The sequence below is a fragment of the Embiotoca jacksoni genome, unplaced genomic scaffold (assembly GCF_022577435.1).
Source record: "Embiotoca jacksoni isolate LCO1_2020_lvr unplaced genomic scaffold, fEmbJac1.0.p SCAF_14, whole genome shotgun sequence".
NCBI lineage: Eukaryota > Metazoa > Chordata > Actinopteri > Embiotocidae > Embiotoca > Embiotoca jacksoni.
The window spans coordinates 7,392,280-7,464,368 of NW_027185274.1; the positions used below are offsets into that span (position 1 = coordinate 7,392,280).

Here is a 72,089-nt window from a genome sequence, read left to right on the forward strand (position 1 = left end):
TCCACTAAGGGGCCCCCTAAGGGCTGCCTCGAAAAAACTTCTGGTTTAAAAAAAACTCTCATTCAAAACATCAACATTTATCATGATAAACCAAGTCAATAAATTATTTCCGCAAGTTATTATGGTGTCATTTGCTTAATTCACTCCTTTTGATCAGTGTTCTGGTGGTAATTCTGAAAATAATTCAAAAATTAATTAAGATATTTAGCCTGAAAGAGAGGTATGATTGGGGGCATGCCTGGTTTGATTAACATGCCTGGGGTGCAGTCGTCAGGCTTTCAGTATAAGGAGATGGTGTAGTGTCCTCAGATTCTCAATCAAATCCCCCCCCTCGCTCCTCACCTGGTCGTCTAAACATGGTCACTTCTGGCTCCAAAAAACCAAGATGGGGACGGCCAAAATACCAGACTGGAGGCTTCAAAGCGGCAGTTCACAAACCAATTCCCCAAAATATATTGCTCTGACAGTCTCCCATGTAAAAAGCTAACCCAATAAGGACCTATTAAGGAAATTACGCAATTTGCTTCATCTCATGTCAGAAACATGTTGAGCTGCTGTTCTTTGAATGCTCTGTGAGCCAATTATGTCACCCCAGGCCTCGTTTAAAGCTGTACAAGCCAGTTGAGCATGCAGGGTTGGATTAATTAACACTGACCTTTTAGCATCATAGTCAGCCATTACTTCTACATTAATACTGCAGTGAAACATGAACTGAATGTAGAGCTCCTGCATGAGCTGGAGAGAGGAGTTTGTAATCCGCCACCACTTTGCAATCTTACCGACTCATCCTGGTACAGCACAGAGCAATATAGCAAATACGGGATGTTATGATACTCAGGAATTTGAAAAAGCTGAGAGATTATGATGGAGGTTTCTTTACTTCTATGCGTTTCCTTCATTCGGCTGTTTGACGAACAACCAGAGTGTTTTCAGTAAGAACAAGGGTAGTAGCTAAAAAGGGGTAAAAACATCCAGATGATAAAGGCAAAAGACGACTTTCTCCCTTTCAGTTTTAGCATATTCAAAGACATTTTTTAAATGAAAAGCACTGTAGTTTATCTCTTTTTAGCTTTAATTCCTCTTTTACCCATTAAAAACCTCTCACAGGCGGAGAGAAGTATACATACACAAAGAGCTATACTTTTTAATTAGGGCACCATCGTCAGACTGTTTTTATACTACTTCTCACTTTCTGAAACATTCTTTAGCCTGTTATGACATTAAACACTTTTCTCTGTCTCTAATCGAAATATTGCTCTGGTAAGTACAGAGAAGAAAATAGGGTGGAACTGATGTGGGCTTTTGAACTCATGGTGGATTTAAGCCCACTTGAGAAGCTTGGAGTGTGTAGGAGAAAGCGAGAGAAGTCTGGGAGCTGCGAGATCCCACATCAATGATGGAGATAAATCAATAGTAGCATACAATGGCTCCAAATCAAGGCATCGGTTAGCTTTGTCTGCGAGCTCTGTTACCAAGAAGCACTTTGTTTCAAAAAGATCTTAAACCTTTTTTTTGCATGGCAGCAGTCAGGTTATAGCAGCAGGCAGTCTGCTGTTCAGGAAAGGTGCAACCTTTCATGTATGTTAAAGGATGCCATAAACAGCATACAATGGGAAACGGATAAAGTTCATGCCTTTAGTCAGTTTAAGGGGTTATTGATCTAGTAACCTCAGAAACTAACAGTGTATGAAACAATGTTTAAGCTAATGAAGCAGCCGCCTCTATAAAATCTATAATATCGTAATAATAATAATATTAAACTTTTTGTCTACAGCACTTTTCAAACTGTTAAGAGTCCCTTTTATGAAATAACTATGATTTAACATTTTAAGATTGAAGAAAATAAAATCCGATATTTAATTATCTAAATAAAATGGAAAAAAAGGAGAAAACAAAGACAAAACAACAACAGTAGTCAGATTTGGTTGTTTATGATATCAAATCTGAATTTATGATAACATTTCAGTGAGTATGGATTTAATACTAAACTGTTCTTTCGAGGATGGAGACAATGCCGAGAGATTCAGTGGTTCCCACAAGTTGAAAATGTACTTGCGGTGGTGGGTGTCACAATGTGTGAGCGATGTTCAAGCAGAGACTCATGCAGTTCGAGGGGGGGGGAATGTAAGACGGGTTATTTTCTGCTGTTACAATTTACCAGTGTCGAGGCGTTCTAACGCAAGATTCACCTAAAGAGAAACAGAGTGGTTTTATCTGGGCGGACCGCTGAAGAGCCGTCTCGTCACGGTGCTTACACTGACGTGGCTCCATCAGTCCATCCTGATACGTTTCATGACACTAAAGCTTGTCTTTGCAAGTAAGCACCAGCAAAGTGTACAATACATACAACTTTTGCTGTTTTCCACCCTACAGTATTGTAAACGTAGACAGCCCTCCTCGTATGTTTCTTTAGGGACACATTTTTTTTGAACATCAGTAAGAGACTGAGAGCGCAATTTATAATGGCGCCATCTTCCCCACGAGTATTTCAACAAATCATGATCACGATTCTTATAACACGCTCACATTACAGGCCAACAGCCACTGGCCCGAAATGGCCTCGCATGATATTTTGGTGGCCCTGGGACATTGTCGATCGAACCCTCAACGATGTGCTTGAATTAATTAACAGCTTCTTAAAAGTGATTTGAAAGGTGTCTCCGATCCTGCAAGTAAAGTTATTCATGTTTCCATGATCCCCCGCAGTGAGGATGGCAAGTGATGTTGCAGCAAAACTAACTCTGGGTTTATCTGAGAAAATCATCAAATTGCTAGAGAGCCAATGCAAATACTTTTATGTGCAATTAATAGAGATGACACTGTGCTTAAAGTTAAGCAGCACTTTAAATCATGAGATAGCGTGAGACTGCAAACTGTGCAGTTTACCCGTGTCTGAAAAAGGCAGCTGTGGGAAACAAAATTACCTCATGCAGAGATAAGTTCGTACTCTCTATATTTATCTTTTCATCTCTCTCTCTTTTTTCGATCCATCTCTTTTGCTCATTGAGTTGGTAACCCTCATGACTCCTCTCCCTCCTACGCACCAAAACAATACTAGAACAGGAAAGAGCGCTGTCCGGCTCTTACCTGCCTGTGGATGACGAACCTGTTTCAGGGCAAATAGATCACCAAAGCACACGCAAACATGCATGGAGGCAATTGCAAAATTACCACCTACATCACTGAAATCAATAGTGAATTTATAATGTATCATGACTCTGCTTTTGAGAGAATTTAGATATATCAAAAGTCAACAACAAGCCATGTACATTTTTTGCCATGTAATAAAGCAGCTATTACTGTACAATTTCTCCGTGAGCTCCAGAACAGTCTCTTTAGTGCTTGTGCTTACAGCCTGTGTTACAAAATGCAGAACACTAGCAGCTGACAGAGTGAGTGTATCGCCTAACAAATCCTTGCCTCTTAAAAGACATGCACGGTTATTACTCATGCCACCAAATCACATCGCTTGTACAGTACAAAGTCACTTCAGCTTCTGAGGGGCTGTTTGGGTTCGGAGAGAAATATCAAATATTTTTAGATGTGACTAAACTATGCCGTGTTGAACTGGGCTGAAGTGAAGCATTTTCAACAGGGGTTATTGTCTCCTTTGGGTCCTGGCATTAACATGCATCTGTGAACTGCTTTGTACTATAACTCTTCATGCATAAGGCAGCCTTCCTTTGAGTCATACTATAATCACATCAAGCATATACGGCGCTGCATAAACATCGCCGCCGTCTCCCATGCATTCACCGAATGCCACTCGGAGCGCGCGGCTGATGGGAAACGCTCTGCGTGTCTTAGCTCTTCAATGAAACTAAGCCAATGAGTCTCAAAGACTCTTGAAGTCCCACAAGCGTTATGCATCTTCAACACGTGCTTCCTTGTCAGTGCATGTCCTCCCTCCAGCCAAGCTAGTTGTTTTGCCTGTGACCTTTTAACAGATTCCCCTGGCGTCACTGAAGCCTGCAGTCATTTGCAGTGTGCTCTGTCACAAGCAGCATAGTAAACGTTTCCAAAAGGGTCATAAACTGTATGTCAACCTTTAGAGGTGGGCATCTGATAATTTTTATACAAATTGTGCATGTTGTTGTCATGATGAAACACTCCAAGGGTGAAGAATCAGTAATATGCCCCCTTTACACACACACACAAATACACTCACGCGCATGCTGTGATTTGTTTGTTTGCCCTTCAGCATTGGATTAGGACTATATTTAGACGACTGAAGTATGCTAATGAGCACCTTGCTTCTGGAAGGCATATCTGACAGCCTCCACCACACGCTCTGCCAAGTCCATAATCTTTACCCCAAATCCCTGTTTTTTTTTTTCCCCCTCGGTTTCTATCTTTTTCTTCCTCCTATTGTGATCCCATTGTTAAATGCTTATGGAGTTGCGTAACATACAACTGGTTTACATGGATATGGGTGTGAAGGGTGAGGGGAGTTCTCACGTTTATTAGTTGCTCAAGTGCATTCGAAATTGACACTTAGCAGACCCCTGGAGTAAGAAAACGCTTGCATAACTGCTCTCTCAGATTGCGATAAGAAATGTGCCCCTTGTACGGACACTGCCGACTGTCATGGCGAATCATGCTCGCACTCGTGTACCTTTTTTTTTTCTGCTAATTCAGATCAGGCTGTTAAGTCATGTCACTTTCATGTGGCGATCTCTTGGGAGCAGAAAGTTCACCAACAGTTTCACCGCAGCAAAAGGCTTTTCATCTAAAAATACTTCACCTGATTTTTCGGAGCAGTGTTCAATCAGAAAGTTGCTGCCTGCTTTTTCGGCAAAAAGATGAGTGAAAACAAACAAACAAAAGGACAATGACAGTCATCGACCCTAAAAAGCATCACCAATATTATCAATCCTAAATTGTTTAAGTGCTGGTTGAGGGCAGAGAGGAAGAGCTGTTCACTGCTTCTCATTAAGCAGTGCTCCCAGTTTTCCTAAAATCAATGGGGGTTATTTTCCAGGAGCGTTTAAACCTCGAGCATCGATTCTGTGAAAGCACCTGCATTAGTCGGGGGGGAAAAAATCATCTTGAGGAGAATGAAATAATATCCAGATAATAATTACATGATCAAAAGGTGGCATCCTTTTTATATTGACAAAGCACTTAACTTCACTTATTAACATTTTCAAACTCACAATAGACAGTTAACCCTTTGCATCCTGGAGGACCCTGAACCGAGACCAGGCTGTATCTAATGTATGTAATGTATGTATGTAATGTATCTAATGTATTTAAAAAATTTCCCCTCGGGGATTAATAAAGTAAATACCTACCTACCTATCTGTTTCATTGTTCCTATCAAAACGCAACCTGCTACAATTTGCAACGGCTTCCCGGTGTGGCACCATCAGTGAAGTGAGGCCATCTCATTTTATTATGATAAAATGAGCGCAGCATTGTTGCATCAAAGTTGGTACAGTTGCAGTTTTTGAATTTGTAGAGAAGGTTCAATGACACCAGTGTTTAATTGACTCATTGTTGTAAGGCTGTTATTTATTTATTCACAGCTTTGTTCAGGTGAAAGACTTTTTCAAATCTCACTTTGGCCATGGGGACAAGGAGACTCAATGTATTTAAGTTGTCTCCAAGTGTCTCTTATCCACAAAGCTTAAGGTTGTTCACTTTGTCCTGACAGTTGTGGAGCTGTTACTGACTGAATATAGTTATGTTTCTTCATTTGAACATTTCAAAAATTAGCTTTAGGTTATAACAAATACAAGAGATATCTTTTTCCACACCTCTTTCTTCCCTGTCAAAACCTAGCACCTACAGTACATTACCTACAATGAAACTCAAACCACTGAGAGTTCAGTTATAGACTCAGCTAATGTCGCCTCAAGCTAAGTTTGGATATTCGTATTTGCAGTGTAACAGGATTTGGAGTTCCCCATTAAAAACAAAGTGGACAACATTGGAAAATATTATCGGAAAACCAATCATTTCATCGGATCTATCAAGTTCACTACATAAATGAACAAACTCAAATATTTGAAGAATTTGATTACCATTTGGATCTTGTTCAAAAAGGTGCTCAAATGTGACCTCACCTGACATTGTTGTTGAGCTGTGGGAGTAAGAGCAATAGCTCTCATGTTGAACTACAGAGCTGTCAAACGTGCTGCAAACCTCCTTTATACAAAAGCTTTGTTGGAAAACATAAACAACCGAGACACCTGAGGCCCTGTGAAACAGTGAGGGTCAAAAGGATTCTCACAATGGCTGTCCCATGAGGCAGTGGGCTGTTTTCTATGAAAGGAATTTAGGTGTCAAGTTTCTTTACGAGCCAAAATCAGACCTTCAATGCAAATTAATTTTGATAAAAAATGATTTATTTTCATTGTCTTATCGCCATGTCTCTCAATTTTATATCCACAAAACATTATTATAGGATGTATTTAGTTATAAAGGTTAACAGCGCATTTTACTGATGCACAAGCGCTCCTCACAAATAGAGATCGGACTTTGGGATCTCTGTGGCAATAGAGATTGCTTTTTGCCGCAGGCAGTCACATCCCTGGTATTGATTCTTCGGGGTCACATGATTACATCCCAATGTTATCATGGGACTGCAGTGCAATTTGTATTCCTGAACATCAAATGAGAGGAATAAAATTCATGTTAAAAAGTCCTTAGAAATCCTCAGTGGTCATTTGCTGGTGGCTCGGCAGATGAAGGCGATTGTGGGCTCATCAAGTGACGCTGGTTCAAGTTTTGACATTTGTTGCATAATGACATTTCATCCGTCGTATCTCCTGCGTCCACACTCTACATCACCTAATCAAGCAACAAATCCCCTGATAGCAGACTTGTGATGGCCCTCAGGAGATGATGAATAATGTTTAGTGAATCCTTCAGTCCACTGATGTGCTGTTCATTGGCCCGCTGCTAAATTGTGATGGGCTGCAAAATCTGCTTCTTGTGAAACCGTAATATGCTGCCGTCTTGATTAGCACCTTGGTTCTTGATGAGGCAGGGTGCAATCTAAATTAAAGAATGTTTTCACACAGAATGGCAATTTAAACTGACATTTTTCTGCTTTCTTCTGAGGCTTAGTTGAGAAAATGATATAAACTTATATGTCTGTATGATAAAAATGAAGCTGCAGACTGCAACTGGTCAGCTAAGCTTAGCATAAAGACGTTAAATAGGTATCCACGACAATATGTCATTCTCTACACTTTGTTTTTGAATGAATGGAAAAATAAGATATAACTTGTCACTTCATAAGCTTTGAAGGTGTTGATTATGTCGGTTTTTTGTTTTATTTTTAACTTTGGATCAGAGGTGTAGTGCTATTTGTTTAAATACTGGAGCGCACTTATGACACATGTTCACAAGCACACACACGAGTGTGTTGCTTGTTTCCAAAGTCATGAAACCACTGTTCATACGGTGGCAAGTTTTTATTGTCAATAACCTATATTTCCATCCCTTTAATAAATTCAACATAATAATGTTATTTTCAAAAGTTGCTCTGGATAACTCATCTAAAGTGCTATTGTACGATTTCAGTGACAGCAGCTAGACAATATGTTAATGTCTCAGCCAAACTGTATCTTATAGCAAAGTACAAGTGCTACAAAAGAGCATTGGTCACATCTCAAGTTCAGTATAGAAACCTTCCAAGTCAATGAGTGTTCCTCATCACGATCCTGCAAATGAAAGCATTCTGAAGAAATGAAGGGTTTCTGTCCATTGAACCGCTAAAAGGCTTTTCATTTGAAAAGGATACAGGAAATGTTGAGTTTGTACTAACAACGTAATCTAATAACTTTAACAGGGCAAACGGGAGCAGATCCAAACGAGGCTTCGTACCAATGACATACAAACAGTCATAGTCATGAAACATGAGGGGGGAAAAAAGGCCTGTTACCTTGAGGTAAACAGTCACTCTATAAGGAATGAATAAATGAGAAAAACGGCAACATGAATACGATATTATTGTCATCAATGCTCCTTTTAGTTCACACTAGTTAAGCCATCCTCTCAAATAGCCCGAACATAGGTCTGGTGCCAAGTAAGTTTTTATTGTTGTTTATTTGCATCATCATAAACTTTTAGTTTCCCCTTTAGCTGTTCCAAGAAATGAAAGGATGTTTTGCCGCTTATTATCTTTAATCGTCATTTTTTCTTACATATTACTCGAGTTGTTGTGAATCTATCAGTTTACCTCGTACACCTTGAATGTCAATATGACGACATTAACTATTTCATTTGTTTTTATTGGCTTTCTTGTATGTCATACACTTTATTGATTGATTGGCTCTTGAAGCATTCAAAAAAATGAATTTCTAGTGAATTATGTGAACTGCAAACTTTCCATTTCCTGACTTGGTAAAAAAGACGTAGCGGAGCGTCGTTCCCATGTATTCGGTAGCAGTACTCTTTTTCCTATTTCCATTTTTGTGCCGAGCTAAGCTAACTGGCTGCTGGTGTTTGCTTGATATTGAGCATGCAGATCTCAGATCTACCTCTACTGAATTCAAAAATATCTCACTAAAATCACATACAATCTGGCAGACAGAAAAGTAGTGGTTTTAGTGTTTTCACTGCGTAGCACCGATGGCAGCCAGCCCTGTCCTTGTCACAGTTTGCGTGTGTGTGCTTGTGCCTGTCTGTGTATGTGTGTCTGTGCATGTATTTTTGTAAGGGCTCAGCTGTCAGAGGCTCCTTGATTTGTGGGTATTGTCAGCTATTACACAGGCACACCTCCAGTGGGACTTTCTTCACTAAATTAGAAATGGAGAACTGATTTTCACTAAGATTTATTCAACCATGCCGTTAATTCGACAAAGAGGAAAGGCCTCCTCTTTTTCTCCTGTCGGGGTGCATAGTGCATCTGGGACCATCTTGTGGCTATTCAACCAGATATCTTTTAATTAATCTCCAATAATAAAAAAAAAAAAAAAAAGCTATGTCTTTCAGTTAATTGCCTCGGCTTCTGTGCTCCATCACAGAGGCACTCTGAATGATGACAAAGCAACAGTGATGTCACATGATTTTGCAATTTGAAAAACACGAGTGCTACATCTGACAAATGCCTTTTGATGGGTCCTGTTAATGTCATTCTTACTCCACACATATCCCCACTGGGTAGATGTTACGGGTGACGGGGCTGTCAGCCATCTGCACAATGACAAAATCATCAGGAAAATATCATGTGACTTGATGAGCTCACGTGAAACCTTGGTGACAGCATGTGACACTGTTCTTTTGCATTTTCTACAGGAAAATAATGTAGGTTTTTTTCCTGCTCGTTTGCTTTTTATATTTAGATCACCGTGTTGGTTCATGTGTGATAGTGCTTTTTCCTTACAGCAAGACATGAACATTTATTTCAGCATGGTACTGAAGGTACTGAAGATTGTGGTGTAAGTACAAATCATAAGAAGGGCTTTCAACTGCAATCAACATGAACTACACTCATACATTTTGTTTAAATTAGTGCACAATGTTATGATATAAAGCTTGTTCTTGTGGGTTTTGTTTTTGTGAAATGTTTCTGAACTGATCAGAGACTTAAACTAGACCCTTTCCTGCTGGCACAGACGGAATCATCAAATAAATGTCTCAGCTCCTTCCAGTAGAAAAGGTAATACTCTCCATCGGCGTAGTCGGCTTTGCTCGGTGTGCCAGCTCTAAATGGTTGAAATTCATGCCCACTTTACAGCGCCTGTGTGATCTGCGTAGCGAAGCTGCCATGGCACAAAAAAAAACACAAATTCTCAGACAAAGTATTTAGACGTTTGTCGCACTGGATACAACAACTGCACCATGATTCAAAAATAGGACAGCTTTGTGCACAAAATGATTAACATCTGGCTGTAACTGATTAATACTGTTGAAACTGCAATTTTTCTCAAAGTGTATGTGCGCACTGATACGCACATTAGAATGCAAATTGGCTTTACACTGCTTTTCAGTGGGTGTATGGCATCGTTCTCGATATCAAAGAGAATTGAGGCCAAAACAAACCATCACAAATTTGCATTGCTTGTTCTAGTTTACTGCTGTCTGCATCTGGCATCTGTTTCTTCGCTGCCTCCTCCGGTACAGTACATACACTATGCTGTGCTGCTGCGGCTAGGCCCGTCACAACTATTACACGATTGCCTGATGGCATTTAATTTAGCCAACTGCAATCATGTTACATGAATTTTAGAATTGTTTCCATTCATCTGTATAAAATCAGCTGGATCAAACTAACAAATATGACATATTTCCATATCACCATTCACATAATTTTCCCGTTAGACGCTTGACTTGTGTTCTTTAATGACATCATTTCATTGTGCCCAATTCTACTCTAATTTAAGGGTACATGAGTGGAAAGTTTGTGCTCCCATAGTACTTTTTCTATTTTGACTATTGGTACCTGCCATCATCAGTAATCAGTCATTTCTATGTATTTTCAGTCATAAGCTTTGTATATTTCGATATTTATTAGGGCTGGGACATGATTTTTGAATATTCAAATAGTCATTAAAATGTAAAAAATAGATTTGTACATACAGCTGTCATTCTTCCTTGTTTCCCGTTTTTACCGCATCTCGTGGTAATGTGTTACACCTGTCAAAAGGTGGCGGTAATGCACCTAAAAGCTGTCTGGGAACCGCTATTTCAACAACATAAGGAGAAGAAGAACACGCGCTGCTGTCAGGCTCCAGAGCGTCGCAGGTAAAACTGTTTGGCACTGTGAGATTAGAAGCCACAGTGTGAACTGGAGAAACGCGCGGAGACGACTACAGCCGTCAAAAAGTTCTGTCCGGAAGTCCTTCACAACATAAATGAAGATGAGGTGCGTTCAAACTCTGCAGGTAAAGCTAGAACATCATCAGTCCACCACCGTCATCAGAGTGAAGCACCGAGCAGACACTGTGACGAGTCGATTAAGAGTCGAATAATAATCCGTCAGATATGCAGCAAAAAGTTAGCGATCGAAGTTCCACTGTTGAAGGCCAATAGATGGGTCTTCTTCTTCGTAAGGTGTATATTTATTAAAATAGGATAAGGCCAATCTGATAATAGAGGCATACAAAAATTAAGAGAAACACACAATTAAATCTTGAATTACAATTATGTGTATCACGAATAATCTTGTGTGGACAATGGCACTGTCTTACTCTCTTTTAGTTCAGAATAACCATCTGTCTCGCTCCTTTCTCTACTCAGCATGACAGCTGTGTTTAAGTAGTGTGAAAATGTTTTCATAATGAATGTCAAAGCAGAGAGTAGCTGTTGTCTTATGATAATAAGCATAAACAAATTATCAATATCTGGCATACCCCCATTAAGAAGCTGCTGTCTTCATTAAAAAGATGATTGACGGCATGGTCATCTTTTAAGAAAAATGCTACGTGGCTAAAAACTGAAGCCAGAAAAGGCTAACTCTTCATGACACTATCATTATCTGAACCGGAGCTGCAACTCATTCACATTTTAAATCCGGTCATTCTTTTGACACCAGCATCCCTCCAAAAAAGTCAATTGGCCAAAGGAAATGACAGCCTGTCTCTATTTTTCTAGGAGTGCTCCATCCACTCCGATGCTAATTAATGGATAAACCAGCCGCAGCTGACAGCAGTTCTTTGATGTAGGACTAACAGAATGTAATATGCCCCTGCGGCAGAGTTTTTATTAGCCAATGTTTTGATATGGTGAGCTGAGCTGAGGTTAAGGGGCTCCCCTGGCCCTGCATCGCAGCATGGCGTCTGTCTTATAACCCCTATTCAACCCTCCACTCCATCCTAATCCCAACACACCTCACCCGCTGGTGGTCAATAGACATTTTCCCCAATTTTATCACTCAGTTTTAGTATTTCTTATTAACTCCACAATCAACCCCTCTCTTTCACTAATGTGTAACTCTCTCCTCCTTCGACAGCTGTCAATCACATGCGGACAGATGGCAGCTCATATCGAGCCAAAACAGAGATATGGGACTGAAATTGTGCATCAATGCCAATTCTTGCCACCAGTTACAGCTGCCTACCACTGAGTGTACAGTATGCTGTGCCTATGTAAAACCTAAAAGGAAGTGCAGGTGAGGGGGGTCGAGTCACTCAAAAAGAAAATGCAGTCTTCATAAAGATCTCTTTTTATTTTAGACAGTCTAACATAACTGGAATTGCATTCAGAATCGATATGCACCAGCCCATCCCGAGTTATTTACTGCAAAGGTATACAATGATCAAACATGCAGTGTTACAATAATGGATAAAAACAAAAACAAAGCCATTCTCATCCAAAAACTTCCAATGAGGTTGTTGCTCATCTGCAATATTTAGTCGTACCCAAGCAGAAAATTGAAATTTATGTTTGCCTTCTGCAGTAATCATTTCTCACTGCCGAGTGTAGCTTGATCAGCCTAACCCGCTGGAGAACTGTCGAGGAAAATACCTCACTGATCCTCTCTCGCTCTGTATACAATATCTATTTTTTACAGCACCGAGTCTGGTGAGGTTAGAGTGTTGTGAAAAACTAACTAGGACCACTGCTGTAACACAGACTGCCAGGCACCTGGGGCAGCTTTCAAGAGAAAAAAAAAAGCAAAGGAATATAGTGCAAATTGATGGCAGAGCAAAAGAAAGGACGAGGATCTCATGTGCCAACATGGTCGTTACTTCAGGCTATGCTCCCTTAATGAGCCAAGTTGTAGAGCTGGTACTGGACTATGATCACTAACGACTACTGATGAAAAATGCAAAAGTGGTGTGGAAAAGGTTTTGCAGTGTTTAATGAGAAAATCTGTGTCATGCCTCGACATCACTGCATTGTTATTATGAAAGAGTTATGAAGAGGTTTGCGTGAAACGGTCTACAAGCAGCAATATATTTCCAAATTAGATATGGATTGAGAAGACACTCTTTTTAGCAATATAGTTTGATGATACATTATATAGCCCATTTCTTTCATAAAGCCTTGCCAGTGTTTGCATCTCTCCTCTACCTTTCACTCTCCGTGCAGCCCCACAAAGCTGGCTGGCCGGTTTTACTAGAGCGATGCTTGGTTCGGACAGTCCCCGTCCCCCCCCCCCCTCGCTTCCCGGCTGCTCAGGAACTGCCGAGGGGACAGAGAAAGCTACGCTGGCTCAGCTCGATCCGGCTTCTCGGGGCTGGCTAACTATAGCATCTAAGCATTTGGTTTTCATTAAGCTGAGCCCTGCTTCCAATTCACTGAAGCTCACCTCCATCATGGCAAATCAATATAATTTATCACACAGTGCCACTGTCACTTAAGAGTAATTAAACATAAGACACACCAAGCAAGAGAGAGTAGGAGGAGAAAGTTTAAATGCAAAGCAGTTATTTATCCACTGTAATGAAGAATTTAGCAAATGAACTGGGTGTGAGACAGAGCTGCAAAACCGCTACCAGTAACACAGAGACACCAGCAGCCGGAAACAATTCGCTTACTGCAGCATGTCAGTCTGTTATTTATGCTGAAAACAACTGAAGAAACATTCTCAGGTTGGTCTTTTTTTTTTATGTGATGGAGGGTATTTATCCTGTCATTTTTCATTTACATGTTTAACAGCTGTATATTTTTAAACCCTGTACAGGACATTTGCACTTTCTTTTTATCGCAATCTGTTTAATAAGTGGGCTTGTAATATCCCAGCATTCACATTTAATCCACTTTGTAGGGACAAAAACAAAACAAGACACCTAAGATGTGTCGTCATTCAGCCTAAAAATACAGAGATTTTGGTCCATATCGCCCAGCTCGAAGTGGTAGTTTCAATTTTAAATGAAAAATTTACAAGCCTTGGGTGCTACAAGTTCTTGTGCACAGTCGCTGCCCTTGACACTTCCTGTACATACCAAATTGCTCATCACGCCTAGAGGGAGGGAGCGAGATAAACACTGCCCTTCACCTGGTGAATTATTACCGTGATACAACAAGATCCTACTCTGGTTTCTGCTATAATTATATAGTGCACATGTGATCGTAGATCTTTTCCCTGTTTATTTTTGCTGGAAACCGTGCACGGCACACAGCCAGTGAGGCTAGTCTAATTTGTTGACGAAATAAAAACACAGCAACAGGTAACGCACATGCCAACCACAAAACTGAGGAAGATTCCAAGCATGCCAAATATGTCCATGTGCGCCCGTCAAACAGTACAACAAAGGGCTCGCGAGACTGTTGTGCTCTTCTTGGATGACTACAAAGTGACATTGATGAACTACTTGTGCTTCTCTTGCAACACAAAATCCATAACTGATGTTGGATTTTTATTTGCTGACTGGGAAAATAAAGAAGTATCAAGAGAGAAGATGAGTCTTAGTTTACACAACTTACTCATCACTCCCCTAACAGAAACATCCACATATAATAAAGTCAGACACATCAAAAAAAAATTGACATTTGTACTATTTTTGATTAATTTCACATAGTTTTGTGTGGATGAGGTCATATCTCTAAGTCTTTTCTCTGTTTTCCAATATGTAGAGTAGAGTAATCTATCCCAGGATACAGAGGGGGACATATTTGCTTCCTTTTAGCTTTAGGGTGTAATCTGTCCTCCTCCACCCCACAGAATTTATAGGCCCTGGTTATATTGCTTGAGGCCAGGCCTAGTTTTGCCTTGAGGGTAATCAATTTTTAAAAAACTATTCTAAAATTAATCAGTAGTCGGTGAAAGGAGGCCGAAATAGGAGGGATAAATATAATGCTTCCTTCAACTGGTTAGAGCTGCATTTCGGTCCAGTTGAGACAATCCTGCTTAGGCCAAAATAAATTAGATAAAAGCATGAGGAACTGTTTTAGGGGCAGCGGAGATTAAACAAGACTTTACTGTGGAGATATTTCTTGAATTAAAGAAGCAAGACTGTACAACTTCTTTGAGCTGGAAATGTAAAGACTTCAGCTGTCAGTGCCTTTCACTGGCACGGTCTCAAACAACCAGAATTATGAATAGTCCTGATGTATTAAGCCCATTCAGCTGCAGCTCAGGCAAAGAGAAAATCAACACCTACTGTCTGAAAAGTCAACTGTACAGTTTGTCAATTTGCTTTTATTGCTGAGGTCGCAAAGGACTGGAACAATCCCTGGAGTCAGACCATCTACCACGTAGTCTACCGTATGTAACCGTGTGCCGTGTGTCCGTGTGAGCGTGCATACGTCTGTGGCCATGCTAATTAATTGGGGCAGGCACCAGGGGAGGCTGGACCTCCAGCTGCTCCTCCCGCCTCTGTACCCCTGGGTTAGCTCACTCCTTTGAGACCAACACACAGGCAAGCGTGCGCACACACACACACACACACACACACACACACACACACACACACACACACACACACAACTACACGCCCACACAAGAACTAGAAAAAAGGAAAGACAGAAGGTGTTGGGAGAAGGAACAAGAGGTTAAAGACAGAGTTTAGAAGAGGCTAAAAAAAAAAAAGTGTTGAAGAGTTAAAAGTGGCATTTGTTACTCCACACAGACCACTCGAATCTTATGAAAAACAGCCTTTGGGGACTCGACTGTGTAGCTGCTTGGCAGTGAATACAAAACGGCACCAGACCGTCATCGCACACTTTAAAATAGACATTGATCAATGACAATTTGACTTTGGGGCTTCATGCAGTGCAGGATAATCGACTGAAAATAACTGAAGCCAAATGGAGTGTAAAACAATTTGTTTTAAGGTTTTCTTGTGGGGAGAAAGTATTAAGAAAACTACAGCTAAATTTAACAAATTTAAACCTGCAGTTGGGAAAAAAAAATATCTGCCCCTTCTGCCACTTTTGTTTTATCCCATACAAGTTAGCATAGGGCTTTATTTAATCAGCATTGTGTGAACTCATTTGGCAAAAGCTTCAATGTAACGGATGTTCATTTATATGCAAACGTGCCGGACTAATTCGTTTGTTTTAATACCGGTCCCTTTCTATGTAGATGGAGGCCTTACATTGATAAATTTCATTGAACCTTGTGTTTAGCAGTAACATCAGCAGAATTAACAGTCACAATATGAACACACAAGCCACCAAACAAAAGATGAACAATGCATGTTCAGTATATGTTTGCATGTTCAAACTGTACAGCATTTTTTTTTATAAAGGTTGCAAGAAAAAATTGCACATATTTTTACTCCTACCTAACAAAGAAACAGTTGTCGAGCTTCTGTTTAGCACCTTTTTTGAAAGGAAATTGCAGGAATTTTGCTAAATAGCAAGCTCCCGCAAAGATACCAGGAATTGGTTGAATTTGGATTGGTATTTCCTGGAGGGACTGGTTAACAAATTAACAATATCTTTAAATCCAAAATAAATTATTAAATGTGATTTAAGTTAATATAAATGGTCATGAAAATGATCTGCACTTTAAGACATCTGAAACAGAAGTCTTTCGGAAAACATTCCAAAAAAATTGTTTTTGATATTGTAGGCCGAAGCTAAAATCTGCTGACCTGTGTGCATCATGTGGGGCAGTTAAATGAAGACGGCTTGACACTGTACAACTGACCGGAGAGTGGAGCGGCATGCCTGGTCCGAGCTTCTTTCCCACTGTTTTAGACGAAACACGGCTCCTTGGTGCAAAAGATCTGTAATGCTGTCACCTCTGACACTAATGATGAGTTTACAACGGACTCGGACTCTAACATTGACTTGTCCGACACTCCAGAGGGGGGAGCTTTTAACTGACTGGTGACAGCTGAACTGTAAAACTGTCAATTCTTATCCAGAAACCCGCTCCAGCAGATATATCGGACATCTCTGTTGGCTTCCAATCCAGTTATTGATTTAGAACAATTTAAAATCCTGAAAAATGGTTTTACTAGGTCATACTTGTCAAACTATTAGTGTAAAATGTCGGGCAACACAAACAGAGGGAATGATTAACCAAAGAAATTTAGTTTTTATTTAGGCCTATTCTTAATTGCGTGTTACTGTGGGTAGTGGTTTAAGTACAGTGAATCTGGGTTCGCATTCACAAACATTCTTAGCATCCTCTCTGAAAGCTCCTAACTTAGGCGGACATTTTCTATTAAGGAGTCTTAGCTTAAGAGTGATTTAGAAAACTTTGCAGAGTAACACTGAGCAAAGAAGCAACAGAAAATGTCATCTTAGTGAGGAGGTGTGGTTGACCCGTTGCTATGTATGACACAACAAAAGATGTGATTGGTTGATTAAAAAAAATAATAATGACAAAGAATGGACAGTGACATCCAGTGGACATGAAGTGAACTGTGTCCCAAATTGAGCCTGTGAAAATGCTGAAAGTTGTTTTTTTTTTACAGTTACCAGATATCTCAGTGCTGTGATCACTTTTATTTCTGTTGTTGTTTAGTGAGATGTGACTGCATCTCTAATGAGATCAACCACAAACATCATCCGTGCGCGATATAATTTGTAGCATTTTATTAAATCACTGTCATTCAGAGTTGGAAGAATATTTCTCCTCCCTCGTTTCCTTCTGTAATTTTCTCCTCTTTTAAAACATTAAAGGCCTTCCTCTCTGCTCCTAACAGTTTTCCACCTGAGGAGCTCTCTTAAGGGCTGAGATATTTTAACTTTTATCTTTACAAGGATCGATCCAATAATTTTATAGGGAAGGTCAAAAGAAAACTTCATAATAAAAAGAGATTTCTTAGATTTTTGTCACTAGGAGTAGCTCTTCGTACTACAAATCCTTATGAATGTTGAATGTTGTGTGGAGTCATAAGAAGACTTGCCTGTGTATGTTTACAACACAAACAAGCTTTCCTCCTCTGCTGTCGGAAGATGCGCGCTGGCATCTGCATGGAGTATTTAAAACCTTTTGTATCTTAACGTTAAAATCTACTTCAGAAAAGTGATGCAAATCAGCCACCTTCCTGCACAGGGCCTTGCTAGAAATTGTGGAGTTTCTCTGAAAACCAGGCAAGTTTTATTATTGTAAAAATATAAATGAAGACTGCCATTACAATGTTAATGGCTGGACTAGCATTTTTACTATAGATGTCACTGACCTACAGGCATTGCATGACAAACTGGTTTATAATAAATTAATCCCAAGCGAGTGTGTTGCCATTAAAGGGGCTGAACAGTCTCGATAGATATAATTATATTAGTGCATATTAGTATGGGCATAAGAGAAAGGTCTTGAAAGAATGTGACATCCTACTGGATCAGCTATCCCAGCTGTTCCTCTCCATGCCTGCAAATAGCAACCATCATCCCAGTGTCTAAAACAGTACATATAAAAAGAAGCAGGTGTACAAGTACAAGGTCATCTACATGAGGCCAACACCTCAACAAATACTGTATGTTTGTGTACAATAATGGATTTCTCCTCTGCTTTTAATGATGTTTGACCTCTTCTTCTACTGAGGCGCCTGTGCAACCTGCGAATTCTGTGAATCGGGACATTTCTGAGAGAAGCAATTATATTAATGACACCCTCTCCTACTGCCTTGTCCTGAACACCGGCGTTCCACAGGGGTGCGCTCTATCGCCCCTCTTGTATCTGAATATATACAAATGAGTTAAAAGACATAACAGCAAAGACCTCTCAGCCATAAAGGATGCTGATGACACTGCCCTGGCTGCTTGCCTGCAGGATGCCAACAGCGCTTCATACTCTCAGGACATCAAACACCGTGCCATTCGGTTCAACAGCTGCTTTTTTTTTTAACCTTAATGTGAGTAAGAACAAGGAGTTGTTTCTGGGAGGTAGGATTGGTAGTGGGCAGCATAGGGCCCATCTTTGAGCCTGCTATTATGATAGAGCAGGAAGTGGAGCAGGTAAATATCCGGGGGGAAATTATTGACAACGAACTCACCTTTCAGGCCAAACCAGACAACATTTACAAAAAGACAAAGCAGCGTCTTTTTCTCCTCAGGATATTGAGGAGCTTCAATGCCAGCAAACAAAACCAAAGCCTACAGTTCGTTTACTTTTCGTCGATAACATTATCTCCTAAAATGGGAGCCTCTAAGTTGGATACAGGAACAAGCTGACAAGTGGTCCACCAGAGCAGGAAGATCACTGGATATAAAAAGCTTCAACTCCAGAGGCTCGAGGTGTACAACTAAAAGGCAAAGCAGGTCTATATATTATGACCCCAACCACCTGCTCCACTCATTATTACAGCTGTTGCCATCTGGCAGCAGGTTCAAGGTCCCACTTGCCTGGAGAAATATGTATAAGTCATTTGTGCCCTCTGCTGTGGCCTTTATAAACAGATAAGCCCCCACAGGCACGAACACTGCTGCTGAAAAGCATACTATTTTTCATGTATTTTAACTGCTCTTTTGTGTCTTCTCACCATGTTGCCAGAATGCCAAAGGCAAATTTGCATTTTATGAGCTGTAAAATATTGATTAGACTCATCGACACCAAATAACTTGCACTTGCTTTCCTTAAAATACGAAGACGAGTCCTCTAGTTCCACTTGCACCTGGCAAGAGAAAGTCGGTCTTAATGTCCATCGGGACTATTGCTGACCAACAGGTTGTGTTTTCATCATCACTGCGACATCGACACTGCAGAAGACAATTAATAAGAAAAATAATTGTATTTACACACATCATGCATTCGCACTCAGCAAACTACCATTTGACCAATCAGATGGAGCCCCGGAAACTTTGACTGTTTTTCATCTCTTGGTTTTCAACAGAGGCGCAGCGCTGCTAAGAAATGATGAACACCACTGCAGAAATTTCACATTGAACCAATTGGAGCAGCTGGCTGGAACTGGTGGTGCGGCAGTCCCTCCTCTGCTCTCTGTGTCGATGTTTGACCGCAGAGAGGCCGGGTAAAGTGAAAGATAACGTTTGAGAGCGCGAGTGAGTAAAAAGCCGAAAAGTATTTTATCGAACCACCTGTTCAAAAAGCATAAACATATAGAAAAACTAATATTTTCATCAGCTTTCCCTGCCGTGTCCCTTGCACTATTAGCATATTTTACACAACCACAACGCGCCGGTTAAACTAAAAGGGAATTATTCTGAACAAGCTACAAAAGCTGTGTGTTTGTTTATCTCCACCAATCTTGTATACTGAGCTGTGGGCTGATTTTTATGTATTTCATTCTTTCTAAACATAACTCGGTATTTTAAAGTCAGAAATGTATTATATTCTATTGACATTTATGCTGCGTCTCCACGAAGACATTATTGAGCTTGAACAGCGACTTTGTTGTTGTAAACCTTATTGTTGTTGCTATAGTAACAACATTTACATATACTTAAAATATAAATCAATTCTAACCCTGTTATATAAATATGATTACCTCAGGGCATAGATCTTACTTCATCAGCGAGCGTGTGCGTGCGTGCGTGCGTGTGTGCGTGTGTGTGCGTGTGTGTGTGTGTGTGTGTGTGTGTGTGTGTGTGTTCCTCTCTCCTAGTTACTAATGTCTGAGTTGACTGTGGAAAACTATAACCTGTGTTATTGTTCTAATAATAATGATGGTCTGATATTATGTGAAATACAAAGCCCCCAAAAAAACGGTCTTGGGAGAGAACCAATTAAAACCCCTCTGACTTTGTTGAGGCCCTTCTGGTATCAAGTAGTTTTAAGTTAGTCCACTGCTGCTATGTGCAGATCCAGGTCCCGATGTTGTGGTTTTCTGCACCTGCACAGAGGCGCCGCAGCTGGAAAAACACTGCATGGGCCACGCCGTTAAATCTTCAGTTTAACTGGTTGGACATTCATGTGAAACGCGTTCAATAAAACCGCGTTTGAAACAATTAATTTGTAGTCTTTATTCGGTGGGCGTGAGTTTCGTGGTCGTGTCAGCAGTGTGTGCTCTGTTCACACTTTATTATTTGTTTGTCTCGAGTCTTATCATCGTCGCCGTATTGAACAACGTTACCGCACGACACCGATTTTCCTCATACGAGCAGGGTAATCATTACCCAGAATCCCACTGGAAGCAAAACCTGTTTCTACGACAAACACAACATGATTTGTCGTTGCCTCGCTTCCAGTCATGGTTACATAACTACACACAGCACGCAGCATAACATTCGAGATCCGTCACATCTAATCAACTTAGTGAGGGCCACAGGTTTTCGTTTTGAAGCCACCGGGTTGTAAAGCAATGCTGGCTTAAGATTTGATTTACTTTGGTGCCTTAAGATAAGAATGTACATAGATTCTTCAGCTTGCTACTCACTCCGTCTCTCTCCCTCTCACGTGGACAGTTTCCCATAAAAACAAAAAAAGGGACAATCTCTCACCAAGGACCTTTTCATAGCCGCAAGTTAGCTTTAGCATGGGGCCAGCTAATCAAGGCCCTGTCTGTTTCTCTGCTTACTGAAGCACTTTTTTTCTCCCTGCTGAACAGGACGAAATAAATTCAGGTGTCAGATATGGTCTCCTTCTGACTAATCTGTGGGGCGGTAGACTAAGGCACTCGGAGGAGAATGGATTACTTGTCCAAGCCAAGTATGTGTGGCTCTCACTCTTCTTGAGAGTATTGATGTTACCCCCCCCGCCCCTCTCCAGACCCCGACTGTTGTTTTTTCACGTTTGGCTCAGACCAGTCTTCTTCTACCTTTCCTCTGATCCTTGCCTAGTCGCATAAATAGATTTCTGCCTCAGCTTAGATTGTGATCCTCATGCTATGTTTGAATAAAAGCAACAAAAACAACAACAACAACAATAACAAAGCCACCTTGACTTGAAGTGGCTGGAGATTTTGTTTCTTTACAACTGCTTGTGCTTTTTATTGAGCAGGCAAAAAAAAAAAAAAAAAAAAGGGGGGAGGTGACTTAACAGAAATCAGCAAATAGGGTCAGTAGATGAGCTCTGCTGCCTCTAAAGACAGCACCATCTATCACTGTCATTTATAGACTCAGGGAGACGAAAGCTTGAATCCCTCTCAAGTTAGCCCCAGATGGCAGAAACTGGGCTTACAGTACAATGAAAGTCCTGTTCTCTCGTCTATACGAGGCAAAAAAAAAAAAAAAAGACAAGAATGTGGACAGCAAGAAAAAGAAAATCATATCCAGAAATCTTCAGGCACACAGCTAATATTGGAATTACGAATTTTAAATATATGCTTTCCGAGCCTTGGTATAAGCTCTTCATTTACTCCTTTTTCATTTCATCTGGAGGAGCAAAAGCTAATTTAAAATAAGGAAAAAATAAAAAAGTATTCTTGTGACATTTGCACTGTCAATCATCCAAAACAGCACAAAACCTGTGTACAAAACAAACACTCCCACTATCGTGACAGATCCGATGAGTGGATTCTGTAAAGGAGCTCATTTGCTCCACTCAGAGTATTTGCTTATGAATATCATTTAGACTGAGAAGAAAAAAAAAAAAAGAAAAACCTCCAGGCATTACGAAACGCTCCACTTCTGGCCGTATTTTTACACTGTTTTGTGCGGTCATTATTCAAGCCTCTGTAAAGCAGACAGGGAGAGGGAGAAAGAGAGAACTGACCTCTGACGTGGGTGGGAATTAACTCATTGAGAGCTGGTTCACAGGTACAAAAGGCTTCAGTTTACAAAATAAAATTTAAAAAAAATAAAAGTCAATTGGACATTAAAAAAAAAAGCAACATCAACTTATTATGTAAGTGCACATTACAAGACAAAAAAATATGGTCCCATAAAAGAGCACTCTGCAGTGCAATTATAGAAAGCAGCGATGAGTCTATCAGAGAGAAAGATGGAGACGGGGAGGTGGGTGGGGGGACGGAGGGGGAGGGGGGGTCCTGCATTAAGCTTACAAGATTAGCACGCATGCAAACTTTTATTTATCTGTGTGTAACAATAACAGTAAGATCCCGCACAGCATGACAGATCACACCGTCACTCGTCTTCAACCATTCGTCTGCATTTACAGTCAACATGAGCTGCTGAGTGAGGCGCTCCCATGTGTCAGCAAACAATTTTATGTTCTGTTTATAACAAATACTCAAAAGGTTGCCATAATGCCTCGGCAACCTGCTGGTGTCACCACATCAGTCACGTGTAACTATAGCAATGTAAAGTCATAATACAGAACTATTCAGTAGCCACAAAGTAAATTGAGGACAAAGGACGAGGTGCATATTCTCTGAAAATGTGCAAGATACGCTGCTGTCAAATCTGATAAACTGCAACGAGCAGAGGCATTGTATAAAACTAGATACGATAGACGAGAGCAAATCAAACCTCTGTTCTCCATCTGTCTTTTTTTCAGAGTGAGGAGGAGGATGAGGAGGTGGTGGTGTCTGTTCCACAATAGGTCAGGTCATAATGTGCTCCAGTAGTGTTAAGATTTTATTGTAGAGGTGGAAGGTCTGAACAGCGGACGGTCTGCGGTGTGTGTGTGTGTGTGTGTGTGTGTGTGTGTGTGTGTGTGTGTGTGTGTGTGTGTGTGTGTGTGTGTGTGTGTGTGTGTGTGTGTGTGGACTGGCAGGGGAGACTATTGGAGTTGATGTGCTGGGTCCTCATCTGACGTCTGTTTTCTCTGGCGGTAAAAGGTTGTCTCCATACTGCCCATCTATTAAGTAAGATGTTGGAAACGTGCCCTCGACCCTGTGTTACAGTGACACTACTCACAGGTCGTGCCAGGACTTTTCCCCTGTGGTGGCTATGACAGCATGGAGTTGCTAGTCACCTTTCAAAATACATAAACAAAACTGCAATACAGTGAGTCAAGCGACCCGCAGCCTGTTCACATGATGAACACAACAGACAGTGTTACTATAACCTGAAGCTTTACGTACACAGTTGACTCTTTCAGCGTCCCCACCCACCGCAAATGCCACTACAGTGGAGGAGGAAGGAGTGTGCTCACATATGGATGGTGGTCACGTCATTGTTGGGGTTCATGGCAAAAGCAGCTAAATGTCCTGCTGTTCACGGTGCGTGTCTATATTCCCACGCTGTTTTGTTTTTTTAACGTCCCTCGTCGAGTCCTATTACTTATTGTTGTTTAGACCATGGAGCCACAGTGTAATTATGTCCACCACTTGCATAACCGGTGGCTTATTACATTACATTACATTACATTTCATTTAGCTGACACTTTTATCCAAAGCGACTTACAATAAGTGCATTTCAACCACGAGGGTACAAATCCCAGAACAACAGGAATCATCTTTTATCACGTGCTGAACCCCACGTGTCTAACCCTCCTGAGCAAAACGTCTTGCACATGCTCCGTGATCACTTTGTACTGGAGACATGGTGCCCAGGTGTAGGCCGGTCTATGGGCCAGGTTAGCTGTTAGTAACAGGCCTCACAGTCCTCTCAGTATTCATTGGTGTCAGCCTGCTCTTCTTCTGCATCTCTATGTTGCTCATTACGTCATTGGGAGTAGCAGCGTTGTCTGTCTCCGTTGGACCTCGCGGTTGTTTCGGCAAACATACGTTTGTCGCGCTATTTTCCACCGCCTGATATCGCGACCTCTCACCCCAGACTCCTGACACTCTCGCGAGACTTACCACTCACGTCGTACTTGCTGTGTTAATAAAAAATAATTATTTTACAAAACGATCTATAGAATTATCACTATATACATGTTTTGTATATGGCATATGTACTTTTAGTTTTCATCTTGCTTTACTAATGTTTGTGGCAAATTTGGTTGTAATTTCTATTGGCAGCATTATCACACTCAGTGAACGTCTTAACTCAGAACCACTAAGAAAGCAGAGCTTGCAATCTGGTTTACTTTTTTATTGTTGGCCATAGTAAGATATCTCCAAACTGCTGATATCAGCCAATATCAGGTAAACATAATGTTGTCATACACTTTATCGTTGACAATAAAAGCCTTCTACTGTTTTGGGCTCTGTTCATGCCAACAGCTAGATTTTTTTTTTTTTTTTACTGATATTTAGTATTGAAGGGGATGTGTACACTATGCCCCCACCCCACAAACATGGACACAAACCCCTGTCTATATATCCACACCACTCTGCCACTGTAGTGTGAAGCTGCCCGCTGAAGCTTTCGGGTCATACAGCACATGTGAGCTCCTCTGCAGTGAAAATTAAAAAAAGAATTTAAAAAATACTGGGTCCTGTGTTATAGCGGAACAGTACACACATTGCAGCCTCCAGACATCCAATCCTCCAGGACGAGCAGACAGATGTAACAACAGACTGACAGACAGAGTGGTGCCAGGATAAAACCCCGCCCTTTCTGGCACGACAGGGAGAACAGGATTGTCAAGTCACACTCCATGTGCCGAGCGGGATAACTGTCTTATATGGCAACCGGACAACCTGGAGATCTGCACATGGAGCCAGAGCAAATTGATGCATCCAAACATACAAAGTGTGATTCATATTTTGCGCTGCACCTGGAGGTCATTCAGAAGGTGGAAAACAGACATAGGGATTGACGTACACCCATTATTCTGGCTCGGCTGAAGCTCATAGCATGTCTGTTCGACACGGCCGTCAGACAATGCTGGATACTGTATTTATAATATTTGTTGTTTAAAGGTCAAGTGTGTTGGATTTAGGGGGATCACTTGGCAAAAATAATATTCATAATTATGTTTTCAATGTGTTTTCATGACCTTAGAATGAGCCCTTTGCATCTGCATAGGAAGCGGGTCCTCTTTCACGAAGCCCACCATGTTGCACTGACATGTTTCTACAGTAGCACAGAAGGGACAAACCAAACAGAAGCTCCAGGGAGGGTCTTTGACATTTTTTTTTAAGTTTGCGGCCTCTATAGATTCTCCTACACACTTGGGAGGGGAGTGTGAGGTGAGGTGAGGGGTGTTCAGTTGGTTACAATCTACAGCCTCACCGCTGGATGCCACATAATCCCACACACTGCTCTTATAAATCAATTCTTATATTGTTTCTCTATCGGGGCTGTACTTGATACTCTGTCGTCACTCAGACTTAGATTTAATCATCTAACCTTCTGGCTGAATTTAAAGTCAGAAAATAGTGCAATTTATAGCTGTAGTTCCCAATTTCAGGTGGTGAAAACAGAAGTGTTAGTCAGTCTGTTACAGTACATAATCAACCCTAGACAGATCCCATCCTCAGACAACTGTCTAACGTGCAGTTAGCCCAGTCGAGCATCCACAGCCTGCCACACTTTGGCACTGCCCATCCTTTACCAGTGTGCAGCTCACAAGTTTATTTTGCCCAACTGGTCACACCACCACGCAAATCTGTAATGCCAGTTCCTGTTAAGAGTTTGCAGTGGTGACAAATGATGTGTATTTATTTAGTCATATTGAGGAAACTGTTCTGAAGCCCTGCATCGGTTCATAACATGATGCAACCTTTTAAACTGCTGCAGGCCACTTGAGAAAAGAAGGCACATATTAATTGGCTGTAATTCGTTTTCTCCTAAGAAGCTGTGGGTGTTTTTATTTGTATCCCGAGGGCAAATTTATGTTTGTCTAGTTAAAAGCTTTTAATTTCACTGTTTTCATAAAAATCTATTGATACGCATTATAAATATCCTTCCAAATAACACAATTAAAAAGGCTTTGATAGAAAAAAGCTGCAATCCATTATAGTGCCGTGATATTGAAATGACCTTTTAACTTGGTTCCTTTGCTCTGACAGACTTCTGACTCAGCTTGGACTAAATAAAAACCTCCTAACTCCACCAGTGATGACACCACCGTGATTTTATGACCTTGTAAATCCCATTTATAAAAAGACAAACAAACATAACTTTTATAAAAAACCTGATGATAAAACATTCATTTACCATTCATTTTCCTATTCCAAATTTACATCTAGGCAGCCCATTGATATTAAAACCCTAATGTTGTGTTTCTGTTAATGGGTTCACAGCAAAAAACAAATACAGTCCAAACATATAATGTTCCTTTGGCTGCCTGTGAGGAAACAGTGATGGCATGTTAGCCTTTAAATCAGCCAAGTTAGCTGACCTTTAGGGCTGTGCAACAGATACATACAACCACTTAGCATTAAGTGTTGTGAGTTGGTCTGTTTCAATTTTTGTATTCTTTGTTTTCAGTCTGTTGCTATTTTTGAGTTTTTTTGTTTTTTTGTTCAGTTACACAAGAAAACTGTGTTGCTTCTTTTCAGCCTAAAGCCTCTCTGTAGGGAGGAATGGATGGAAATCAGACTGAAAATCCAACGTCACACGGAGGCAGTGCCCACATGAGAGTCAGGAAATGGGGCTTTATGAAGGAAAAAAGCAGAACTAGCAAAACTCACATTGGAGAAAAGCTGCTTATCTTTTTTTCTTTTTTTTTTTTCTGCCTCACTCATATTTCAAACTCATGCTCCTGGTTCCCATGGTAGTGTTGTGTTTGCATGAGCACCTGACTCACGGCAGCTCTCTGGGCTGTGGGGGTGTTATCAGCAAGCCAAGCCAGATGCCCTCTCCCTAGGTAGCCGGCTACATACTGTACCTCTTCTACCGCTTCCCACACAAACTGTCCACTGGCCTCCTTACACAGACACATTGTGTGTCTTCATATTTTTTTAAACAATGCTGAAGAAGAAGGGGAAGCTTCTTGTTATGTTACTGCCAGATCATTGTGTACCTGATATCATCAGGTCAGTGATTCAAGGAAGAAAACTCGCACCAATAATGGATCCTCTGCTTTTTTCTGCCACATAAATTGAAAGTCTTCCAGCTTCTGCAACACTAACCAGCATATAAAAAGGAAATTATTGTTTTTATTCAAATTTATGCATTTTCATTTTTTGAACTATTATGAAATGATTTAAAAAAAAAAAAAAAAAAAAAAAAACTTGTATTAGATACACTATTGCCCTGTTAGTGTGCAGCGTGACTACAATTCCCCTGTGATCTTTCAGAGAATCATGACTTCTAAATAGAAAATATCTACTTTAAAGGAAGCTGTTACACTGGCAGGCTGAGAGCGCTGTGCAGAGAGCAGATGGTGTAATGAGATATATTGTGATAACAATCACTCAGTCAGAGCCTCTGCCTGCATGAGACTGTGCTCACACAGTAGCACAGCAATCATCACGGACCATGTATTTTTCTATGTATCGTAAATTTCAAAGCCGGTGCATCTGGGGTCATAGTGTACTGGGGGTCTGCCTGAGAGTTCAAAGCTATGCATTTCAAATGAATCTTATTGTATAGTGCAGCTTTGGGCTCATTAGGTCATACATGGGCTTGTAGGGCTCAGTTGGTACAGCACAGTGTAATATGAATCCGCTGTACCATAGGATGCGGTGGTCAACAGCACTGTGCATTACACTGCTATGGCATACTCAAGCACACTGTGGACTTAGGGGTTCAAAGGTCTGCTTACAGTACAATAGATTCTCCTGAAAAGTCTGACCTGATTTACAGTTGTCATATAAACAGCCCGCAGACTCAAACAAACCCTGTTCAATTATGTAACTCCCTTTTGTGTAAGGGAAGGGATGTGATGGGGCTCTTTCTTCAGCACTTCCTGTGTTGCTGAGAAAACTAACGCATATTAACGTTCCAAATAATTTCATAAAACCAACGAGGTGTGTTTTCTGAAGTGACACATGGAAAAGCTTTGAGACGAGTCAAGCACATGGGCATGTACTGTAGGAGTGCAGTCATGAGAATAGTAATGAATGTGAAAATACTGCTTGTGTGCTTTTTTTTTTTTTTACCCTGGTGGAAACAATATGAACAATATGCAGGTAAAACACACAGATTTAGGCAGAACAGAACATACAACTGAGCAGGACAACAGCAGAATAAGCCTGTGGTAGTAAACACATCCCTGGTTAGTGATGTGGTGAACTCAGCTAGAGTACTGACACAGCACATCATACGTGTACTTCAAACATACCTTACAGTCTAACCTTAAGAACGTCTACATCGCTATTCAAAAGACACAATGTGGCACTCAAGTGTGACATCAGTAACAAAGCACATGTCCATCAGAGTATCAGAAATGTAGAATAATAAGTAGGCTGTGTTGTGGCTGTATTACAGCATTGATTGAAACCACAATAAATGTCTCCTGTTACAATGACCTCAGTTGACAAGCTGGCCCCTGTCACAGCTGATGAAGGACCACCATGTGAGTGAGCATAGTTTATAAATGCCAGGGGCCCGATAGCATTCATGTCAACACTAATAGAGGGGCATGTGTACACAGAGTAAAAACCATCATTAACATCTGTCACTAGCAGCAAATGTATATTAATCATTCTCATTTCTTTGCATTGTGCAATTATCTGGTCTTCCAGATGGTCATACTGCACGTGTTCCTGTGCAAATGTGCTATAGTGCTCGTGTTACGCTTACCATTGCCCCAGGCACTTTAAGAGGGGCTGCTGCATGACTGCACCATGTGCAGTGCAGTAACTACTTATTGTACTGTATATTATGCATGCAATGGAGGCCCTCTGCCATCTAGTGGTGAATAGTGATAATAGAATGAACTTCAAACGTACAGCAGGTCTATGCCAGTTCATATAGCAAAGCCTGTCCAGTGAATTATGTGAACACAGATAACTTGGAATTCATTTTATTCACCTTTGAATGAAAAATGTACTTCATTCTGTACATTACAAAATATCCAGTGGTATCATTTATATGTGAAAAAAACAATTAAATAAATTAAATGACTGAAACAATTAATATAATTAAAACTTTACAAATAAGCCAAATATGGGTAGTATTTCCAGTCCAAGGAATCTAAACGTGAATTAAAGTCATTTTCCTTTCTTTGTAATTAAAATGTATATTATAAGTGTCTCCCCACAACTCCACTGAATTTTTTTTTTATTTAGAGCTTAGAAGGAATATATCTGATTGGAAAATGAATGTCAGACCATGGTAAGTGTGTAAAAAATAATCAAGACTTCCTATTTTACAGGTCAGTTGTACATGAAGTCTCTGGACAAAAGAGCCCCAGTATGAGCTGTATATCTGAAATGCTTGATTCCAGCAAGGTTTTTAAAAACAACATCAAAGCCTGGATTTACCCAAGATCCAATGTAAACAGATGTTTGCTGATGCTCACAAAGACACAACTGGGTCACCACATTAATAGTTAAGTATCCTGTGAATAAAATGTAATAGTCGTGATCCCGAAAGTTACAAAAGTTATGCAAAATGCTGAGTAACATTACCAAAAGTTATGTTGAAGAAAGCAATTAAATCGCTTCTATTGTCTTTCAGTTTTACAGAACATAACGTGTCCCGGGAGGTAAAGGTTCATTAGAGCTCAAAGTGTGACACCACATGATGATTTAATAGACCAGCAAGATGTCCGGAATCCCACTGCAGAAGGCACATTGACACCTGATTTAGGTCAGATAACATAAACCAAATTCAATTATGATTTGGCGTTCAATTTTAGTTTGTGATGAAATGGAACTGGAAAAGTATCATAGATGCGGGTGCAGATAGGAAATGGCTCCTGAATCCTCGAGTCTTTTTAAGGCTTGAGCTTCATGATTGAGGTCATGGTAAGAGTTCTGCAACAGAGAGGAGGAGGAGCAGTAGAGAATTTAGAGCTTTTCCTACCTGCGTGTTGAAAACACAGGCAACATTTGAAATACTATGGATGATTACCACCCACCTTCATAGACTTCATGGTGTTATATCCGTAGTAGTGAATAGGGTACCGTTGGTTCTTGGAGCTTGGGTATCCAAATCCAGCAACGTGGACCACGTCACAGTAGTTGAGAGAAACAAAGACAGCAAGGAGACCCGTGGTAGGATGCACTGGCTTCTGTAACACACAATAGTTTGTGACAGCCGACAGCAATCACTGTGTCTGTTATGCGAACAGCTTGAAAGAAACTCCTGGTTTAAGTTACCTTGGTAAAGTGTAATTATTAAACAGGTCCTGCATTACAATGTATGTGACCAAATCCCTGTGTGGTATGATGTACGAGTGCTTTAGTGAACGAACGAGCCTTGTCGTATAAAAAAGATTATGCGCATTTATGTAAAAAAAAAAAAAAAAAAAAAAAAAAAAGCAAAATTTAGTATCAGCTGTGCAGTGAAAGCAAGAGCTGGAGTGTCATACATCTCTTCTAGCAGGCATTAATAAACGATTCCTCTGGTTTCACCCTAGATGGCGGTAGAGGGAAGCAGAAATTGCTCATCACAAGTATTTCCACTGTGGAATTACATCTAACTACCTCAGCATTACTTTGTATCTCTATCAACACCTAAGCAGTTACAGTTTTCGATCTGTATTACCTCTTGTTCCAACAGAATTCAAGCGTTATATGATGTACAATATTTAACTTAATGTGAGCTTTGGGACGAACAGGAAAAAAAATATATGTTCAATCATTTCACAGGCAGGGTAAAATATAGTCTTCGGTGTCTTCTCTCGCTGTCTCTATCTGCATCCTTGCATGCTTGACCGAAGAATTGCAGTTATTTAGCCGCCTGCAGTGCAATTTTCTGCTTCATAATTACTGCAGGAAAAAAAAAAATCCAACAACCTTGCGAGCAAATGCACTAAAACACCCCCTCAAAAGACAAACATATGAACACAAACTGTCTCCACCACTCTGAGTGTGCAGATGAAAATGCTGCAGGGTGCACGACTGGTTTAACTTCAGCTAAAATATGCATTCATATTCTGATCTCAAACATTTAAGAGAAACAAAAGAAGCTTAGTGTTCAGCTGTTGAAAGCTGATATCAATGATAAATATCTAAGAACAAACTTAAGGTGCTCCAGTGCTGCCTTTGAGGTTATCAAATAGTCTCCTCATGGAAACCTTTTGTCTCAGCTTAGTATGAGGAATTTATGTGTGTATGTGTGTGTGTTATGCAGATCAAAATCAGCTTTCTGCTTCATTTATAAAAACTGAGGTGTGTTTTAATTACCATACAGACATTAGACTCAATGGCACAAAACTAAGATTAGTTTTATCTGAAAACAAGCAAATAGAGAAAAAAAAAAAAAAAAATACAATTCACATGTTAAGAGTAATTTCATAACTACATCTAAGTTTTGATTTGTGTTTTTACACTCTTATGTTAAAAAATTTAGTGCAAGGATGAGCCCTTAGGGACAGAACATAGACATTAACAGCCAAAATTATATCAATTAATAGACAACAAAAACATGAATATAATAACATCAAACAACACACATAAGCAAACAGAGCTCCCTCACAACACCAAACCACATTCACCCCCCCCCCCCAGCCTCGTTTCCTGTCATCTCTCCACTGTCTGGAATTAAACCCCCACAAAATATCTTGACTGCTTGAATGCACTTTTTACACACCTGCCGAAAATGTATGGGACAAAATTATGTCATTAAATCGCAGCCAGGGTCCTTACCAAAACCAAACAAACTGAGTGCACCAATAACCCCAATTAAATCTCTTGGTTGGCATGCTTGACCGAAGAATTGCAGTTATTTAGCCGCCTGCAGTGCAATTTTCTGCTTCATAATTACTGCAGGAAAAAAAAAAATCCAACAACCTTGCGAGCAAATGCACTAAAACACCCCCTCAAAAGACAAACATATGAACACAAACTGTCTCCACCGCTCTGAGTGTGCAGATGAAAATGCTGCAGGGTGCACGACTGGTTTAACTTCAGCTAAAATATGCATTCATATTCTGATCTCAAACATTTAAGAGAAACAAAAGAAGCTTAGTGTTCAGCTGTTGAAAGCTGATATCAATGATAAATATCTAAGAACAAACTTAAGGTGCTCCAGTGCTGCCTTTGAGGTTATCAAATAGTCTCCTCATGGAAACCTTTTGTCTCAGCTTAGTATGAGGAATTTATGTGTGTATGTGTGTGTGTTATGCAGATCAAAATCAGCTTTCTGCTTCATTTATAAAAACTGAGGTGTGTTTTAATTACCATACAGACATTAGACTCAATGGCACAAAACTAAGATTAGTTTTATCTGAAAACAAGCAAATAGAGAAAAAAAAAAAAAAAAATACAATTCACATGTTAAGAGTAATTTCATAACTACATCTAAGTTTTGATTTGTGTTTTTACACTCTTATGTTAAAAAATTTAGTGCAAGGATGAGCCCTTAGGGACAGAACATAGACATTAACAGCCAAAATTATATCAATTAATAGACAACAAAAACATGAATATAATAACATCAAACAACACACATAAGCAAACAGAGCTCCCTCACAACACCAAACCACATTCACCCCCCCCCCCCCCCCCCCAGCCTCGTTTCCTGTCATCTCTCCACTGTCTGGAATTAAACCCCCACAAAATATCTTGACTGCTTGAATGCACTTTTTACACACCTGCCGAAAATGTATGGGACAAAATTATGTCATTAAATCGCAGCCAGGGTCCTTACCAAAACCAAACAAACTGAGTGCGCCAATAACCCCAATTAAATCTCTTGGTTTGCTGCCTGTAAAGTTTAAAATTGGTTTCAAGGCGCTCATCATTGTTTTCATATCAATTCAAAACCCCGCTCGTCAAAGTTCTCACCCAAAACACTGAGCTGACTCTGATTCATGGTTGGTTGCTTCAAAAATAAAGCCCACAGTGATGATGCATTTGCTTAATTCAGTGAAAAAAAATTTGCTTTTTGACAATATTTAACAGAAAAACTACACAATAGTAACGAGTATCTATAAAGCATTATCAAAATTATAAAAAATACAAGTTATTCATCCCTATTACAACAATATTTAGTACAGCGTAGAAGCCCTGCCAAGCTGTGGAAAGGTCTAAGCACAAATTCCAAATGGTTTACTCTTGGCAATAGATAAAAAGAGATCAGATTAAAGTACACAACCCAAGACTTCACTAAAGACTCTGTGAGACTGAAAGAGATTGTGTATTACACAACTCAGCAAACTGATTATCTCCAACAGTGTGATTCCCGTTTTTCCTCTGTGTAGCCGTACACAAAAGAAATATGTAGAAATGATCCTAAAAATAAAACTAATATACATTTTCTGAAGTTTTTGTCTTCATCACTTGTGATCAGCCTTTGCAAAAACCATAAGGAAAGAAAGAATGTCATGTGACTCTACTGACATCTTTAGCTTGTTTTAGGAAAAACAAGAAGTAAAACTAATGTGGGATTTAATGAGATGAGACATGTTTGTTGTGTTGTCCCTAGCTGGCTCTTTCTGTGCACGGAGATGTCCCTGTGTTGTTTGCCACTTCCCATACGAGTCTGTCAATGATTATCCATGTTCACAGAGGCAAGAAGAATCTCTTGCACATGACGTGGAGAGAGATGAAACTTGCGACAGACTTTCCCAGCAACCTTCCCATGTCTTTCTCCTCCTCAGCTTTCCATATTATCATCAAGTTTCCTCTGTGATAGTCCTGTCTGCGAGGAAATTTCTTTTGTTCAGTGCCTCACTGGTGCACGTACCCGTGTTTACAAAGGCCTACCTCCAATATTTTCCCTAGCTAAGGCTTAATGATTGCCTGGACTATGCATTTCTACCCAAATAAAAGGCCCTCTGTCATTTGAATACAGATTCAGATAAAATGATGCATGTGAAAGACTTTTATTTTGTTGAATTTCTGATAGTAGCCATTGAAAAATCCAGCTGCACGCCTACAGTAGTTGCCAACTGTCTGTACCCAAACAACCAGCAGCCTCCAAAACAAATTTTGCTTTTAGTTTGACATTTTAGAAAATATTAGCTTTTTTGCATGTGCATTGCAGTATTCAGAGTGGTATTTGAACAGAAATATTATCTCTCTTGCCAAGTGTTGCATTTGAATAACTGCTACTTAGAAATCATCCCTGCTCTTAGATCTTGTGAAAATGACAATTATTGGGCAGAGCTTTTACCCTCCAAGCGCTATCAGCTTCGATGTTAAGTGTTACATGCAAAGAAGAAATGTAAAGTCTCTAGCAGCAGCACTCACATGTCTATAGGCTCACTTTTTCTGGCTTCCTTCAGCGAGTTTTGAAAGAAAGTGGAAGCATGACCCAAAGAGAGGGTTATCTAAAAAAATGTGAGCTCTACTGTAGTGATACAGAAGCTGATATGACCAGAGCAGCCTTGATAATAACTGAGCATGACTGTCTTTTTTTTCTTTGAGTTAGAAACTGATGAGCACTTCGCAATGGGACACAGCTGACATTCTGTGTGTTAGCCTCATGTGGTAGCCAGCACACAGGCGAACACCAGCGCTGTGCAGCAACCCGTCACATAGTTTGGACCCATGCCCATAGATCCCTGGTGAGAGTGGATAAGGAGGGGAGGGGGGCTTGCATACTGTCACCACTGCAACCAGACCCACACAAGCTGAGCACAAACTTGTGCTTGGGGGTGAAATGGGTATGAACATATTAGTGTTATGGTTGTCCACTTTTGAGCAAAAAAGGAAGGAAAGGCAAGAGAAAGAGAGAAGGGGTTGCATGTGTGAGAGTTTGTGCAATCGCATGTGCTGAGGAGGTGCTTGGCTATCTGGCAGGGTCATTATCTGAAGGAGGGTGGGGTATGTGCAAAGAGGAGGTCTGCTACAGTCAGGATTCCAGCTGGTATTTGGCAGATGAGGAATACCCAAGGACAAACAAAGGGGAAAGAAACGCAAGAGGACTGACGACAAGTTAGAGGTGGACAGAAATCTAGGTTTTCTTGTGTTCAATATTGTTTCATTTAAAAAAATTAAAAAAAAAAAAAAAAAAAAGATTGTTTACAGCCCTAACTGGAACTACTTCTGATGTTTTTTAGCTGCATGTAGGCCCCAGTTCTCTCAACACTTCATCCCACTATCTCTCCTCCTCCTGCCCACCTTCCTCTCCCCTTGGCCCTTTCCATACAGTCTGTGCAGATGGTGCAGAGCTCCTGTTGGGTGAGCCTGCTGATTGCCTGAAGGATCGCTGCCTTCCCACTGCTCACTTTTCTCATGCACCAGCCAGTTGTGTTTGTACTGCAGTCCAAAAAGGGTAACACCCCCCTCCCCTTCACTCTTTTGACAAAAAGGGACTCAGGAGAGGGGGAACAAGCAGAACCAAAACAAAACTTGGCCTGGGCCCACGTCGGGGACGATCCCCACCAAACACAGTGCAAGCACCACTTGGCAGAAGGCTTCCAACTGGCCAATAAAAACTTTATCCTACATGAGCTGCAGTCCAAGCCAAATCCCAGGATGTTTCAAAATCTGATCTGCAAAAAAAACTTCACGCATCGTGTTTTCTCATTGCACAATCGCTGCTGTCTCGAGATAATTTAGGGTTATGTTTCCACTTTTGTTTGTTGTGTTTCTATGAAGTTATCTTGTATTTCATTTGCTTTTTCCTTTGCTGTGTCCATATTTTCATAACCAAAAGTCACAAAACAGCTCAGCTAAACTTTTAAATGAAGAAGAAAACATGAAGGTCAGAATTCTGGACATTCTCCTGAGAAAACAGCAATAATCAGCTTTGCAGGGAAGGAACACTGGGAACTGTCTTTTGTCTAAAAACAGAGCATCTGGCTGAAATTTATACAATATTTTGGCTTTCCTTCGAAAGCCTATTATTTCCCAGGGATTTGCTGTGTAGCCTAGAAGACATGAGGCACTTATCTTGTAATGAGATGCCAGAATGCCAAGCAGAAGCTAATCTTCATCATGTTCTGCAGTAATTGGATCCACAAAATCACCACTGACCTCCAACATTTCACCTACTATATTTCAAGAGAAATGCCTCTTCTAATAAACTGTTTATCACAGAGGTCAAGACGTATCACTCGAGGAACTGTGGCTAATCAGTGGATACTCCATCCACCCTTGTTAACATTCATGTGGGAAGCAGTGAAGGGCAAAAGGAGAAAAAAGGGAGGTATGAGAAAAAGGGAACAAACAAGAGAGAAGGTTCTGGTGGGAAAATTGCAGTTGAGGGTGCCAGAAAAGCTCAGTGTTGCAACACAGGAGAGACATCGCCACCACAGATTCAAACAGTTTTATATTGATTGGGTTAGAGAATTGAAGAATTAAGGGAACAGTATGGTTTGGACCTGAACCAACATTTCTGATTCTGAAATTGTGATCTCCACACCTGCAGCTCAAAACAGATTAGTGGCAGTGATCACTCACCTGCTTCGTCTTTGGGTACATATTGATCTGGAGCAGTCTGTCTGCAGTGTGGTGCAAAAAGTAGGGGTCCAGCACTCGGATTTTACCGACGTTCCCCAACCAGATTTGGGGAGGGGGCTTCCAAAAGCCTTTCCTGATCTGGAGTGCACACACAAACAGACAGGAAGATAAATTACAGGATGTTCTGAAACTGGAAGGGAAAAAAGGACAGAAGGAGAGTTAAAGATTGCTATTTTTGGATGGTCAAATGAGTTCATTACCGCAAACAGAGATGCAATTGAACCTATGACTCCCTCATGTCTGGAGGCAACTAAATTGTTGTGCAAATTAGCGGGTAATGACCCTGCAACTATTAGCAGTGGGAGGCCGGAGGTGCCGGGAGCAACAGAGTGAAGCATGTCTGCGATGGAAACTACATTTAACTCTGAAGGGCGCTGGCATCAGCGAAGTCGAACCTCTTAAGTATTTGTTCCTGATATGGATGGCTGGCAAGAGCTGGAACAGAAACTAAAACAGTTTTTGTGAGGCATAGAGGAAGAGAAAGAAAAGAGAGGTAGAGTGAGATGTGTGTGTGAGAGAGTATATTCTCACACATATCCTGTACCCTCTTCTCATTATAGAGGATCTCTTTGAGCCACCGCAGGTCTTGCTGTTTGAAAGGCACCAGGACCATAAGTGTGTTGGGCTCGTTGTGCAGACCGGGGTTGTAGGAGGCTGACTCGGGGTAGAAGAACCTCATGGTGGTCTTGTTCCCCACGTCTTCCTCATAGCCTCTCACAGGGGCATCATTCAACCTGAGGCAGAGACACAAAACTGCATTCAGGAAAAGGAAGATTTTTTTTAGGGTTGTTTTGTTGAAGATTTTTATTTTTTCAATAACTCATGCAGAAAGTTTTTGGTTTAGCCATACACTCTAATCATTACTTGAAATGTAATTGATTATTAAAGGGAATCTTAATGTCTTTATTGTGTTCAGTTCTGACTAAAGGGTCATGCTGAATTGCACTCGCCACCTCAAGCTAAAGGTTAGGTTAGGTAGTTACTTTATTAATCCCTGAGGGGAAATTTTTTTAAACAGTGTACAGTGGGTACGGAAAGTATTCAGACCCCTTTACATTTTTCACTCTTTGTTTCATTGCAGCCATTTGCTAAAATCAAAAAAGTTCATTTTATTTCTCATTAATGTACACTCAGCACCCCAATCTTAACAGAAAAAAATAGAAATGGAGAAATTTGTGCAAATTTATTAAAAAAGAAAAACCGAAATATCACATGGTCATAAGTATTCAGACCCTTTGCTGTGACACTCATATTTAACTCACATGCTGTCCATTTCTTCTGATCCTCCTTGAGATGGTTCTACTCCTTCATTGGAGTCCAGCTGTGTTTAATTAAACTGATTGGACTTGATTAGGAAAGGCACACACCTGTCTATATAAGACCTTACAGCTCACAGTGCATGTCAGAGCAAATGAGAATCATGAGGTCGAAGGAACTGTCCAAGGAGCTCAGAGACAGAATTGTGGCAAGGCACAGATCTGGCCAAGGTTACAAAATAATTTCTGCAGCACTCAAGGTTCCTAAGAGCACAGTGGCCTCCATAATCCTTAAATGGAAGAAGTTTGGGACGACCAGAACTCTTCCTAGACCTGGCCGTCCAGCCAAACTGAGCAATCATGGGAGAAGAGCCTTGGTGAGAGAGGTAAAGAAGAACCCAAAGATCACTGTGGCTGAGCTCCAGAGATGCAGTAGGGAGATGGGAGAAAGTTCCACAAAGTCAACTATCACTGCAGCCCTCCACCAGTCGGGGCTTTATGGCAGAGTGGCCCGACGGAAGCCTCTCCTCAGTGCAAGACATATGAAAGCCCGCATAGAGTTTGCCAAAAAACACATGAAGGACTCCCAGACTATGAGAAATAAGATTCTCTGGTCTGATGAGACCAAGATTGAACTTTTTGGCGTTAATTCTAAGCGGTATGTGTGGAGAAAACCAGGCACTGCTCATCACCTGCCCAATACAATCCCAACAGTGAAACATGGTGGTGGCAGCATCATGCTATGGGGGTGTTTTTCAGCTGCAGGGACAGGACGACTGGTTGCAATTGAAGGAAAGATGAATGTGGCCAAGTACAGAGATATCCTGGAAGAAAACCTCTTCCAGAGTGCTCTGGACCTCAGACTGGGCCGAAGGTTCACCTTCCAACAAGACAAAGACCCTAAGCACACAGCTAAAATAACAAAGGAGTGGCTTCGGAACAACTCTGTGACCATTCTTGACTGGCCCAGCCAGAGCCCTGACCTAAACCCAATTGAGCATCTCTGGAGAGACCTGAAAATGGCTGTCCACCAACGTTCACCATCCAACCTGACGGAACTGGAGAGGATCTGCAAGGAAGAATGGCAGAGGATCCCCAAATCCAGGCGTGAAAAGCTTGTTGCATCATTCCCAAGAAGACTCATGGCTGTACTAGCTCAAAAGGGTGCTTCTACTCAATACTGAGCAAAGGGTCTGAATACTTATGACCATGTGATATTTCAGTTTTTCTTTTTTAATAAATTTGCACAAATTTCTACATTTGTTTTTTTCTGTCAAGATGGGGTGCTGAGTGTACATTAATGATAAATAAAATGAACTTTTTTGATTTTAGCAAATGGCTGCAATGAAACAAAGAGTGAAAAATTTAAAGGGGTCTGAATACTTTCCATACCCACTGTATATCAGGGCAAACAGTGCAAAGAGCTTCCCGCATGAAACACTTACATTTCAAGTCTGACTGAAAACATACACAGAAAAAGAGTGAAAGTGGAATTTTGGGATTCCGTTTTAGTCAGAAAAACCACACTGACATTTTTCATAATATTAATACATCAAAAAACATCCAGCCTTGGAACAGAGCCTTTCTCAATATCATGTCAAGATAATGATAATAATTGTTTCAAAAAAAAGTGGTTATTTCAATAATTGTGTTTTAAGCGGCCTTAAAAAAAAACAACCTCCATTATCCATTACCCACAGGGATCCATCAAAGCTAGCAGACTGGTTAGCCAACCAGCGAGTGGCTAATCTGCAGTAAAAGCAAACGTCCAATGCTTATTACTTCACATGGAGCATGATTCTAACTTCTCATTTAACAGTTTAAGAAGACTGAAAACATTATTCACGATGATTTGATTTCCGCACTTAACTGAGTGCGACTCATTAAAGCTAATGTTACGTCACTTAATGCCGTGTTAATGCCGAATGTTTGCATGTGGAATGTGGAGTCCTTGTGACCTGCCGATTTTGGACACACAGGTCCCTCTTCTTCCTCCACGTGTTCTGTCACATGTTCTACAGTTAACAAAAACTCGCCTTAAAACAATACCGTAAAAGAATTACCTGTAAATAGGACAACTAACCTTTTGTATACATCCATCTCCAATTACTTTGAACACATTCTTGACACAAGAACTTGTAAAATCGCATCATAACTCAATCTTCGACCAACTAATTAACACAGTAGCTCGCAGACCAAGACCTTGTTTGGTTAAATGATTAGTCTGCACTTTTGGAGATTTAAGTCTCAACAGGCTGTTAAAACGTCTTGCGGTGTTTCTAAGACCAAATCGGCTCGATGACGTCAAACTCTCAGGCATGCATTGAATCCTGAACATCAATAATCTTACTCTACTTGGCCAGGAAACTATTAGGTCCTAAGAAGAGAAGGGAGAGATGTGAGGGAGGAGGAAGGGCCTGGTGGGGAGGAGAAAAATGCATTGTGGCCAGGCCAAATACTGGCTGTTCGAAAGAGGCTTATAAAAACTCAGAATGCATGTGTTCATTCCAAGGCTGTAAAGTCAGATTTGAAAAGTGCCTGCGTCCCTCAGCAAACTAAAGGCTTTCTCTCCATCTTTCAAGAACTTTATTTGACCCAAAACTTTGCTAATTGCTCAAAGGAGGGCTCCGTGTCAGAGTCAGATGGTCACACAGTTGGATGCTGTCCATCATTAGTCTATAGCCCAGTGAATTTATATCTTTCTCTCAGTGGTTGGGGGAAGAAAAAAAATCACCACACTCCCTTGTTAAGGTCATTTGCCAACGATCTGTCTGTTCTTAATTTCCCTGTCCTGGCTGCCCTGAAACATGATGGTAGTTATGAACACAACAGTTTTGTGTATTATTATTATTACTTTGAGCGTCAGTTTTGTAATACATGAAAAACAATAGTACAGCCGCCTCTTAAAAATGCCCAACTTGAATTTGAGTTTTCATGATGTTAACCCATCGTGCAGTGCATTTTAAATAAAGGAAAATAACAATAATAATAATGATAATGAGTTAATGTGATCGCACTAGTAAAATACTTCTGTGTGGTGTTTTTCTTACCGAATGACCACGTCGTATTTGTTGATGATGCTTCCCAAGGAGGTGTTTTTAATAGCAAAGCCATTGCCTATGACTACACAAGTTCTGCATTCAAGGCTGTGGACAAAAAAAACACACATATATATACACACACTGTTGAAATTTGGCACTTCTGTGTTCAATTACCTTCATCACAGGTCCTGCGATGACTGTTTTAATGTTTTGTGCAGTTACATCAAAATGTCTCTCTGGAAACATAACCGGCAACTTATCATTGCTATAGCAACAGCACACATTGGTGGTTTAATCGGAAATAGCTGGTTGTATGGGTGGAACGTAGCTACTGCTCTGTTTGAGAGGTGTTTCCTTATCTAGTTTATTAAATATTTGTTGGTGCCAATCCTGGATCACCTGTACTGCACTATATGGACTGACACAAAACAAAAATAACAATATCTGAACGTATATGATAAACCTTGGTTGCAACAATGAACTTTTGAGCTTTAGTATCATTTGCAAAGTTGGCTAAAGCACACTCACACTTACTTTTCGATGTTGGCAGGCATCTGATAACTTGCAGTTAGAGCAAGAACTTTCAGTAGCAACAGCTCTGGGAGGGAAAGTGAGAAAATAAAAAGCTGAATCCAGAAGTTTCGAAACAGAACTTCAATTCACAAAGATGGCTTAAAATAATTTAAGTGTCATATATAAATCGGTATCCTGTAATTGACTGGTGGAGTATTACATGTTTTGACTTGATACCAGGTTGGACAAGTATGAAAGTTCTTTCTATTTTTTTTTTTTTTTTTCATGTCATGTTTTTCATAGTTCAGTAAAAGTGGGCAGGCTCTAACATGAAGTAATCACAATCATCAATCAACCAGTAAGTAATATTTGAGAGTAGAGGATAATGGACAGTGCAGAGTCAACATACCATTGCCCTTAATGCCATATGGTAATGCCTGCTTTGACAGATGCTCCCGCCAAAAGAAATCCTCCATTTTCAGAAAAAGCTGCATCCGTCTGCTAATGCTGGATGAGAAGTGTCAGAGAAGGAATTACAACATTAATACCGCAGTGTACAGGGTTTCACTGTGGAGGTGAATTACATTACAGGAGGCTTTGTGGCTGAGCGAGCGGCGAGGTTATAAATGAGGGGTAAGACAGCGAGAGTGAAGAAAACTGCTTTTTTGGCTAAAATAACGATTAAACCACACAATGGACAATACCATCTGTGCTGCCAAGCCGTACAGTGCGCACACTGGCACATGAAAAACTGCTTCATGTGCTTGAATGATGCCTTAACTTCACTAAATGTTGCAGCACCCATTGAAGCAGGTAAACCAGATGCATTAGAAGAAAATCTGAACATTTACATGATGTCATTCAATAGCAATTTCCCTCATTAAAATCCTCTGTTGGCGGTTCTCTGCTGAGGAGAGAAAAAGGAAAACAATAACATTCACAGAGCCTGCGGAGTGAGACAAATGTGGCAGGTTGTAATATGTGAAACAGTTGCTTTTCTGTGTTCGCTGGCTTCAGACTCCAGCTGTTTATGACCTACTGTCTTTGACAGTGAGTCTCTCAGACATTTATTACCCTTGTGTGCCAGCTAGCTCTCCACAGGACATCAGGATAAATCTGCGGGGAGGGGTCTAATTAGAGAAATGTCACTGTGATTGCCCGGAAGGCCTCGCCCTGACTGTAATGACTAATGTGAAAATGCAAGTACAACTGACCAGCAGCCTCATACAAACATGGTTCTTTTACAGGGCTAAACACAGGGATTGTGAATCTGAACTGGTTTAAAGGTCGAAGGGCAGGCGGTGGAAGGTCTGCTGGGTTGAAGGACCCTTTGACAAACCGCAGATGGAGACCATATCACATTTTTGGAACAGAACGGAGCCCACAAAAAGACGAGTAAACATACAGCTGAATAAACTGATAATAGAGCGAGAAAAAAAATAAATGAGCGGCGAGTTCGGAGATGTGGAACAATGACTCCTTCACGAAAACCAGCTATTGTCTACCTCCAAAAAACGTAATCAATAGCACATACTGAGACTGATTGTTTTCATATTTATTCTCCCTCAATCATTTCAAGACATTCCACTCGAGTGACTAGGACTTGCTGTAACCATTACCAAGATGGAAACTCTCTCTCTTTTTTTTATTTTTTTTATTAACAAGTTCTGCTCTTTCTCACTAAAATATACTTTTCCTTCATGATGGGTAAAACACAGTCCAGTTTTAAGAAGCCTGGCACCTTATGTCAAATAAAAATGTTGGCATGTTAAAAAAAAAAAAAAAAAAAAAAAAAAAAAAATGCACAGACATGCCATTACTCACTTAAAGTTAAGGCTCTCCCACTTCTTCTGGGTTAGCCAGCCACCACACAACGACTTGCTACTGTTCGGAGACTTGCTGGTGCCTCCATAGCTGAAAGACAGACAGTCACCACAACTGGCTTGAAAATTCCTGCTGAATCCATAAAAATGAAATGTGCCAGTAACTGTGTCCAGAGCGCTCAAAAAGTGCAAGAATGGGCATGTGTGTGCCTCTGTTGACCAGCAGCTCCGCCCACTTGATGTAGATTGCTTACTTGACTTTTAGTGACTCAGCACTATACAGACCTCAGGAGATTATTTTTGTTTTGCCTCAGAAATGGGCAATTCTGTGCTTTTGTGACATCAATATCAGAGCGACCACAAAAGAACAAAGGAAGAAAGACACGTCTGTGTTAGCGTTTGTGCAATTACCTCTGAAGTATAGCATAGGAACAGTAGTAAGTGATGAAGGAGATGAAGAAGAGGAGAACTGGGAGAAGCCTAAGGCACCATGCTGGAGTAAATAGAGACAAAAACAGATGCAAACAGAAATAAAAAAGTAGGCTCAAGTTTTTTATCAACATTATGACAATCAAAGTAAAAGACACTGGACTGACTAAGCGTACTGCAGAAAACTCGAATCACTGCCCCCTCGTTGTATACCGCCGCCAATCAGTCAAGTTGCAGTTTACATCCATGTCTGTCCAGACTCATAATATATGTAGTGAAGGTGGACACCCAAGATTAGTGTCACCATGTCAGTATCTGACCAAATGTGAAATCTGGCCACAATCTCCACTTTTGTTCCTCAGGGTATGTGTGACTTTAATGTCACATTGTAGTTGACCTTTGACCTTTTGGATAAAAATGTTATCACCAAGTTATCTTATTAGACATTTGTGAGATGTTGCCATAATTAGCATGTGAATTCTTGAGTTATGGTCACAAACAGGTTTTGTGAGGTCACAGTGACCTTTGACCTACAAATTCTATTCAGTTCCAAGGCTGCATTTGTGGCAGACTTGTAGAAAGTTCCTCTACGCCTTTCTGAGATAGCACATTCACAATAGAGCATGAACAAAGAGGTTGCAGTGACCTTGACCTTTGACCTACCAAAATCAAATAAGTTCATCGTTGGGAACAATTGAACATTTCCTGCCAAGTTTGAAGAACCTTCCTCGAAAGCATTTTTGAGATAGCATGTTTGGACGGACGGACAGACGAACAACACAACAGCACGATGTCTCTGAGTATGCGACTGTGCACCATTTAAATCAGATGAGCAGTCAATACCCATGTGGGAATTGTAAACTGATACTGAAATGAACGTAAATCAGCTTTTCTGCCAGTACCACTTGCTATTTAGTTTCAAGTTTACAGGAAACTGCCCACCTGTTGTAGTTTCTGTTTGACAGCAAAAATAAAACTCGCAAATTAAGTCAAATAATTTGAATTTTAACTGTTCAAAAAGTGTTTAAACACCAGTCACAATTTAAAAAAAATACAGATGAGCAGCATTTGGGAAAAAAAAAAACTGGAATGAAGAGTTAATGTACACTGTCATCATGAGTGCTGTGAGCTGTGATTTTGACTAAAACTGATTCACTGAATGAATTTTGGAAAACCCCTGCTGAGTCATCCAAAGCCAGAAAATTAAACCATATTATCATTTAACTATTCTCAGGACCGCTGTGCTGTTCATACTCTGCTTTCCAGACTCCTGCAGTACTGTAACATGTTTTTGGTCCTGGGACAAGGAACCAGCAGTACTGTCCATCTACAGCAAGGCAGGGAGCATGACACTTTTAAAGGGTTAGATAAGATACCAGTGCATGTATGTCTGTCCATTCAGTATAAAGTTTGTAGCTAGATAGCAGAGCACAAAGACTGAAAACACGGGACTACAGCTCGCTTAATGCGATGATTAAATTTTGACAACATGCATTGAAGTCCATAATCCTCTCATCATTGTATGTAAAAGACCAGATTCACTTGATGTCAATGATAGGAGAAAGTCCTTGTGGTTAATACCACAAACATTTAATAACATCTAATGAGAAACAAACAAGCAAAAAAAAACTTGTCCTCGGGAAAAGATCTTACTTTTAGTTGCCTTCTGGGACATCTTCACATGCTCCTCAGTTCTCATGTCTACACAGTGCATGAAGTCATCCTGGTGACAGGTACAGAGAGAAGAAAGACCCAACTGATTAGCTCCTCCTTTAAACTGCTGAAACGTTGGTCGGGGAGGGGAGGGGAACTACAGTGAAATGCTAACTTGAATTATAATGGTCATTTCACACATGTAAATAAGATGACTTGAATGGCCTTACACACAGATGAGGGAGGAGAATACATTTGGAGTGTCAGAGGAACAAACAGATGCAGAGGAGCAAAAAACACAAAAGAAAGAAATAATAATAGAAAGACAGTGAAAGAGGCTGAGAGAGAGGAGGGCAGCAGATGAATACCGATCAGTTTAAGAGGATCAGGCTTGACTCAGACAAACTGGTCCCTGAATCGAAGGATATACCGCATCAGCGCCAGCACTGTCATTCAACTATGCTTTGGATTCAGATTATGGTTTAGATCAGCTTAGAGGACATTTAACGCTACACACATCTGACTATTATTTTCATAATGCACACGATCTTGTCCACATTCTTTCTGATTCATGATTTGGAGTGGCAAGAGTTGTACCGAGGCTGACACTGCTTCAGATCCAACACATCACTGAAAATCAATAGTAGGCTGAAGGAGCGCAGAGCTGAATGGTTATTTTTAGACATGTGTACATGCCAGACAGCAATACCAGTAAGGTAATACTGCTGTAAATCTCTCAGTGAACCCTGCTTGCCCAAACTTCGATTAACACGACCACAGGGATGTTTACGCCACAACATATTGACACTCAATCCACTCCCTGTAAAAAAAAAAAAAAAAAAAACTCCTTTCACAACATATAATATGATGTGATAGTGCTCCCTCCTAAATCAGGGTTTCATGGAGTTATAATAGAGCGGGTGTGTTTTCATCCTAAACCAGATATTAGGCTGGGCTGTGTTTGTTTACTGCTATTGTTTAGGAAATGACGAAAGCACTAAAGAATGTGGACAGGAGCAAATTTCAAATGCATCTCCTTTTTTTTTTTTCCTTTGAAATGAAATGAATGAAACAAGCAAGGAGATTCTCCTCTTCCTCTCTGTGCTGCTGTCTTTGGTAGCAAAGGATCCAAGTGCCTGGATTCACTGTTGAGCTGTTGAAGGGCCTGAGTTGTGCTCATTATTTGGTTAACCCATCCTCCAGCTGACAGAAAAAACACTTTTAACAATGTACTGATTTCTTAAAACATTTAGTTCTACTTTTATATATGACAATATGCTGCTTTTCTCAGTTCAATTGTTTATCTTTCAGTTTTCAACATTTGTTCAGATAATTAGGTAAAATGTGTGTCTGGGTTTTTGGAATAGTTAATGTGCTTTTTCACATTTTACAAACTAAACAATTGATCCCTTCACTGAAAAAACAGATCATATTTGCAGCGAATCATTGCATGACTGACAGATTACTAGCTCCAATTAGTACAGATTCTAACACACTTCATAATTATCACATGCTTTTCCACAAAATATTACAGTGTCCCAGGGAATTAAAAAAAAAAGAAAACAGGACTTCTTACCTTTTCCCTCTTTCATTTCAGAAGCTAGTGTTGTCAGTGGCTCACATATAATGAGTCCGGGCTTCTCCCTGTTGTAAAACCAAACAATAATTAGACATATGAAAACAACTGGCAAATATTGGCACAGTTAATATGTGACTCTCCTTGTTTTCCACTTGTCTCTGCATTAATGAGGAAACTGATGTGAAACTGCAGCCCTGGACAGAAAGTACTCAAACTAAACAAGAAACATGCATGGCACGTTATTGTATAATGGAACGACTGAAATGGATGCAGTATCATTGTATGATACAAAGTACAATCAAATAAAGATATTCCATAACATCCTTAGTTAACCGCATATCGGCTGACCTTTTTGCTTCCTTAATTTTGGGACTGAAAGCAAATTAATTTGGCACAAATGTCATAAATCAGCTGTTTTTCAGTTTATGAGAGAAGATGTGCTTATTTTCTTTTTTTATTAGACATTCATTGTAACTTAAATGTCTATAGGATGTGAACTTAAAGTTGGACAAAACATTCGATTTAAAGATGGGCTCTAGGAAAATGTCAGTGTGCGTGTGTAATGCAATTTTCACAATTTTCTGCTTTTATAGACTGAACAAGGTATTGATTAATTCCAAAAGTAACTTTTTAAATGCAAAATAAAATAACTCATAGATGCAGACCTATGTAATTCCATCTATAACCATCTATTTCCATCAACATCCTGTTTAAAGTACGCATCACCTCCAGCCTCATCACCCTCACCCTCCTGAACATGAGTCAGTTATACCAGCTGGACATACTGTAGCTCAATAAAGCTCAGAAGGCACAAGATCTCCTCACCGACACCGCAGGCAACACAAAAGCAGAGCAGCACAATAGCTGACTTCAATACAGTGTGAGGGGAAAGGGGAGGTGGAGAGAGGGCCGGCTGGGGAGCGGGTGGTGTATAAAGAAAGCTGGATGGCTGACTGACACAAGGCAAAAGTCCTCGAGGTGTGTGGGACCAACAGAGCAGAAGCAGAGAAAGATTTAGCCCCGTCAGAAGTGCCCGTCACCACAGATGTTCTTAAAGCATCGCTGCAAGTCTAACTGTGGATCACGAAAGAAATGTAGACAGACCACTTAAAGAGCTTAGTCACACACTGTAGTGATTAAAGATGAGTCAGGCAGCTACCACGAAATAGCACAGTGGAAGTAATTCCAGCACATGGGAAATTTGTTGTCAGCGATTTATTGGTTAAAGCTGCACCCTCCCAAATTCCAGAGGAAGGTAAGGGCTGAGAAAGCTAATACTGATGGTACTTGGAGTTAATAAGAGTTGAGATCATGTTTTCATTAATTAAGCTAATTGTTATAGATAAATATTAATGTTGACATACTTAAAAGAATTAACGTGAGCTCTATATTTAAGGTATGTAAACAAATAATCATAATTGGTTCACATTTATCAATTCATATATTGTGTTTGCATTATGTATTCATTTTGAATTGTTCTGAGAGCATGTCTTCACACACACTTACACACAGGTCCCATCATAATGTCCTCATAGCAGTCATAATCTCTGAACAGTGCAAGGCCTTGCAGATTTATTGTGTGATTTATTGTGGCAATTCTAAATGGGTGAAGTCCTTGCACCACGGTTGGCACGGAGATAAATCACGACTCAAAACAACCTTCTCTTCTAAAGCCTCTTTCCACCTCCCAGCTGATTTCTTTCAACCACAGACACACTCTCTAAAGAAAATCACATGTGCGTTCTGCTCACAATGGAAAATCACCTCTAAAACACATAATCCCTGAATTTAATCCAGTCAGAACTACTAAATCTGGTGCCCATTTGTAACATTTCGACCGCTTTTATGAAGTAAAGCTTTTACAGAAATTGTAGGCTTTAATCAACCCCTTATACCTCAAAAAAGCATCTGCATGTGCAAAGGCAGCCCTGGGGAGCTGAAAGTGTGTCAAATGTACTGTCGATTAGACTTGCAGGGCTTTTGTGGCAGTCCATGGAGAGGGCAGGCCCGGTCCTGGGATGGGGTTTTTCCCCAATACCCTGATCCTCTTTGTCAACTTCCACATTGCCAGATGGCAGATGACTACTTTTCCACAGTGAAATATTTTACCATAAATCTACATCTCTATGTAAATTTGCTATTGACGAAATTATTACTTTTTTCTCTTTTGTACTCCACATGTAAGTCTGACTGTCTTAAACATGCATGCATTGATTAACAACCAGAAATACTTCAATCAGGTAATTCAACAGTTACTAGGAGGGATAGATTTTGCCTAACTGAATTGAAAAATATATATTTGATCAATATATCTATACCCACATCAGCTGTAACATTTTAAAATGATATGTTGTAATTGAGAGTATATGAATGTTTGAAAAGCAGCAGTAAAGAATAAACAGTTCACATATAATGGATGAACAACTGAAATAGCCAGCTAAGTGGAATGTAGCCTCTAACTGGTTGAAACAGCTCGGATAAATTGAATAAAAATGAATAAACAGTTCAAAAATGTGCAAGATGTCTTAGCAAAGGCTGTAAACTCAATAAATGTCTGAAACTGTTAGCTAAAAGTAACATTTAAACATTTATATTAAATGGTTAAAATGGCTAAACCTGGATTAATAGCTTAAGTAGTTGGCTAAAAGTAACAAATGAACCGTTCAAATAATGTGTAAATAAATAGATAATGTAGTTTAAACAGTTCAATTGATATGCATAAATAGTTGAACTGGTTAAATAAAAGTAATAAATATACATACAATTAAAAAAAAAAATTCAAATAACAAGTAACATGTCATTACCAAATGGATGAAATGTTTAGCTAAATAAACTAAAGTAATGATTAAACAGTTTGGATAAACAACTGAAATACCTAAACTTGGATAAAAAGCTCATGCAGCTAGCTAAAATGTATGAATAATCAATCAGTAATTGTATTGCTTTGATGTTGTGAAATGGCTGATTAACCTTCACTTTGCATGTTTTTTCCTCTGGGTCTCCGCCTGTCTCAGGTCTCCATCCTGTTACAATTGCTTTCCAGCTAATTATTTTCATGTTATTTTTGTATTTCATTGTTTTGTTTCAAGAGGAAATGTCTTTTAGAGATCCCTTGAAGTTTAAATTTCAAACCGACGTGTTATTTGTTCCCTTAATAACTTCTAAAAGTCACCAAAATGAATGCATGATAATATTCAGAACTGGAACATCCTCTTTTTGTCTTATTTCTTATTATAGTTTCAGGTGATGGCCTTAAGAAAACGCTTTTTGTTTCACAACAGGAAGTTCACCAATATTACATGGGCAAACACACAAGTCCATTCAAATCTTCATAACAGGGCTATTTCCGGCAGCAGCATGATTCATACTAATAGTTAGGTTGTTGTTTATGGCAACAGGACACTCTTCTTAAGGCGACTGTCGGTCAAGCGATGAAATAAAGAATTTATGTTGTAAATAAAAAAATTTATCTTATCAGCATGGTACTATAGTCAGAGTTCTGTAACCTTTGCTCTATGTGTGTGTATGTGCGTGTGCATGCACATAAACACACTGATGGTTCAGCGGGTTCATCCTATTCCCTACTTTGGGAATCAATTTGGTCTTTATAAGTTCTATGGAAGAAACGTTGTCTCAAGTCACTATTTTGGCAGCAGCTGACCATTTCCCGTTGGTCATCACAGTCTATTCAAACATAATGAATCCAGGTTACATGTCTTTGGTGTTCATGGTGCCTCACATCTACTTAACCACTATACAGTGTGTCACATCTGCAGGTAATTATTAGGGCCCGAGCACCGATGGTGCAAAAGCCCTACTGTTCTTCAAGGAATTATTTTTCTTTTCGGTCCTTGTTCTTACAAGTGAATTGCCTTTTTGGAGGCTTTATCATATCATATCATGAAAGTTGGCACACGCATGCATCTGCAGAGGAGAGCCCAGGCAGATAAACAGTGGGCTGATGTCTGAGTTTTTGGTCTTTATGTTTCTAGTTTATTGTAGAAAGACCTTAAAATAAGGTTTATCATCCAAAAACCTTCACCAATGATTTAAACAGAGAAATATTGTCGCTATGTATGCGTTATTATGCTATGAATTTACTGGTCTGGCCCACTTGAGATGAAAGTGGGCAGTATGTGGCCCCTTAACTAAAATGAGTTTGATACCCCTGGTCTAGCTGGTTGATCACATGAACCTAAAGTCGGGTCAGTTTAGCCTAAACGTGTGGTTGATGATATATTGAGAATTTCGTTTGACTTTGTCAAAGAGCATCGCCATGGCGATGCAGCAAAGTTTGATGTTTCACTGTGACACAGGAAGTTGATGTTTAAGGGTACTTGAAACCTCATGAAAAGTGACACATACACCTGGCAGGGTGAGACGATAAATCTGATATGTGTTATGCGAGTGGGCAGCCCCGGCACCTAGTTTGACCTACATGCACCAACATTTTTGGATATGTGTATCACATAAAGATGTATAAAAAAGTCTTTTGGCAGCATGACCTCAATTAAACACAAAGTCCGCCATTTTTAATTTAGTTGCCATTTTTGGCGAATCGCACCCGTTGTATTTTAACAAACTCCTTTCCTCATGCGACTTTGTCAAAGGGCGTCACCGTGGCGATGTGGTAAAGTTTGATGGTTCGCCGTGACACATGAAATGGATGTTTAAGGTCAAAGGATGCTTGGAAGGTATTCTTTTTATTGATATGCAATAAACAAGTAAGCGGGCCTCTTATCACAAAAGTACAGTTAAAAAAAAAAAAAAAAGCTAATTGCTGCATATGACACTCTGCTGTGATAAGAAGAATACATATTTCCTTGGTAACATAAATGTGGTACACAAATAACAAAATGAACTGCATCAATAAAATAAAGGGATAGGCTAATGCATGAGATATAACAGGCTAAAAATGAAGAAGAAAGTTCATGTGTGAAAGTGAACTTTAAATGAGACTTGCGTAAAGAGGAGAGCAAGTGCATTTCCTCTGAAAGGCTATTTCACAAGGTGGGAGCTCTAACAGCCAGCCTCATTTGTTTTTACTGTTGACCTTGGGATGGTGTGCAGTGTTTGGGAGGACAATCTGGGAGATCTCATCTGAGTGTTAGCAGTTGGAAGAATGGAAGACGTGAAAGTGAACAAAATATATTGAAACCAATTCCCTATTTAATCTGATTAATTTGAGGTGTGCTGCTTACTGATGGCCCCTATAACCACAACCTCTCTGCTTTAAGTAAACTAATTAAATTATCTATTTAGAAACTTTCACCAAACGAGTATATTATAAACTATAAACATATGCACATTTTTCATAAAGGACCCTACAAAACAGGGCCTTGGGGTTAGTTAATATTTTAGATTGAAGGACCTTGTCTGTGTCTGTTTCACGTTGATATTTTAATTTAGTCGTGCGGTGAATATTCGCAAACAAATTCACAACAGTTAGATTATCAAACTATAACTTGAGTACCCAAGAGTCCTGTACCTGCTGCCTACTCTGCCCAGTTAAATTGCATCCGGTACAGATACTCTGTACTCTACTCATGGGGATACATTGGCCTAATTGAGAAACTAGACTTTCTTTGAAAACCCCCTGAAGTACTCCTGGACACCAGCAAGTTTGATCACGTTTGCCTGAGATGAAGGCTTTGAGGGCAAATGTGTGTTCATCATATTTTCAAGGCGTACTAATTGACTCAAGCAGGACTGAGTCAGATGGTATATCATGTGTTTCAGCTGATTTGCTACAAGTTGCCATGTGCCAAATATATCTAAGCCCCATTAAATCCAACATCTGTGAAAAGGAGATCTCTCTTATGTGGCCACTGCAATGCTGAATAAATACAACAGCCTGAAAACAGAGATCTCTTTTTTCAGAAAAGTGACAGCAAGGATTGTATATTCATCATGATAAACAGACACAGTTGTGACAAACTAACTAAAAATTAACACTGCTCAAACTAACAAGATACAAGACAGGGAAAAAAAAAAAATCTAAAAGAATTAGTACCAATGGATGACTAATCCATATAATTCTCCCAAATCCCAAATCCCAGCATCACAAATGCTAAATTTCTGTACCCACTTTGGACAGTCAAGTTTCTGTCCCATGCTAAGACAGCAGACGAGGCTATTTGCATACTGATAAAAACCTCCCAGAAAAAGACTCAACCCATGTTTGCATTCAACTTTACAGTTTTGGTAGATTATCTTTAATGGTGTGAAATCCACCATGCTGATCCAGCTGTGAAGATCAGTGGCACGGGGCCAGACCGGACCCAGGATCTCCTGGTTAATGGAATAGTGATGTACAATAAAAAGCCATCAGGATGTGTACGATTTTTTCCAATGGATCTTATCTTTTGAGACAAATGAGCTCTTATTTAGGTTAGGGGCTCTTAAACAAATATCCGTTCTTAATTGATCTCATGTACTGTTTTTTTTTTGCTGTTACACTGAAATACAAAAGTGGTGCTTTAGCTAAATATCTGCAGAAACCAGTACAATAGAGGGAATTTGCTTAGGTTAGGTTAGGTAGTTACTTTATTCATCCCCGAGGGGAAATTATTTCGCTACAGCAGCATCCCGAGGGGGAGCTGCTGCAACAGGTTGCCACGACCTCAGCGCCAACCAACCTGAGGTGCATGTTTTTGGGTGATGGGAGGAAGCCGGAGAACCCACGCAAGCACAGGGAGAACATGCAAACTCAGCACAGAAAGGCCCAGGACTGGATTCGAAACCTTTTTGCTGCGAGGTGACAATGCTAACCTTTGCACCACAAGGGCTTCACAGCTCATTACTGCATCAGGTAAAACAGAATCTGTCAGCCTACTTGCCACCAAAATATTGTAAATCATGATTATATATAACCTCCTCTGTAACTCTACTATAGAGGAACAGTTAGATGCAAACCAATTTCCAATCTAAAATACATGCACTACTTTTGTTGCAAAGTTTGCAGCAATAAGCAGAGATTGATGATTAAATACTGACAAAACTCCAAAGCATCACAGAAAAATCACATTTCTAGATGACAAAAGTTTATGTGTTACCAAAGCAAGCAAAGGCAACTCGTGGTAAACAGACAGACAGACTTTTCCTTCAATTCCACTTCAAGTTAGATTTAATGTCACTGATCACAGGACATATAACAACAGTCTGTCAATTCCTGTCACTGTTCTCCACAAACATAATGTTTCCAGGTCTTCCCAGCTGTCTATTTAAGTGTCCATCCAGCCCCAGGAGACGACCACAATCAAAGAAATCACACAGACTCGCATGTACAAATCAAGACCAGACAAATTAAATGAGACATCCAATGAGGCCAGTTACAGATCAGTGATGTTTCATGCCTCCCAAAGCGTACAAAACTATTCAGCGCACATAGGCTGATCTATGTTAGCTGGGGGGGGGGGATTTTAACATTGCTACTCACCAGCAGTGCTGCCGGACAGATGAGGTTTAATCCGTGGAGCGATCCTGTTGTGCTGCACGATGATGTTGCAACCAAGTTCACGTTGCTTTTGGTGACATCCCCCGCGTGGGAACACGAGAAATATACGTCTGCCTGCAGCGCGCACACACACGGGTGGAAGCGGTCATGTGACGGAGGATTCAAAGCTCAGCCCTATGAACGTTGTACGGTGAAGGCGTACACACACACCCCATCGGGAAGTCAACTGTCATGAATCTCGCGTGCAGATAACGGTTTCACTGAAACGCCTTCTCACTCTGAAACAGCGCCTTCCCTTTTTCTCTCCACGCAGGGACGCATGCGCATGTAGCGACGCGCACTGGCCGCTGGAGAGGATCAAGTCGCAACTTGATGGTGTTGGTGTAGAAGTAAAGCAGAATACGCATACATGTTCCGTGTGATCTACAGCTTATTAGGGCCCGACCGCCCACGGTGCGAAAGCCCTATTGTTATCCAATGAAGTATTTTTTTTTTTCTTTTCGGTCCTTGTTCTTGCAAATGAATTGCATTTTTAGAGGCTTTATCATGTTCAAAAACTCGTGGAAGTTCGTACACGCATGTCTGCCGGCGAAAATTTCGCGAGTAGGCGTGGCCAAAATGGCTCGCTAGCGCCCCCTACACAGATGCCCCGGCAGCTACATTAACCTACATGCACCAAAATCGGTGGACCTGTGTATTACACCCGGACGTACAAAAAAAGTTATTGCACTATTAAGTCAAATCAACAGGAAGTCTGCCATTTTGAATTTAGTCGCCATTTTTGGCGATTCGCACATGTTGTACTTTGTCCAACTCCTCCCTGGGATTTTGTGAGACGGACTTGAAATTGAGTCAGTTCACTGTTAACATGTTTGGGAAGAAAAGTTATCAAAAGAATTTGTTTTCGTCCAAGTCAAAGAGCATCGCCACATGGCGATGCGGCAAAGTTTGATGTTTCGCTGTGACACAGGAAGTCGATGTTTAAGGATACTTGAAACCTCATGAAAAGTGGTACATACAGCCGGCGTGGTGAGACGATACATCTGATGCGTTATGCGAGCGGGCGGCCCCAGCACCTAGTTTCACCTACATGCGCCAACATTTTTGGATATGTGTATCACATCAAGATGTACAAAAAAGTCTCTTCGCAGCATGACCTCAACTAAACAGGAAATCTAAGGTCCTATAATGGGAATGTCAGGAGTTGGAGTATAACAGGACCCAAATGCAGGCTCACAGACTCGGGTATCAGTTCAAAATACAGTCTTTATTCCAACAAACAAACAAACGGTGGCACCTACAGTGTCTTTGTCCTTCCAAGTCGGTGGGGCAACTCAACCGACTGATCCAGGAAGACGCAGCCGGCAGGACAGCGGGCAGGACAGCGGACAGGACAGCGGGCAGGACCGCAGGTATAACAGAGTCTATATTCTCCGAGTCGGGAGGGCAACTCAACCGACAGGTGGCTCCGACTGGTAGCTCTGCAGCAGGAACAGCAGCAGGGGGAACAGGACGGACAGGTGACGGACGGGTGACTGGCGGTCCTTGCGGTGATCAACAGACACTCGCAGTAACTCGCAGGGTCTAGCTGTTGCTAGTAGTAGTAATGCACCAACCACCAGAAGAGTGCAGGGGGATGGTACATATAGTCCGGGGAGGTGATTATGGAAATGCAGCACACCTGCAGGTGGTGATCTGGAGAGAGTGGCTGCAGCTGCTGGGACCGGTGAGGGGTGTGGCCATGGGAGGTGAGGAGAGGAGGACACAGAACACATGGGAGGACAATAACAAGCAGACAGGGAAATGAGGGGACACAGGAGGAGAGGTGATCGGGTGGGGGGGTAAAACAGAGGAAAACAGGAATCCTGACAGGGAACCTGTGTCAAATATTAACTAAGAGTTGACTTTGATTCTTTACCTGACATTAATGTGTAGGCCTACTTTTTGTTCATGTTGAGTAATAGTGCATTTTGATCAAAACATTTAAAGCAGCTTTTTCTAAAACATAATGTTGCCCGGAATTCCTAAACGTTATCTTCAACTCCCACAGTTTTGTTTAGTCTACGTCATATCTGTGTCTTGGTGGCAATATGTCTGTTATGAAGGGACAAGTCTGATCCCACACTGATCCCTGAGGTACCTGAGAAAATGTGCAAGCACTTTAATAATGCCAAGGAGAAGGTGTAGTTTTGTTTTGTTTTTAATTGAGGAAGACCATATAAGTGGAATTTTTTTAGGAAATTTTGAAATTATAGCTCATCCCAAATGAACTTTGATAAGGGCAGTTCCAGACACATCCAAATACCGTGGCTGCATAAAGTCTATTGGCTGAAACTGATGGTGCTGGTGCAGAAGTGCACCGTTTAATGAACTTTGCCACGTCAGTGATCCTCTGCTAATGCAAATGATTTGCGATAACCCTCTTCAGTGTGACTTTATATTTCTCTCAGAGGTACTGATGGGAAAAAATAAGATGTACTTATCTACCTGTTGCTCAAGGAGCTTTCTATTGTTTTATTTACGACGTCTCGGTGTCTTTATCTTGTGACCTACAACCGAACTCAGTACCAGCTAACCAGAAATACGAGAAGACGTGGGAGTGACTGTTAACTGTTTGTGAGACTATAAAAGCTGCCCTACGGAGGAGTGACGTTGAGCAATGCTGGACATCTTTCTTTGAGTGTACATGTATTTGCTCCTTCTTGCAAGAATAAATGTCCGATATGTTTGATTTTGAATATAGCCTCTGAGTAATTTTTCTAACATAAATTGGTCCTTCGAGCCGGATTCCAACATCTCCTCTTCTCTCCAGAAGTAGCCTGAAACTGTGCACAGGGGAGTCTGAGACTCCTGAGGAAAGACCTCCGCCCTGTTTCCTTATCGAAACAGTTTGGACATTGGTGAGGCCAGGACTAACTGGAGAGGGGAAGGGTGACGGGATCCTAGAGAAAGGCTGATTCACCATCAAACGTCGGACACCCAGATAAGACTTTTTTTTTTCCTAAAGAGTAAGGTCAGGCACCTGTACTGAAGAGTAAGGTCAGGGACCTGTACTAAAGAGTCAGAGTAGACTAGGTAAACTAAAAGTCACATGCGCAAAAAAAAATAGGTCAGGGACCTACAGATAACTACTTAAGAAAACTTACAGAAGAGATATATAAAAAAAAAATTTGTTTTAAAAAAGGTAATAAATAATAACTAAAAGTATACAAATAATTAGATACTGTGAGCGTCCAGTTGCTCGGGTGAACTCCATACAAACTGGTTGGCTCACAGATAGCAAAAATGGGATCATGCTGCAGTAAGATCGAAGAAATACCTCTGGAGGGAGACATAAAACGCATGCACTCAAAAGGCGCGGATAACATAAAATATTTGAAAGAATGGGAAAAGGAATATGGATTCAAGGGAAAACTGACAACGACAGCATGTAAAGAGTTGACAGAGAAGATAGAGAGCAAGTGTGAGGGAAATAAAAAAAAAAGAAGGAAAAGAAGGTTTAAGAGAAGCAAGGGAATGGCTGACAGAGGCAGAGAACAGGAGAAAAGGGATGGAAAGGGAGAAGAAGAAAAAAGAGAATACAGAAAATAAAAATGAGAGGGAAGGAGAAAGGAGTAAAGCTCCTAGTGTACCAATACTATATCCAATCAATGAAATGCATTTCTCCCGGAAAAATGATGAGGATGATGATTATGTGGTACAAAAACGAACCAACATGGGACCGGGGCCCGACCTCCTCCATATCCTAACATGGATCCATATTCCGCCTATTCCGCCTCCGGCTGCTCAGCCAGCTTCTGTCTCCGAACCCACGACACTGTCACCAAACTCCGTCCCCTCTACTCCAACCCCAGACAGCAGCCAAGAACTTTTCAGACGATTTGCCGTATGGTTAAGAACCACATCCCCTGGAAAAAACAGATCAGGTAGACCCTATCAGAGTCTGTTCGACAATACCGTAGGAAGTGCAGAAACACATCACGCACAAATACACCCCCTGATAGAATTACCTAATCCCCAAGTAGGAGAAGAGGGACAGGGAGCCACAGTACAGGTTTATCGCCCGTGGACATTAGCGGACGTTAGGAGAGCGGCAGACGGCATTCCTCATCCAAAAGAAAATTCAGCAGAATTCGAAAGTCACATAAATTATTGTGTCAGAGCTACCAGCTAAATGGGGTTGAGATAGAAAGATGCATCAGACAGATAGCAGGAGTAGACTGGTGCCAATACCAAGGCGATTGGAACCCACTCATAGATGGAAACCCCGCCCCTTTCGGTAGTGACCAAATGCAAGTTCAGCTGGAAGCATTACTCCTTAGAATAAGAAATCTGACAGCAGCTAGAGCAGATTTTTCACGTGTGGCAGAATGTACTCAAGGAGACAATGAGACAGTGGTGCAGTATTTTGCAAGATTGAAGATAGTGTTTGACAGACACAGTGGCATAGCACCAGAAAATCCATATAATGACAGAGGGCCCTATGCACAGCAGTTAAAGAACGCCCTCCTGAATGGATTGTGCGCTCCTATCAGCTCGTTTGTAAAGAAACATCAGGTGGGCTGGCAGATAGCCGAACTAGCAGATGTTAAGGCACACGCAGAAAAAGTTCTAAAAGATAAACAGAAGAAGAAAACACCTAAAACAAGAACAGCTGACACCTATGTGTATGATGACGAAGACACAGAATATTCGGAAGTATATTATCGAGGGGATAATGATCAAGGAGATTTCAGAAGGAGGAAGCGAGGTGGATGGAGAGGGGCTGGCGGCCGTGGGGGAGGACCACGAGAGCCAGGTAACGACACCTGCTATAATTGCGGGAGGAATGGACACTGGACAAGAGACTGCAGGCGGCGGAGGGACGGGAGGAAGCGGAGGAGGAGACGGTTGGCGGTCGCAGACGGGTTCAGCATGACTAACCACAACCACTCCGGGAACAGGTTATGCAGAAACACACACATTCACATGATTCGCAGACACGGACACAGACCCAACTAGAAACAAAAGATGAGGAGGCCAGTGATGTGTTAGAGCTAAGTACAGTTAAAATACTACTCACAGAACAAGATAAACCTTTTGTGACTCTACTGATAGAAGAGCTTGAAGTAACTTTATTGTGCAATTCAGGAGCATGTAGGTCACTTATTAGGAGCGATGAGGACCCAAAATTACAGTAATTTGCACAAGAAAAGATCAGGGTAAGAGCAGCAAATGCAGAAGAATATGCAGAACCACTATCCACAGAGTTACGAGTCATAGACCCAGCAACAGGGAGACGGGCGAGACATCAATTTGTCTTGTCCCGGGTCTGCCCAGTCAATTTGTTAGGGAGAGACATGATGAGCAAACTAGGAATAGGGGTGGTCCCGGCTCCGCGGGGAATGAAGGTAGTACGGGTAAAAACCCCATGTGACACATTTGTTGTGGAAGGTGAAGGCATGCCCATCTGTTATTACAGCCTCGACTTAGTAACCACAGGGCTAAGCGCTATTGCACAAAATCTATTCGCCAAAACACAAAAAATAACTATACCCGAATCCCAGTTGCAGAAGCCAGAGGACATGCATGTACTACAAGCACACTCCTGGCCAGACAAAAATTATGAAAAGAAGTTTTTCCAAATTCCAGCCACCAAATTTAGTGCGACAAATCTTTATTGGGACAGACAAGGCTATGTGGGGGCAGCATGTGTCCTGAATAAGGAAGACAAGAAGATGCACCGTGGGTCCTGTAGTGCACATATCTCTCTGGCCAAACCACAAGGTGCGGCATGGAAAGATCTAGGAGCATTCGTGACTAGAGCGGAGGAGACAAAAGATTACTGGAATCCCGTTGCAGGCGACCCAGGAACCTTTTACTCGCAAACGTTACAGTGCTATAGCATCAAATTAAACTGGTGCAGTGGAGCAACCAAGCAAGTACACATGACCGAATGCTGGGATTGATGATCCTTTTTCCAGGACGATGGAATCTTGGCTTGGTAAATGGACAGACCTATTCCTCACCTGTTTCACTAGTGTTGCAATTGTAGCAGCCATACTTATTATTTGTGGTTGTTGTTGTATCCCCTGTATCCGAGGACTGATCCAAAGACTAATGAATGTAGCATTGACTAAACAGGAGAAACTTTATATCCGAATTCCTACGACTGACCAAACATACAAGACTGATAATACAACACCGACTCTACCTACGACTGAACCACCCCTTTATGACGACATATTTGTTCTCTGTTGCTCAAGGATCTTTCTATTGTCTCATTTACGACATCTCTGTGTCTTTATCTTGTGACCTACAACTGAACTCAGTCCTCGCTAACTGGAAATACGAGAGAAGGTGGGAGTGACTGTCAACTGTTTGTGAGACTGTATAAAAGCTTCCCTACGCGTGACATTGAGCAATGCTAGACATCTTTCTTTGAGTGTACATGTATTTGCTCCTTCTTGCAAGAATAAATGTCCGATATGTTTGATTTTGAATACAGCCTCTGAGTAATTTTTCTAACAGGTACCAACATCTGGAAACTCTTGTTGCTGTCGGCTGTGATTTTGGAAATCTCTGTTTGTACAGGAGATTACAGAGTGATACACAAGGGCAAGATCAAGTTGAGCTTCTGTCAGGCTTGATGCTGCACAGAGGATATATTTATTAGAGAAGCAATGCATTTACTATAATTGTGACCTTTTGGTTTATTAAAGCTTTTTATTTTTTTTTCAAGCTGATGATGTTTTTAAGAACCCAAATGAAACTGCTTTCTGAATGTGTCCTTTATCTGTTGGCAACAAAATAGCTTTTGCGCAAATGTAAACCCAGAGATTACGCATTGAACAAATGTTTGCTGGCTCTGGACCAAGGACGATGTCGCGGTTCTTTAAACAGTCAGCAAGAACTTGAAGGGTGCATCACTGCTTTACAAGCCTTCTAATTCCACTGCAGCTTTTCATTATCCGATTACGGTGTCCATAATTCATGTCTGATGAGGCATACAATTACTGTTCACTCTTTCAGCACTTCAACTTTTTTGCCTATGAAACAGACTGACAAATGTGATCCCATTTGTGGCTCTTCAATCTTCATTTGTAAAAAGTAGTTGTAAAGAAGAAAAATGCAAGGAGAATTTTTTTTTTGTGTACAGTTTTCATTTTCTACATATGTTAAATGAATATAACTTCCTGTTCAGTTCACAAGTGTTTGTTGTTCCACAAGAAGAAAATGTTCAGGGATTAAGGCGAGTGAAAAACAGAAGATACATTGTATACGTGCAATAAAACAATATGACAGGCACAAAAATATGTGTTCAACAATTTTTTTTAAGGGAAGCCGATAATGACGATGTCTCACCACAATGCATCTGAAGACTAGTGCTGTGGTGGGTAAACTAATAGAAAACACTGTGGGCTGCATTTTCTCTAGCCTATAAAACCATTACGGTTGCACATGATTTGCAGCCTTCTCATCTCTCATCACACTGTATGGTCAACATTCACTCAGAGCCCAATAACATGTTTGGATCTCCTGCTCTCCTTTAATTAACACAGCTGGTTCTTTCCTGTAGCTCAGCACAGCCAGCTGAGCTTTCTCACCACAGATAGAAACGTCCAGGTCAGTGCCACCGTGCCCAGAACAGACCACCGCGGTGACTAACAGCTGAGTGCTTTTCCATACTGTTGGTGGTCCAAAGCTCACCAGCTTGCCGTCCACTGGCTTAAACTGTCTCCCCTCTCTCACTTTTCGTTCCAAGTTGAAACTTCTGGGATGCTTAACATAGCAAGCCTGTCCAGGGGGGGGGGGTTTCCACACAGAACTAGTTTTAATTTTGCCAGCTTTTTCTAAATGTAATCTTTGGTCCTCAGATTAAAAAGTCACTGACAATAATTTCAGTCAATTTAGTCAGTATTTAGTCTGGACATTTTAGTTTTGTCTTAGCCATTAAAAAAAAAAAAAAAAAGATTTTATTCCACTTTCATTCTTAGAAAACACAAGAAGAGCATTTTAGTCAAACTTTAGCTGACTTTTTAGGGCCCGAGCACCAAAGTTGCGAAAGCCTTATTGTTATCCAAGGAATTATTTTTCTCATTCCTTATTCTTCATATAAATTAATTGCCTTTTTTGAGGCTTTATCATTTTAAAAAAAATCATGAAAGTTGGTACACACATCTCTCACGGCGAAAAATTTCATATTCTAGTGGAGTCGCAAGTGGGCGTCGCCAAATGGCTCGCTAGTGCCCCCGAAAGAGATGCCCAGGCAGCTACATTTACCTACATGCACGAAAATCGGTAGACATGTGTATTACACCTAGACGTACAAAAAAGTTACACTGCACCATTACGTCAAATCAACAGGAAGTCCACCATTTGGAATTTAGTTGCCATTTTTGGCGATTCGCACATGTTGTACTTTAGCGAACTCCTACTTGGGATTTTGTCGGACCGACTTGAAATTTAGTCAGTTCAGTTAACATGTTTGGGATGTTATCAAAAGAATTTGTTTTCGTCGAGGGGTGTGCCCATGCCGTGGCGGTCATTTGGAGCGTCTACTAAACTACAAATTGCTGTAAATCTTTTGTACATGGACAACCTTCTCCAAACATTACATGTATGATAACAGTCCAGCGCTGAAGACATTTGTGTGGTAATATTCACTCAAAGTCCCTGGTGGCAACTGGAAATTACATTTTTCATACTTTCACATGCTACTTCAAGTTGGTTGATCACATGAGCCTAAAGTCGGGTCAGAATAGTCTAAGCATGTGGTTGATGATACATTTAGAAAATTGTTTGACTTTGTCCAAAGGCGTCGCCGTGGCGATACGGCAAAGTCTGACATTTCGCCGTGACACAGGAAGTTGATGTTTAAGGTTAAAGGATGATTGAAACCTCATGAAAAGTGGCACATACATCCGGTGTGGTGAGACGATACATCTGATATGTGTTCTGTTGTTCTATTGTTCTTCAAGGAATTATTATTCCGCGTTATTATTATTCTCCGTAAACAACTGCATTTTTGGAGGCTTTATCATTTAACAAAAATTTATTATTTTCGTGGAGTTGCGAGTGGGCGTGGCCAAATGGCTCACTAGCGCCCCCGAAACTGCAGCCCCGGCACCCAGTTTCCCCTACATGCACCAACATTTTTGGATGTGTATCATATCAACATGTACAAAAAAGTCTTTTGACATCATGACTTCAACTCAACAGGAAGTCTGCCATTTTTTATTTAGTTGCCATTTTGGGCAAATGGCACCTGTTGTACACTGCTCAAAAAAATAAAGGGAACACTTAAACAACACAATGTAGTCAATCACACTTCTGGGAAATCAACCTGTCCAGTTAGGAAGCAACACTGATTATGAATCAATTTCACCTGCTGTTGTGCAAATGGAACAGACAACAGGTGGAAATGAGGCAATTATCAAGACAACCCCTATAAAGAAACGGTTCTGCAGGTGGTGACCACAGACCATTTCTCTGTCCTCGTCCTTTCTGGATGATTTTTGGTCACTTTTGCATTTTACCAGTGCCCTCACCACGAGAGGTAGCATGAGGCGGTGTCTACAACCCACAGAAGTTGCTCAGGTAGTGCAGCTCATCCAGGATGGCACATCAATACACGCTGTGGCAAGAAGGTTTGCTGTGTCTGTCAGCACAGTGTCAAGAGCATGGAGGAGATACCAGGAGACAGGCCAGTACACCAGGAGACGTGGAGGGGGCCAACAACCCAGCAGCAGGACTGCTATCTGCTCTTTTGTGCAAGGAGGAACAGGAGGAGCACTGCCAGAGCCCTACAAAATGACCTCCAGCAGGCCACTAATGTGCATGTTTCTGCTCAAACTGTCAGAAACAGACTCCATGAGGGTGGTACAAGGGCCCGACGTCCACAAGTGGGGCCTGTGCTTGCAGCCCAACACCGTGCAGGGCGATTGGCATTTGCCAGAGAACACCAAGATTGGCAGCTTCGCCATTGGCGCCCTGCGCTCTTCACGGATGAGAGCAGGTTCACACTGAGCACATGTGACAGACGTGACAGAGTCTGGAGACGCCGTGGAGAACGTTCTGCTGCCTGCAACATCCTCCAGCGTGACCGGTTTGGCGGTGGGTCAGCGATGGTCTGGGGAGGCATTTCTTTGGAGGGCTGCACAGCCCTCCATGTGCTATCCAGAGGTACCCTGACTGCCATTAGGTACCGGGATGAGATCCTCAGACCCATTGTAAGACCATATGCTGGTGCAGTGGGCCCTGGGTTCCTTCTGATGCATGACAATGCTGGGCCTCATGTGGATGGAGTGTGTCAGCAGTTTCTGCATGATGAAGGTATTGATGCTACGGACCGGCCCGCCCGTTCCCCAGACCTGAATCTAATCCAGCACATCTGGGACATCGTGTCTCGTCCCGTCCACCGACGCCACGTCGCACCACAGACTGTCCAGGAGTTGACTGATGCTTTGATCCAGGTCTGGGAGGAGATCCCTCAGGAGAACATCCGTGGTCTCATCAGGAGCATGTTCAGGCGTTGTAGGGAGTGCATACAGGCACGTGGAGACCACACACACTACTGAGCCTCATTTTGACTTGTCTTGAGGAATTTCCACAGAAGTTGGATCAGCCTGTGATCTGATTTTTCCACTTTTATTTTGAGTATGATTCTGAATCCAGACCTCCATGGGATAATGATTTTGATTTCCATTGATCATTCTTATGTTATTTTGTTCTCAACACATTCCACTATGCAATGAATAAAGACTTTCAACTGGAATATTTCATTCATTGAGATCTAGGATGTGTTGTTTAAGTGTTCCCTTTATTTTTTTGAGCAGTGTATTTTAACAAATTCCTCCTACAGACTTTGACATACCGACCTTAAGTTTTGTCTGTCCTATTTTAACACCTAGGAGATGAAAAGTTATCAAAGGAATTTGTTTTCATCGATCAGTGTGTCTGTGGTGGCCATTTTGAGCGTCTCACCATGAAACTACAAGCTGCTGTAACTTTTATCTACATATTCCAATCTTCCTCAAACATTACATCCCTGATAAAAGTCCAGCCCTGAAGACATCTGTATGGTTATATTCGCTCATAGTCATAGCGCCCCCTGCTGGCAACTTGAAAGTTAATATTTCATACTTTCACATGCTACGTGGAGCTGGTTAATCACATGAACCTAAAGTCGTGTCACAATAGCCTTCAGACATTGATGATGATATATTGAAAAGTTCATGCAACTTTGTCGAAGGGCGTCGCCGTTGATGATGGAGTCGATGTTGGACTCCCACTTCAGGTTCTGGGAGATTGTGGATCCCAGAAACCTGAAGGTTTCGACAGCAGACACGGTGTTGTTGAGGATGGTGATAGGGGGCAGTGTTGGGGGGGGGGGGGGCTCCTCCTAAAGTCCACCGTCATCACAGTCTTGAGCGGGTTCAGCTCCAGGTAGTTCTGACTACACCAGAGAACCAGCTGTTCATCCTCCCATCTGTATGCAGACTCTTCACCGTCCCGGATGAGGACAATGACCGTTGTGTCGTCTGCAAATTTCAGGAGTTTGACAGATGAGTCTCCTGCGGTGCAGTCGTTGGTGTACAGGGAGAAGAGCAGTGGGGAGAGCACACACACCTGGGGGGCGCCAGTTCTGATTGTCCGGGTAGTGGATGTGATGTCCTGTCAGTCAGGAAGTTTGTGATCCACTGACAGGTGGAAGCTGGCACAGTGAGCTGGGAGAGTTTGGTGTGGAGAATGTCTGGGATGATGGTGTTGAACGCCGAGCTGAAGTCCACAAACAGGATCCATGCATATGAGCCTGGGGAGTCGAGGTGTTGCAGGATGTCGTGCAGTCCTGTTTGCCCAGTAGGAAAACTGCGGGGAGTCCAGCAGGGGGCCTGAGGTGTCCTTCAGGTAGGCCAACACCAGTCTCTCAAAAGAATTCATGACCACAGACGTCAGGGCAACGGGTCTGTAGTCATTTAGTCCTGTGATGGAGGTTTTTTTAGGAACCGGGATGATGGTGGAGTGTTTGAAGCAGCAGGAAACTTCACACAGCTCTGGCGATGTTTTGAAGATCTGCATGAAGATGGGTGCCAGCTGGTCACTGCAGGCTTTCAGACAGGACGGAGACACACCGTCTGGCCCTGGTGCTTTCCTAGTCTTCTGTCTTTGAAAGAGCTGACACACATCTTCTTCACAGATCTGAAATGCACATGAAGAGACAATGGGGACAGAGAGGAGGGGCGGGCAGAGGGAGTAGGAGGTTGTTTGATGTCCAGGTAGGTGAGAGGTGTGAAAGTGGATGAGGGGTGTGAAAGTGTCTTATCAAATCTATAGTAAAACACATTCAGGTCATCAGCCAGTTGGGGATTTCAACAGTGTGGGGGGATGGTGACTTGTAGTGCGTCAAGGTTTTCAGGGTTTTCCACACTGATGCTGGGTCATTGGCTGGAAAGCTGTTTTTAAGCCTTTCAGTGTTACTCTTCTTAGCTGCCTTGATCTCCTTCGTCAGTGCGTTCCTGGCCTTGTTGTAAAAGACTCTGTCCCCACTCCTGTAGGCCTCCTCCTTGGCCTGACGGAGCTGCCTGAGTTTTACTGTAAACCAGGGTTTATTGTTACTGTATGTGCAGAAAGTTTTGGTCGGCACACACGTCCTCACAAAAACTGATGTTGGATGTCACAGTGTCGGTGAGTTCATCCAGGTCTGTAGCTGCAGCCTAAAAAAATGTGGAGGCTGCAGGATATCTATCTTGGATATCCTCCAAGATGATAGATGTGGAGGCGGGACTCTGGCAGGAGCAGCCTGGATCAACTGTGTGGAACCCGTGGACCGACAAAGGACAGCAGATAGGGCATGAGGTAAATCCAAGGCAAGGCAACGGAACAGGTCAGCTCGACGGCATTGTTGACGACAGGCTGCGGGTGAGTGGACGTAAACAACCGACGAAGCTGGAGTGCAGGACCAGGATTGATATACTCCCTGTCGTTGATCAACTTGATTGCCAGCAGCTGTGCACCAAACAGGGGCATGGCCATGGGAGGTGTCTGGAGGCAGAAAGTGGAGAGACAAAAACCAAAACACAAAGCACATGGCACGCCACAACAAACAGGGGAATGACAGCACACATGAGGAGAGGAGGGGAAACGAAGGTCAAACCACACAGGGTCAGACAGGGATCCTGACACAAACTATATGAAGTTAGCTAATTTAGCTAAATTACTATGTAGCTAGTTTGCCTAGGTGTTTATATGCAAGCAACACTGTTGCTTGATGTCAATATATATCTATATTATTGTTACACCAATGTCTTTTGGACACATACCAACTTAAGAAGAGGTTAGACAGTTTGGAAAATAAAATAAAAATATATTTTCTTGGTGTGTGTTAGACCAGAATATGACTCATGCTTGGGAGCATAACATATATACCAATCACAGTGACAGTAACATGTTGGCAAGTTTGTAACTTGTTACACAAAGTGTTCATGCAATATTAAATGTTGCACACTGCAAAAAATGTATACTGCATTTAATTGTAAAGTATAAATTTGTTATGAATATTTTGTTATCTTGTAGTCAGTCTTACCTAAAACCTTTTTAGTGGGATGCAATTTGAAATACATGAATGTTGAATAATACACGCTTTCAAGTGTTGACTGTTAACATTGTGAATGAGCACACATTCGAACAACTCAAGGTTAAAGTCAAATCGGGACTCATGTTTTAACTCCCAGAGTTCAGGTTCAACTCATGAAAAGTGTTAAAAATTAACTCCTAGAAAATAGTAACTTTCACTCTACTTGAGATTGTATTCGATGGTCTCACATGCACAAGCAAATAGAGTTGATTTGAACTCAGAGAGTTTATTCCAAAGATGTGAATTTGATGTGTACCGTGGTTTGTCAAAATGTAAATTTCCTTTTAGTAAATTACAGACTGTAACCTTTTGACCTTAAAATAGAAGATGCAGTAGACACACCATTACTGATATAAAAGTTATATTTAAGTTGCTTTTCATACTATTTATATATGAAATGTGAAACTCTTTTTCTCTGGAGTCAGTAGCCAGTCAGATAATGCATTGTGTATGTGTGCGTGCGTGCGTGTGTGTGTGCGCGCGTACATGCAAGGATTTTTAACGGTAACAACAAAAGCCTCATAGAACATCTGTGCCTTTTAGAGATTAGTCTAAAATGTTATGTAACAATGTTGGCTTGAAGCAAAAGAGGGAATTATCAAAGATCTTTTATTGTGGTGTTAAATGTCTCCTGTTGTTTCTGGTAATGGGGAAGTTGGAGGATGGTATGGCATTAATAGAAAACAGCAAACCTCACTTCCTTGAAGCTGATGGTACAAAAAAAAAGTCCTGTCTGCCTCTAAAAAGTAATACTAAAGAACCACAAACATTATGCTCCAGTTGTTTCAATGAATACCTGATCTTCTACATTGAGAGGATCCAATGTCAACTATCTTAAATCTGCCAGTCAGCTTGATTAACACGGAAAGGTGCTACCAAATGATTTTTTTTTTTGATTTTTTGATTTTATTCACTTTATTAATCCCCGAGGGGAAATTTCTTCACTACAGCAGGGGGGCTCTCAGGGGGGAGCTGCTGCAGCAGGCTGCCACGAGCGCGGCGCCAGGTAACCTGACCTAAGGTGCATGTTTTTGGATGATGGGAGGAAGCCGGAGAACCCGGAGAGAACCCACGCAAGCACAGGGAGAACATGCAAACTCCGCACAGAAAGGCCCAGGACCGGATTTGAACCCGGAACCTTTTTGCTGTGAGGTGACAGTGCTAACCACTGCACCAAATGATACCAAACAGAGAAAGTTCTTTGGATGAAGGAGAAAGGGTGTTCCCTCCAGTTTGTCAGCATGTTCAGACTTTGTTTCAACGATTCATCCCTTATATACTGCCCATCTTTTAGAGGGCAGCAGGAAGTTAGAGTGAATCCAGGCTGACTTGGACCTATGGGGCAGAGTACAGTAGACGCAGCTCCCATTCACACCTATGAGCAGGTTAGAGATGCCAAATAAAGCAGGAACTCCACACTGAAGGAAACCAGCCAGTTGACAGGTTGTCAGAAATATTAACACCAGCAGATAAAACTGTCTCTGAGCAGCTTCACACTGCTCGAGCAGCCTCTCTCTCCTCTGTCCTGATCCTTCTTGACCTTTCTGCTGCATTTGACACAGTGAACCACCAGATCCTTATTTCCTCCTTCAGGACCTCGGTGTCTCAGGCTCTGCTCTCTCCCTTTTCTCATCCTACCTCAACGACTGCACTTACCGGGTAACTTGGAGAGGATCTGTGTCTGAACCTTGTCCTCTCACTACTGGTGTCCCTCAAGGCTCCATCCTGGGTCCCTTCCTCTTCTCTCTGTACACCAACTCTCTCAGCTCTGTCATTCACTTGCATGGCTTTTCCTACCACAGCTATGCTGATGACACCCAACTAATCCTCTCTTTTCCCCGATCCGAAACACAGGTAGCCGCACAAATCTCTGCCTGTCTGACTGACATCTCTCAGTGGGTGTCCACACACCACCTGAAAATTAACCCTCGTGTTGCCCTTGGGTCATCGGCTACAAACTAGATAGTCTGGAAAAGGTGGTGGAGAGGAGGACGCTGAACAAACTATTGTCCATCTTGGATAATCCTGTCCACCCTCTCAACCACCTGCTGCAGGGACAGCGGAGCACTTTCTCTAAAAGATTCCTCCAGCTCCGCTGTCACAAGGACAGATACAGGAAATCATTCCTGCCCACTGCCATAAGACTTTACAATAACTCACCTCTGGCAAAATCCATCACAGTACATTAACACTGATGACTGTGTTTCTTGGTTGCTTGTATATTATGTGTATATTATATATATAGATATATACTGTACTATATGTATATATATATATATATATATGTATATATATATGTTGACTGTGTTTATTGGTTTGTTGTATATAATATATATAGATATTTAATGTACTGTATATATACTGTATATGCTGTGCATTTTATATTTTATATTTATATTTTTTACTACTATTTACTGTTTACTATTTACTGCTATTTTATTTTATTGCTTTTCTATTATATATTCTATTCTATTATTTTATTCTATTGTTCTATTATTGCTTTTGTATGTATGCTGCTGTGGCGAAAAAATTTCCCCTAGGGGATTAATAAAGTATATACCTACCTACCTACCAAAATGATCCGCAGCTGTGTTCAACCAATTTCTATTTTATTTTCATATTTTTTTGGAATCATTGGTAACAAGGAGGCTGTGAGGGTTTCTTTAAAGAATGATGACCAATGATCCCAAAAAATATAAAAATATAGAAATAAAATAGAACTTGGTTGAACACAGCTGTGGGTCATTTTGACCAAAGGACAACACAAGGGTTAACCTTGACAATACTGAACTGCTCTTCCTTACAGGGAAATACTCTCTCACCCTCAACCTGACTATTACCTTTGATAACTCTGTGTTAGCCCCAACCCTGACTGCTAGGAACCTCGGTGTGACACTCGACAGTCAACTCTCTCTTACTGCAAACATCACTGCAACAACACGTTCCTGAAGATACATGCTGCACAACATCAGGAGAATACGTCCTCTTCTCACTCAGAAGGCGGCGCAGGTTCTGGTCATCTCACGTCTGGACTACTGCAACTCCCTCCTGGCAGGTCCACCTGTTAGTGCCATTCGTTCTCTGCAGCTCATCCAGAATGCAGCAGCTCGACTGGTCTTTAACCTCCTAAATTCACTCCCACTACTCCGCTCCTCCGCTCCCTTCACTGGTTACCAGTAGCTGCCCGCATCCGTTTCAAAACATTGGTACTTGCGTACCGTGCTGCGAACAGATCGGGTCCAGTCTACATCCAGGACATGGTCAAACCTTACATCCCAGCCCGTTCACTCCGCTCTACATCTGCCAATCGGCTTGTTGCTCCCTCACTGAGCTAAACACTCTACAAAATCACGACTGTTTGCTGTCCTGGCTCCTAAATGGTGGAATGAGCTCCCCAATGACATCAGGACAGCGGAAACTCTGTACATCTTCCGCCGCAAACTAAAAACACACCTCTTCCGACTATACCTTGAATAGGTAGCACTTTAGTAGCACTTACTTATAGCACTTTGAAGTTTGGCTTTCTTGAAGAAAATTTTACTTTCTTGATTGTTGTTGTTCTGAATTTATACCCTAATGGTTGAAATGCACTTATTGTAAGTCGCTTTGGATAAAAGCGTCAGCTAAATGAAATATAATGTAATGTAATGTAATGTAATAAAAGCCATCAGTCTGATCTGTCTTTAAGAGCTATTTAATTGAAAATAGAAGGAAGTATAAAATGTTGTCTTGAATAAATAGGAAATACACTCTCTCTATTAT

The 72,089-nt window shown here is 41.1% G+C and overlaps 1 protein-coding gene across 2 annotated transcripts; it reads right to left on the bottom strand.

Moving 5' to 3' along the window:
- Positions 1-28,552: 28,552 nt before the first annotated feature.
- Positions 28,553-55,002, bottom strand: st3gal4 (ST3 beta-galactoside alpha-2,3-sialyltransferase 4). Of its 2 annotated transcripts, none has more exons than XM_069147702.1 (12): positions 54,695-55,002; positions 47,254-47,321; positions 45,678-45,747; positions 44,007-44,088; positions 43,597-43,686; positions 42,182-42,279; positions 41,794-41,857; positions 41,269-41,364; positions 37,507-37,696; positions 36,903-37,040; positions 30,467-30,616; positions 28,553-30,362 (listed from the first exon to the last, which is right to left on the bottom strand). In XM_069147702.1, the coding sequence occupies exons 3-12, from the start codon at positions 45,736-45,738 to the stop codon at positions 30,273-30,275; spliced, it is 1,059 nt and encodes a 352-aa protein (XP_069003803.1). In that variant the 5' UTR covers positions 45,739-45,747; positions 47,254-47,321; positions 54,695-55,002; the 3' UTR covers positions 28,553-30,272. The 2 variants fall into 2 exon arrangements, with proteins under 2 accessions (XP_069003803.1, XP_069003802.1); XM_069147701.1 differs by having other exon boundaries at positions 30,467-30,619.
- Between the last annotated feature and the right edge of the window lie 17,087 nt (positions 55,003-72,089).

Excerpts from the sequence above, each read along its gene's own strand:
- st3gal4 (XM_069147701.1), bottom strand. The coding sequence starts at position 45,738 with ATGCACTGTGTAGACATGAGAACTGAGGAGCATGTGAAGATGTCCCAG. Across the intron at positions 30,620-36,902 it reads TGTACCCAAAGACGAAGCAG|AAGCCAGTGCATCCTACCAC; the intron begins GTGAGTGATCAC and ends TGTGTGTTACAG. Across the intron at positions 30,363-30,466 it reads ACACCATGAAGTCTATGAAG|AACTCTTACCATGACCTCAA; the intron begins GTGGGTGGTAAT and ends TCTCTGTTGCAG.